Genomic DNA, 65,000 nt, shown 5'->3' with positions numbered 1-65,000 from the left:
AAAGCAAAGTCAAGCGGGGGCGGGGTTCGTTGGTCTACGGGCATGATTCTCGATTAGGGTGCGAGAGGTCCCGGGTTCAACTCCCTGACGAGCCCCGCCCGCGCGGTCAGCTGAAGCTCGCGTTGCTGCCTGGGTCCACTGCCCTTTTGCGTCTCGCCTGAAGAGGCCTACGGAGGACTCCCGTTGCCACTGCCTTCTCGCGCCTGCACGAGGAAGGGTCATACGTGACGATGTCGGCCGCTGAGTCAGCGGTCGCTCTGCAGTCCTTTGATCTGTCCCAATCCCCTGCTACTCGCAAAGCGGGCAACTGTCTTGACCTTGCGTTTTCCTGTGGCTGTCCCTTTCTCTCTGTGACGCCGCTGCATGTCTCTGACCACTTCTTCATTTCCTTTCAACCGTCCCTCACCGCTAACTCTTCATCTCTTCCCTGCACCCGTTGTCGCCCTTCGCCGCAACTTAAAATCTCTCTCACCTTCCTGCTTTGCCTCTGCTACTCTGGCCGCTCTCCCTTCTGCTCCACAATTCTCAGCTCTATCTACAGATGATGCCACTAACGCTTTCCTCTCTGCCCTGTCTTCCACCCTCGACTCTCTCTGCCCTGTGTCTTCTAGACCGGCATGCCCCATTGCTACCCCGTGGCTGTCTGATGCGTCACGTGCTAACAGGACCAAAGTGCAGGCGGCAGAGCGAAGATGGCGTAAGTCCAAAAGTCCGTCGGACCTGGATGCTTACCAGTCACTCTTAGCTGCTTTTCAGTCTGCTGTCTCTTCAGCTAAAACCTCCTTCCTCCGCAAACAAAATATAGTCTGCATCCAAAAAACACCCCACACACTCTCTTTGCCATCTTTTCATCCCATCTGTGTCCCCCGCCACCTCCTCTCACCGCTGAAGACTTTGCTTTGTTTTGTCTGAGACAAAGTCGAAGCGATCACTGGTAAATTCTCACCATCGACCTGCCCGGTTCGCGCTGGACCTCCCTGCAAAGCTGTCCTCTCCAACTTCAAGCCGCTCTTCGAATCTGAAGTCGCTGACCTCCTGATGTTGCGCCAAGCCACCACCTGCTCGCTTGATCTGGTCCTGTCATCACTCCTTCAGAACATTTCCCCGCAACTCTCCTCCTTCATCTCCTCACTCTCCTCTGGCTGTTTCCCGGCTGCCTTCAAAAGTGCTCTATCTAATTTCGCCTCTGCTAAAGAAATCCTCCCTGGACCCCAGTCCAGTTCAAAATTACAGACCGGTCTCTCTCCTCTCCTTCCTGTCCAAAAAAACCCTTGAGCGGGCAGCCTGTGATCAACTCAGCCGGAGCCATCTCCTTGATGGTTGTCAGTCTGGTTTCAAAGTTGGTCACTCCACCGAGACCGTCCTTCCGGCGGTATCTGACGCTCTCCAAGCTGCTAGAGCTGCCGCCCTCTCCTCGGTCCTCATCCTCCTCGATCTGTCTGCGGCATTCGATGCCGTAAATCACCGGGTTCTACTCTCCCCTCTTAACCGGCTTGGGATCACAGGTGCGGCACTCACAGGGTTTGAATCCTACCTCTCTGACAGGTCCTATCAAGCGGTCTGGCGGAGCGCTCTTTCTTCTCCTCTGCCTCTCTCAACCGGTGTTCCGCAGGGCTCGGTATTGGGTCCTCTTCTTTTCTCCATCTACACCCCCTCCCCCCGGGTCTGGTCATAGCCTCCCGTGGTTTCAAATACCACTGCTATGCCGACGATACCCAGCTCTTCCTTTCCTTTCCACCTGGTGCGTCACACATCTCCGTACGCATTGCTGCCTGCCTGTCGGACATCTCTTCACGGATGTATGATCACTGCCTCCAACTCAACCTCTCCAAAACAGAGATTCTTTACCCCTCAGCTGGCCTGCCCTCTTGTCACGACCTCTCGCTCAAACTGGACACCTCACTCATTTCGCCTCGCTCCTTTGCTGAGAGTCTGGGAGTTACGACTGATGCGAGCCTGTCATTCTCTCAACATGTTGAAGCCACAAGCCGGTCCTGCAGACACATCCTGCAAAAATATTCCTAGGATCCGTCCCTACCTCACTAGTGACTCCGCCCAACTCCTTGTGCAGGCCATGCTGGCTTCCCGTCTGGACTACTGCAACTCTCTTCTGTGTGGCCTTCCGGCTAATGCCGTCAAACCTCTGCAGCTTCTGCAGAATACTGCTGCACGACTTGTGTTTGATTTGCCAAAGCGCTCCCATCTATCTCCTCTACTCACCTCTCCGCGCTGGCCTCCTATAGCTGCCCGTATCAGATTCAAAACCCCGGTTACTGTGTGCAAATGCATCATCAGTAGAACTGCTCCCGGCTATTTACAGGACTTGATCAACCGGCACACCCCAGCCGGGCCCCTTCGCTCATCTACTTCTGCTCGCTTGGTGGTCCCGCGCACGAAAGGCAAAGCTCAGAGGTTCTCGGTTCGGGGTCCGTTGTGGTGGCATGACCCTCCCCTGTCACTCAGGACTGCAGAAACTCCGTCTGTTTTCAAGAAGGCTCTGAAAACCCACCTCTTCCAGATCCACTTTGCCCGAGATCTCTTCAGACCATCCATGGCGTAACCATTCACGCATCGTAACTCCAGATACAACCTTCATTCAGCCATTACTCTGGACTCCAGTCAGTTGGAAGGCACCCCAAGCAGGACTCAAACCCCAGACCCACCAGAGAGCGAGACCCAGCCAAACACGCTGCACCACCACATCCTCCAGCAGGGAATGCATTTATTGTAAATAGTTGCATTATGGGGAAAATGTGAATAAAGAGTGCAACCCTTGGGGGGGACTTGAGGGCATAATAAAGGGGTGTCTCTGTTTGCCAATGAGGGGGGGGGAGAGAAAAAAAAAACAAAAAACAAACAAACGGAACCGAACCGAACCAAACCAACCTGGTGGCACTAAGCAGGCTGGGACAGTCCTTTTGAGTATGTTGGTGTGGGGAAGACATGGGTCAGTTATATTCTTTGAAGCCAGAAAGGGGATTGTTATGGGAAAGACTTTGTCTTGACAATCTATTTTATGTAATGGTTGCTTTGTGATTTTGTTGACCAACTGTAGGAAAACGGTGTTGGATTTGTTTGATTGCGGATTTTAATGTATTGTTTTGGTTCTATGTATTATTGATAACTTTATTAAATAAAGTTTGAAAAAAAAAAGCAGGCTGGGAAGGCGGGCTTGAGGTGCAGGTTTTTTTTTTTTTTAGTGTGTTAAAGGTTCTGCCATGCGTTTTTTTTTTTTTTCTCTCATGTTTGTTGGACTTATTGATCTTATTGTTTTATTTAATTTTATTTTTGGCATGGCAGTTTTCCAGGATTTATTTATTGAATAAAGATTTTAATTATCGGAAATGATGAATGGAGATATTAGTTCCTGTCGCTTTGGACAGTATGTGGAGTCAGACACCTTGGGTAGGCTGGTGACCCATTCTGATCCGTAAGAAAAAGAAAAAAAAAAATAAAATGAGGTGCAGGTTCTTGAGGAAATGGTGTCCTCGGATCGCGAGCATCATTTCCCCGTATGCCGGTGTTCTAGTAAAACGTTCTTCCTGAACGCTGCCTGCGCGTCCTTTTTCGCCCCATCCGAACCCAGAGCGCCGCGCGCCACAGTATTCGTTGGCCTGCACTTGTTGTAAAAGCTGCAAAGCAATATTGTTGGCCATGTCACCTATGCATCTGCTCACTGCGTTATTGCCTGACACAAGCACGCACTCTACTTTTCGTGCTGCTCCCTCTCCCAATAACTCCCTGACAATGTCTTTAGTAGCTGGTAACAATAAGGCTTCGCCAGTCGTGCGCAGCTTCTTAGCACGCGCCATGTGCGCAAAAGTGCAAAATGTAAAGAGCGCAAAGCATTTTGGGATAAACACGTTACAAGGAATCACTCATAAATCACGAAACTATACGTAGATTACGTAAAAAATTATATTACTGTAATATTTTTTTCTGTCAAGTTTTCCGCGGACCCCCTAACTCCCTCTTCCGGACCCCAGTTTAAAAACCCCTTTTTTTAGATCACAGGATTGGCTACTGATGTGGGTATGCAGTGTTTGGCTTTCTCTAAAAATAATACTGTATACAGTTACCAGAAAAGGTCAGATTTGTTTCACCTGTCCACATAATGTTGTTCCAGCTGTGAACACCCGGCTGACAGCAAAGGTGAGATGGGCAGTAATGTCTTTCTGGAGAGCACTGCTTTCTTCCATGGTAACCTCCCACAAACACAGCTCTTGTTCAGTATTTTTCTTATGTAGACTTGATCAGGCTATTGTATCCATCCATCCATCCATCTTCCTCCGCTTTTATCCGGGGCCGGGTCGCGGGGGCAGCAGTCCGAGCAGAGTACTCCAGACCTCCCTCTCCCCGCACACCTCCTCCAGTTCCTCTGGGGGAACCCCAAGGCGTTCCCAGGCCAGCCGGGAGACATAGTCTCTCCAACGTGTCCTGGGTCTGCCCCGAGGCCTCCTCCCAGTGGGACAAGCCCGGAGCACCTCCCCAGGGAGGCGTCCAGGAGGCATCCGGAACAGATGCCCGAGCCACCTCAACTGGCTCCTCTCGATGCGGAGGAGCAGCGGCTCTACTCCGAGCTCCTCCCGGGTGACTGAGCTCCTCCCCCTATCCCTAAGGGTGCGCCCAGCCACTCTGCGGAGGAAACTCATTTCTGCCGCTTGTATCCGCGATCTCATTCTTTCGGTCATGATCCAGAGTTCATGACCATAGGTGAGGGTAGGAACGTAGATCGACCGGTAAATTGAGAGCTTCGCCTTACGACTCAGCTCCCTCTTCACCACAACAGACCGGTACAATGACCGCATTACTGCAGACGCCGCACCGATCCGTCTGTCGACCTGCCGCTCCATTTTTCCCTCACTCGTGAACAAGACCCCAAGATACTTAAACTCCTCCACTTGAGGGAGCAACTCCCCCCTAACCCGGAGGGAGCAATCCACCTTTTTCCGACTGAGAACCATGGCCTCGGATTTGGAGGTGCTGATTCTCATCCCCGCCGCTTCGCACTCGGCTGCAAACCTCCCCAGTGCACGCTGCAAGTCTTGACTTGATGAAGCCAACAGGACCACATCGTCCGCAAAAAGCAGAGACGAGATCTCGCGGCCACCAAAACAGACACCCTCCGTTCCCTGGCTGCGCCTAGAAATTCTGTCCATAAAGATAATGAACAGAATCGGTGACAAAGGGCAGCCCTGGCGGAGTCCAACATGCACCGGGAACAGGTCTGACTTACTGCCGGCAATGCGAACCAAGCTCCTGCTCCGGTCATACAGGGAACGAACAGCCCGTAGCAACGAGCCCCGAACCCCATAATCCCGAAGTACCCCCCACAGGATGCCACGAGGGACACGGTCGAATACCTTCTCCAGGTCCACAAAACACATATGGACTGGTTGGGCAAACTCCCACGAACCCTCCAGCACCCTAGTGAGGGTATAGAGCTGGTCCAGTGTTCCACGGCCAGGGCGAAAACCGCATTGCTCCTCCAGAATCCGAGGTTCGACTATCGGTCGGATTCTCCTTTCCAGTACCCTGGCACAGACTTTCCCAGGGAGGCTAAGGAGTGTGATCCCCCTGTAGTTGGAACACAATCTCCGGTCCCCCTTCTTAAAAAGAGGGACCACCACCCTGGTCTGCCAGTCCAGAGGCACCGTTCCCGAACTCCACGCGATGCTGCAGAGACGTGTCAGCCAAGACAGCCCCACAACATCCAGAGACTTGAGAAACTCGGGGCGGATCTCATCCACCCCCGGAGCCTTGCCACCGAGGAGTTTTTTGACTACCTCAGCAACTTCAGCCAGGGTAATGGACGAGTCCCCCTCCGAGTCCCCAGCCTCAGCTTCCTCTACGGAAGGCGTGTCGGAGGGATTGAGGAGATCCTCAAAGTACTCCTTCCACCGCCCGAGAACATCCTCAGCTGAGGTCAGCAGCGCACCACTTCCACTGTAAACAGTGTTCGTGGAACACCGCTTCCCCCCTCTGAGTCGCCGGACGGTTTGCCAGAATCTCTTTGAGGCCGACTGAAAGTCTTCCTCCATGGCCTCACCGAACTCCTCCCAAGCCCGAGTTTTTGCCGCGGCGACTGCCAGAGCCATGCTCCGTTTGGCCCGTCGGTACCTGTCAGCTGCTTCAGGAGTCCCATGAGCCAACCAGGCCCGATAGAACTCCTTCTTCAGCTTGACGGCATCCCTTACTTCCGGTGTCCACCACCGTGTTCGGGGATTGCCGCCGCGACAGGCGCCGGAGACCTTATGGCCGCAGCTCCGAACCGCCGCCCCGAGAATGGAGGCGCGGAACATAGTCCATTCAGACTCGATGTCCCCCACCTCCCTCGGGACCTGGTTGAAGCTCTGTCGGAGGTGGGAGTTGAAGACCTCTCTGACAGGGGCCTCCGCCAAACGTTCCCAACAGACCCTCACTATGCGTTTGGGCCTGCCAGGTCTGTCCAGCTTTTTCCCCCGCCATCGAATCCAACTCACCACCAGGTGGTGATCAGCTCAGCCCCTCTCTTCACCCGAGTGTCCAAGACATATGGCCGAAGGTCAGAAGAAACGACTACAAAGTCGATCATCGACCTCCGACCTAGGGTGTCCTGGTGCCAAGTGCACTGATGGACACCCTTATGCATGAACATGGTGTTCGTTATGGATAAACCGCGACTAGCGCAGAAATCCAATAACAACTCACCGCTCGGGTTCAGATCAGGGAGGCCGTTCCTCCCAATCACGCCCCTCCAGGTATCACTGTCGCTGCCCACGTGGGCGTTAAAGTCCCCCAGTAGAACGACAGAGTCCCCAGTGGGAGCGCTTTCCAGCACGCCCCCCAGGGACTCTAAAAAGGCCGGGTACTCTACACTGCTGCTAGGCGAAGGCGTAGGGAGACAACCCTCTCATTCACCGGGGTAGACTCCAACACATGGCGGCTGAACTGGGGGGCTATTAATAAGCCCACACCAGCCCGCCGCCTCTCACCTTGGGCAACGCCAGAATAGTGGAGAGTCCACCCTCGATCGAGAAGAGTGGTTCCAGAACCCAAGCTGTGAGTGGAAGTGAGCCCGACTATATCTAGACGGTATCTCTCAACTTCCCGCACCAGCTCAGGCTCCTTCCCCGCCAGTGAGGTGACATTCCAAGTCCCAAAAACCAGAGTTGGCGCCCGAGGTTGGGTCGGCCGGGCACTCGGCCCCGACCACCGCCCAAATCACAATGCACCGGCCCCTTACGGTTTCTCCGGCAGGTGGTGAGCCCACCGAAGAGCAGCTCCACGTCATGGCTTCGGGCTGAGCCCGGCCAGGCCCCGTGGGCATAGACCTGGCCACCAGGCGCTCGCATGCGAGCCCCCCCCCCAGGCCTGGCTCCAGGGTGGGGCCCTGGTGACCCCATACCGGGCGGGGTAAACGAAAGCCTTGATTTTTTCTTCATAAGGGGTTTTTGAACCGCGCTTTGTCTCGTCTGTCATCCAGGACCTGTCTGCCATGGGAGACCCTACCAGGGGCATATAGCCCCAGACAAGATAGCTCCTGGACTCATTCAGGCACTCAAACCCCTCCACCACGGTAAGGTGGCGGTTCACGGAGGAGCATAATTCAACATGACACATTTAAATGACAAGTTTGTTTAATTCAGCAAAACTGCATATAATTCTGATACAAAGCTATCTGTGACAAAGGTGCCACGCCCACGTCATCGGCATAACCGGATACACCTGGGGCTTGACAGGTTAAAAGGCAGAAGCGAACGATGAGTGTCGCGGAACCTTGTTCGCCGACTGCTCACTCGCTGTGAGTCAGCCTACCTGCTGCCTTTGTACCCTGCTCCTCACTCCTAGCTCCCCTTCCCTTCGCCCGTTTCCTGAGACCGCTCCCGTCCTGAAACCTGACCCGCGTACTAGTGTTCTGACCTACTGCCTGTTTCTCCGACTCCGATACTGGATTTCCTGGTGTACCTCATTTGCAGTCCGTAGGGTCGGATCGCAGGCGGACTAAAAAGCGTCTCCGTCCAGTCCAGATCCCCAGAAGGTCCCGGTCTTCCTCATGTCCGGGGAAGACGTCGGCAAAATCCCCCAGGAAAGCTGCCACGACGTCTGCCGACACAAATGGACTGTCACAACTCTTCTATCTGTCCTTCAGAGTGGCTCCATGGAGTAGGGGAGCAGCTTGGAATGCATTGCACTCACCCTATAGTCTCCAACACCCTCTGATAACATTCATCGGTCGCCAGCGTGACATCGAAAAAGGACAATGACCTGGTTCTCTGGTTGCAGACAATGTCCTCTGCTGGAAGTCCCAGAGTCTGAAGACGATCTCACGAACAAAAGAAATGCGCTCGTATTCTTCAAAGCCTGTATCCTTCCAGCCATCATCCTCACTGCCAGTGATGGTCTCTCGCCCTCCCCAGGGGCTGCCGACGTCTTCAAGGAAAAGCCTATTCTGGACTATCTGGTATAAAACAATTTGAAACAAAATCTCTGCATCACCCTGCAGGGATGGCAGATAAGCCACCAAAAACCCTGCACCTTCCTGTTTCTTAAACGGTACGATCAAACAGATCTACAGAGAAAGTTATTCTCCACAGCCAAAAAAACAAAGTGAGGTAAAACTCATAGCCATTTAGTCCAATACCATTTTTGCAAGCATACATTACACAAAGAGTTGTGTAAAGAATTTGGGGAGTACATTTTTTTAAAAATGTCCACATTTCTGGAGCAAATAAAATTAGTAGAGAAATGGATCTGGAAGAGATGGATTTTGTGGAGTGACTCCCTAGATCTTGAGGGAGAGAAAAAAAGTTAATTCCACCATATTGATACACAGACAAAGAACCTTTAGACTTCTGATTTAGGACTTTTCCTGGCAGGACTATGAAGTGGCTAGAGTTGGAGAAGCATAAGAATCTGGCTGTGCCATTGAAAGTGATCATGTTTTTGAGGTATCTGGGAGCAAATCCACTGATGGTCTTGTAGGCAATCACCAGAGATTTAAACTTGAACCCAGCAGCTACAGGAAGCCAACAGAGAACGACAAAGAACGATTCATGGGAATACCTTGGCAAGTCAAATACAATTCATGCAGGGGTTCTTGATCAGCTGGAGAGACTCGCTGGTAGAGGCCAGAAGAGCAGACACAAGGGATATGCAGTAGTGTAGGTAGGATATTACAATGGCCTGGACCAGGAAGAAGCTGCACAGAGTGTGTTGTAAGCCAAATGTTTATTCAGCTGAAGTTGTGCAGGATGTATCTGCTGGACTAGGTTATGCCTTCAGTGAGCTGAAAGAAGAACATACCTGAGTCAGAGCTGGATATCATCGACATAGGACTGATGGGAGAGTCAATGAGACTCGATGACAGCCAAGGGAGAACATGTGGATAGAGAAGAGTAAGGGGCCCAGCATTGAGACCTGGGCAACAGCAGTCGAGAGAGACTAAAGGGTAGACAGGGAACCGCACCAAATCACCTGGTAAGAGCTACCTGATTCACAAGACTCAGTAAAATAATTGGTTAGCAATCATACATTTTACGGTACCAGTTTACTGAAGATTAGAAATGCAACAATTTATAAGCATTTAGTCAGAGAAAAACAGAACTAAGTATGTCATCATCATCAGAAAGGATATGGCTCATACCGAAACAGGCTGGCGACAATGTGAAAGACTTCTAACATTTTTCAGATGTCAGTATGACTCCTTTAAACTTTGAAGTAGACATTGGAAAAAGAGCTGAGAGCAACAACAGCTGTCGCAAAGATGATAATGATAAAGTAACAATAAAAAAGTGAGATTTAATCATGAATAGATACATCTACTCCACCGAAAATGAGAGATTGGGGTGTCCGCAGAGTGACAGAGGTGCCTCTTATGACAGTATGGTTAACTGCGATATGTGCTCTCCCATGCTGCAGTGCTGTTTTCTGTACAACCCCCTTGTGCAGGGGATGAGGACAAGAAGGCCCAACAGGCAAGGAAATGAACACATTGGTCACTGGCGGTCCAATAAACAGATTCCAGACCCTTAACTTTATATCTCACTTCAAAACAGAGGTCCCATCCTTCCCATCATTGAACAACTGGAGAACATTTATCAGGCACAAAAATATGACATATCAAAAACAAAAAATGTAAATATATAAGGCTTTCTGGGTAAAAAATGCACAATAAAAACTATAAACTTAATTCTTAATCTTATTCTAATATTCTGTACTATTCTTAAACTTTTTTTATACTGGAAGAAATTGAACATTTAACTGAACAACAACAACTAACAACAGCTGAACAGATAAAGCCTGCAATTAAGGAAGGGCTTATTTCAAAGGCCGGGCTGCAATGGTCACATGTCTCATCGTTGAGAACGTCTGGTGTGGTGTCTCCTGCAGATCCCTCGGCCCCTTGGCACGTGTTGTATGATCTGGACCAGCACAGGGAGGGGGATCGACTTTGAGAACCGTGAGGGAATTGTGACACCGTTTCAGACACAACAAACGTTTAAGATGGGGGGGGGAGGGTTCCTCGGAACAGCCCCATTCCTTCCCTTCCCCACGTCTTTGCTATTCCACTCAGGACTCAGGCCATATGAAATAAACTCCGCTTTAATTTCTGGCCCCACAGTACCAAAACCGGCCCCCGCCCTCCTACAGAGGTTAGGGGTCTGTCACTTTGTTCTCCAGTACAGCCACTACCTGCTGCAGTCTCAGAGCAAGCTGTTTATTCTGGGCAGTGGGTCCTCGTCAAAGGAGGTGATGATCTGGAAGGAAGGCAAGAACAGATTCCGTTAGAGAAGATGCACAGCGTCGTGTTCGATCTCAGATCCTTGTGTTCATATGTGTCTGACAGGAAAGGGAGAGTGAGTCACATACCACATCATAGTACTTGTTTGCATACTGGTACAGCTGATGCAGAGCCACTTGGGTGCTGAGTTTGTCTGTGTGAGACTGCGAGACAAAGAACAACTTGAAGTAAGGAACTTCTAGGACTGACCAAAACCAGCCGAAGCAGCCATATCTACACCCCCTTTGAAGGTAAGATCTGGCTCCTCACTGTGTCCACATAAGACATAACATCACAACCTCACAGAAGTATCTATTCTGCACTTACGTGAGCGATGAACATCGGTGCATCAAGTGGATAGTAACAAACTAGATTTACTTAATTACATGTTTACAGCCATGTCTCCTTCTCTTAATGTAACGCACAAATCGTATTTTTGCTGAGATGTATGTCACTTTGGAGAAAAGCGTCTGCTAAATGAATAAATGTAAATGTAAGTACAAGGGCAATAGTGGAAGACTCACTCACCCGTGACACCTTCGCTAAGTGGGTGTTCATATGATGGTTGCTGACGGGCACCATCTCCCTGATGCCCTTGTAGTAACTATGGACAAATACAAGCCGAGACAGGTCATCTTGATTAAAGGCAAAGGGATTTTTGCAAATGGTAGGAAATGGTGAGATTACCAAGTGGTAGCCCTGACAGTACTTACTCCTCCACCATCTTCTTGTATGTGGAGATTTCCTTTGCATAGAGTAATTTGTGATTCGGGGAATCCTGTAAGGAATAAAGCCAAAGGAAAATGGTTACAGAGGGATCATGGGCTGGAGAAAAAAATGAAGTCCTGGCTCATGGATCCTTCCCTTTGCTTAACATCAACAATGGCGTAATGTCAAGGCGCTCCCAGGCTCACCCTGCTCAACTTGCGCTCGCTCTTGGTGCAGGCATCCATGAAGGTCTGGACAATAACAAACAAGGAGGCGTCCACCACTTCGTTCACGTGAATGTCGAAGATGAAGTGTGGGTTCCTCAGGATGTTCACCCAGAACCTCAAAGGCAAGCTGTGGAGACACAAGCCTTTTCAAGAAACACCCACTAGCACTCACACTCATTCCATGCAAATATAACTGTGGCCTCATCTTTAACCCTGTTTCTGGATGTTATTCCTGTTCTCAGCTCTCATATGTCCCAATGAATACTCCCACAATTAATCAGAGTTAGAATCTGGCTGCAATTCACTTTGCCTTATCAACTGAGTACCGAGGCACACGATACAGGGATCATACAAATGCATTATTATGTTGCAGATTAATTTTAAAAATGCAGAAAATAGACACTTCTTCCCCCAGATTTATTTAAGAGTTGAGGCATCTGAGTCAAATAAGTTTGGAATTCATCTCTGATTTAATACCCAGAGAGATGTTCCAAACAAATGAACAGAAAGAAGTGGTAAGAGCCAGAGAAAAGGCTGCAGATGAGCAGAATATTAGTTATGGAAAAGACCTGTGAACTCCTTCTTGCAGCGGTCACGAACGCTCCCCTCCAGGTTCTCGAGCTGCTGCCTCAGTTTCTCATATTCTCTCTCAGCTTGCTTCCTGTGCACACGCATGGAAATGATCAAATTACAAAAGTGCCTCAAAAGAAGAAGCAATAAAATTCATACACTGAGTAACGGTGTTATGTAACTCCCTACGCACAGTTTTATCTTTATTTTTTTTTAAAGAAAACTCAGGATGTGTGATAACTTATGTTCTCTCAGTTGACATTATATTTACATTTGATTCATGTAGTAGACGCTTTTGTCCAAAGTGACATACATCTCAGCAAAAGTACAATTTATGCATTGCATTGAGAGAAGGAGACATAGCTGCAGACATGAAAGTCTCAAGCAAACCTAGTTTGTTACCTACCACTTGCTGTACCGAGGTTCATCATTCGAGTAGGTGCATAAAACACAGGACAGACAAATCCCGATACCCTCCCACCATTTTTTTTTTTTTTTTAAATATTATAAGATACGACCCAGAACCGAGAATCTCCAAGCTTTACCTTTCGTGCGCGGGACCACCAAGCAAGCAGAAGTAGACGAGCGAAGGGGCCTGGCTGGGGTGTAGCAGTTGAAGGGCATACGAGCAGCAATGTTCCAAATTTGGAATTCATGCTCTGAGGTTTAAAACAAAGTCACTTACCTGTAGCAGCACACTGAGGCTATGATTATGATGATCCCCACCATCGGGGCAATCACTGCAGGAATTGTGATGTCCAGGGGAGATGTCCAGGATGCCTCAGTCTTCTTTTCATACTCCACTGAGCCTACAATCCACTGCCCATGGCCGAACTTAATCTGAAGGGAAGCAGAAACGATACAGTTGGAGCAGAATTAAACCACAGGCATTCAGGCAACTCCACTAAAGCTGTAGTTTTATTTAGCAACTTCAGTAAAGCTGAGTAGCCTTTTCTCCTCTTCAAGCTTCAATTCAGGAATCCTTCTCTGCACAGCACAGTGCCTTACCTTAAATTCCAGCAAATCTGACTTTGTGTCTCTCTTGGGCCTCTTAAAGCAAGATGTTGGTTGGGTCCAGTCCAGGAAGAGCATGTCATCCTGTAAGATGCTGACCCCACAAGAGACGTCTCCCACAAAGGCTTCTGCTTCTTGGGCTGTCATTGCTTTGGTGAAACCTTTACCCTTGGGTGCGAGAGACAAGAAGATGGCTTAGCCACACTGTTCTGTGTTAACTGCAAAAGCTCTAATACTGAGAAAGAGAATTTATTGTATTTCAGAAGTACTGTATCAATTGGGTTTCATCAAGAAAACTGGGGACATTACATCACCTGTTGCTTTTCTCAGCTGTAATTTTACATGTTAAAACAGACAACAAAAACAGTATGCAAACATTTGGTGAATATAAAACAATTTTGCAGGAATTACTCCTGAATAATGCCAACAGAAGATTATATTTACAGTTACAGATATGATGCTGTTCTCTGAAACAATCCTTTTTTGGTTCTCTTCAAACGTAGGATCCGGGTGGTAGTCAAAAGGCTTGAGCTCAAGCTCAATGTTGTCCATGACGATGTAGGTCCTGAGAGACGCTATCCCATCGGTCACGTTCACCGTCGGGGAGGAGAACTGCGTTACTGTGTCATTTTCGCCTTTTACCTCCACTTCAGACTGCAAGGGAAGGATCAGACTGAGAGAGACACCAGAGTAGAGTCCATGGCTCCTACCTGACCCACAACAAATGTATATACACACATTAAAATACTGGTGGAATGCTGGTGCTATAGGTGCTCCATTACTTAAAACCCCTACTGCTCCAAAAAGCAGAGAAGACAGGCACTGCACACTGGGAGTGGTCTTTTGGTAAGAAGCCTTTCATCGGACACAAACCTTCAGTGGACTGGTGACGCCTGACTGCTCGCTGGAGGGCACCACTTTCACGGCAGTGTTCTGGACGAGGTCAAACCCGGTGCCGACGATAAAAATGATCCGGCCCCCACTGAAATTAGCACAACACTAATGTCACCCTAAATCTGTACAATATGATCAATAAACACCAGCTTTCTTCTCAAGGATTTGACACGTATACGAATATAGCATGTGCATGTTTAACTCCGTAGGTAAGGATAGGAAGTCGAACCCAAAGCAACCATTGTCTCATATGGAGCTGGCACAAAGCAAGGAGATGAGCTAAGGTGAGAAAATGCCACCAGTCATACCCATTGTTCATCACCTAGCGATGAGTGATCTGTATAATCTACTGAAAAGATGTCACACAATACGGTTCATTACAGCATAGTATTACATCTCCTGCTCAGTCCAGACCTATGGGAATGTGGTCCATTACCAGCATAATGCTTCAAAAAGATTACATATTGTGTAGTTCTCTCACTCTCCCAGTAAGAAGGGAAAAAGAAGTAGAGGACAGACTCACCATACAAAACTTATGTCTGGATAGTGGTGATCCAGTTTAGGATTCTCAAAGAACCTGAACGGCGTAGGCACATCTTTCGTGGTGTGCTTCCCGTACTTCACTGTCACTGTCAGGTTATCAGAGGGGACCTTCTGTACCGTGTACTCTCCGGTTTTGCAGGTTATATTTTTCCGGAACGTCTCCCTGTGGACGGGAACGGTGGGTGCAGTTTGTGGCAGAAATTTGCACTGGGGTTCAGCAAAGAGAGGTGCGAAGACAACAGACATCTCGTGTCTCAGTGACCTCTCATCGCTTCTTCTCAGAAGCAAACTGGGAATTGCACTGCAGAAACTCAGACTCGGAAGAGCATCGCTAAGGCTTGGTGTCATTTCTCCAGGGCACAGAGTACTTACATGATACACACCACCCCGCCGACAGTGATGCTGACGTCATCCTTGGTACCGGTTTCCAGGTCCGTTCCTGTTATTGTGATAAGAGTTCCTCCCGCCCGTGGGCCTCGGTTAGGCTGGACCCTTTCGGGTCTGGGATCCTACAAGCGTTTGGTAGGACAAAAAACCTTCAGGACTTCTTGGAAATATGAATCCACACGACACAAAGTACTCAGCAGTGAGCAAGTGAGCAAGTTCTCGACACGGACTGACAGCGACCGGGGCGACAGCTGGTACGGGAACGATGGTATGTTTACGTCAGTCTCAGTGACGCTCTCACCCTGTATGTGAACATAACACTCGACGTCCCGCTTTTCCCTCTTTTCACCTTCACCTCTACAACCCCTGACTGTTTCTGTTGGACTCCACCGATCTCACACACCACGCTGAAGCAGGAAGGGAAGAGGAGCGGCAGTTACAGAAATGCTGCGGCGCAACCGACAATGCCTGTTTGCAAAAGTGCAGGTGACCGGGTGCTCTGCTGTACCTGGTGGACACGGAGTACTTCTCTTCCTGGTGCACGCAGGGCTCTCCGGCCACTCTGATGCTCTCTATGTCCTCTTTCACGATACCCAGGTTGGAGCCTTTGATGGTTACTGAAATCCCCCCTTTCAGAGGCCCATACTGAGGTATGATGAGGTATGAGCATTTCCTCTTCAGATACATACTTACAATGTACAGACAGGTTATCTGCATTTTGTAACGATTAGAGAGCCCGTGGGGGGGGGGAATGTTTGCTAGAGTTTATCCCTTCTTGTTATTACTTTCGGTAGAAAAAAGATAAGGTAAATTGGTGTATTTGTGAGATGTTTGTTTTGTACGTGCATTTTTCGTGAGGGAAAAAGTCATTCATTCTAATAAAACCATTACCATCCTGCTCCAAAGGGACAGGTGTGTCACTAATAGAAATAACTTTTGCCTTGGTAGAAGTAAGTCAATGCCAGTATTAGGATTGCCAAAAGTGTTTTTTTTTTTTTTTTTGTTAACAAATCGGATATAGAATAGTATTCATGGTAGGAGATTAGACACCAAGTGAACTGTTAGACACGAGATCTGGCAGTTTTTAGCTATGACCAAAAGGACATTTATTAATTTGCTTGGATAGATAAAAGGACAGGAGGTAATAAATGTGCTATTTTTTGTATGATACAGAGAAAACATGGTGCAGTGTCTCCAGAAACTCACATCAGTGATTTCAGGGTTGGGACAGTCCCTCCTCCGCTCACCACTCGTACACCTTTTCCGATACTCGCAGGACTTGGTTTTATCGCACCACACACAACTGTACATGGGGTCTGCACTCTTGCACAGGCTGCAGTCCTCACAGCCCACAGCACAGTTGTATAGCGTCACTGCATGTGGGGGGTGGACACCACCATCAGCACACCGCACACGACATCAATTTCCATTCATTTTTTGACGACTTCCATGCGCAAGGTCTCTTAACTGAACAGTCAGTTATAAGAATCAGTTCAACTCATTGTTTTTACCATCCCCTGTGCGCACGGCTCCGGTCCGAACAGTCCACATCTGACTGTCAGGCCTACCGTTTAGTTTGCTGTCAATCTTCTTATGTGTCTTTCTGTCCTTGATGTAGAAGAGCACATCAACTGTTTGCGCTTCGTCATAGGCAAACTTGTCCCGGGAACGAAGAAAAAGCAACATTAACATTCGGTGCTTGCAAACTGCAAAAATTCTGAGAGGTCTTGATATTACGATGATCTATTATCCAGGCATCAACGCTTACATTACATTTAGACATTTACACGCAGGGCATCTGGTAGCATACTGGTTAGCGCTGCTGTTTTTGGACCCAAAGGTTGCAGGTTTGAATCCCACCTGTAGTACCCCAGTGAAAGGTACTTACCCTGAGTAAAGAGCAGTAGTTACTTAAACATTTACCATTATAGTTATTTAAATGTTAGTCATAAACACCATTTAGCTGCTTACACTGATTGTACCCATTGATACAGTTGAGCAGTTTTACTGGAACAATTAAGTAGCTTGCTCACAGGTTCTACAACAGAAGGAGAGGAGATTTGAACCTGGGTCTTTAAGGCTCAGCTATGAGCCCTGCACATCTGCTGCTAGCACATTGGGCATCCACATGTGACTGAAAGTCTTCCATCAGAAATAGTTCACCACTGTGTGAGTAAACAATTCTTTAACTGACAGATACTGAGAAACAGGAGAGCCAAGCAGCACCCAAGCACATTAACCCAAAACATCTGCTATGTTCATAAGGTGCTGCTACAATATCAAACTACTTTGGTACAACCTTTTTTGCCACAAAAGCCACCAAGTGAGCAGGATGCCAGGCCCTGATGGACAGCTGGTGCACTTACTGGCAGCTCAGCTCCGCTCCCTCCTCCTTCCCTCCCATACAGGCAAGAGAAGGAAGGTGTTCTGGGGCACGTTGTGCAGTACAATACATCCCTGGCTGCAGGACACTGTTTGCGAAGGAAAAGCTGCAACAGCTGGGACTCTCACACACTTGGTGGTTGCTTTGCGCTTTCATCTATGCATGTCGAACCCTTATCCAGACACCTAGGAGATGAGCTCGGAAGCTGCTCCACAGGCTACGCCGTGGTATTCCACAGCGCTAGTGTGGCCCTCTGCTCTGGTCAGCATGGTGCAAGTGAAAGTGAGGGCAACAGAGCTGCTCAGAACACCAAGGCAATGAAATTCGGTCCAACACTGACCTTGCATCCCTTTAAACTGTAGTTTGAATCTTTTATAGTGACCATTTCCTCAGTGGGCACCATCAGCTCGGTGCCAATCTTGAATTCTCTGCCCTGGAAGAGATAAGGTAGACAAACAGTGTAACCCAGAATCCACTATAATCTTCAAGGCAATCTCTACTTTAAAAAAAAAAAAAAAAAAAAAGGCAACGATAAATTATTTTATTACTTATCACAGTCAACAGGTAGATATGAGGAAAAATCTTTCACCTCATAAACGCTGAGGTTTTTTCCAGTGAACTCGATGGAGGTTTCGTAACCCACAGGAATGAGAGACGGAGTCGGATTCTCAAATACTGGGCACTTACTTCCCTGCGAATGTCAAACACGGGGCATTTTTTCATTTTTAAGACACCTGGCACAAGGCAGACAGGAATAGGTGAGACGTGCTGCTGCTGCCTCATTTCTTACTTCTTTATGTTTGATAATGTGATCACCCACGGATTCATCGCTGTCATCGCAGATGAATTCCTGAGTGTTCCACTGGCAGCTCCACTCGCTGTCCACACACGAGATGCACCTGTTAGCAAACGCAAACAACCAAGGCACCAGGGTGAGAACATTAATACTGTCTTGACTGATCTTCTCCTTCCCAAAACCTGTAGCATTAACAGAGACCAGTCATCCGGATTTACATTTTCATTTATTCATTTAACTGACGCTTTCTCCGAAGCAACTTACAACGTTACGGTACTTACAGCTATTTACAATTTATACAGCTGGGTAATTTTATTGGAGCAATTACCTTGCTAAAGGGTATTACAGGAGTGTAACAGGTGAGATCTGAACCGGTACTGAACCTTTGGATCCAAAGGCAGCAGCTCTAAAGTCAACGCTATCAGCTGCCCCGTAAAATGGACACAGGGATGGATGGATGAATGAACGGGTGGCACAATGAGTAGCACTGCTGTCTCACAGTGCCTGGGTGGTGCGAGAGGGTGTGGGTTCGATCCCCACTCAGCCTGTGTGGAGTTTGCATGTTCTCCTTGTGTCTGCATGGGTTTCCTCCCACAGTCCAAAGACATGCTGTTCAGGTTCCTCCATAGTGTGTGAGTGACAGAAGAAGAGAGAGTGTGTTTCACTGATGTATGGATGAGTGAGCCCTTGTAAGTAGTGTACCTAGCAGTGTAAGTCACTTTGGTGTCCAAAGTGTGTGGACTTGTAACACCACCTAGAGTTCAGTGGCAGTTGCTCTGGAGACAAGTGTCTGCTAAGTAAATATAATGGATGGATATATATATATCGATGTTTGTAGATATTCCAAGAATCCCCTCAAGAACAATTCTTGCCCATGCAGTCAAAGTGAAAGACAAAAGCAGAGACTGATTTCGAAGAAGTGCCTTAGGCAGGCACATCATGACATTATGCTGTAATAGGCACCCGCCCCACCCTGACGCCGCCACTCACGGTGTGTTCTCCGCCTGCCTCGCGGCTGCGCTGCAGTTATAAAAGGTGAAGTAGCTGGATGCCAACTCCACCTCGTCATTCACAAAGATCTTCGCGGCCACTTGGACGAAATCTGAAGGCACACGGGTTAGCAACGGGTTACGTCGCCTGCCGGCAAGACCTCTCCGGGAAAGGTGTTGAAAAGCTACAATGACTTTGCTCACCGTTGCACCATGGCACACAGCTGGGAAACTCACCTTTATTTTTGGGAGTGACAGGAATCTTGGTGACTTTCGGCAGATCACAAGTGACCTTTGAGTCGCCCATTTTCGCTTCACTTTCAAAATTGCCAAAAATGCATTTCAGACTGTCATCCCCTCCAATGCTGGGGAGAGAAGCCACGTTGATGTCAACCTGCAAATAAAGCACACAGATCAAGGACCTCTGACATGCACACACTATGTGATCCAAGATCAAACTGAATATGGAGACAATATTGAAATAAAAGACATTACACAATGTAAACAGCGCTATTCTGAACAGCTCTACAAACAGTGTCATAGCACAGTTAGTCAATAAAACATCCAAGTTCGTGGGAGTAAAGTTTACATTAACATAACTATTAAATAGCTCAAAAATCATCTGAACAGCCGGAACTGCGGAATTTATGAATTTTAATGTCAAATGAATCAAGTTAAATGATTAGCAACACTTTTAATTGTGAATCTCCCTGAAGTGTTTGCATATTTCTTACAAAAGAGGAAACATATCAACAACCTAAAATGGGGAAAACTGTACTTTACAAACCTCCAGTTAATGTAAACTCAGGTACGTATACAAATAACCACATCCTAAAAAACTGCAGTCGCCGTAACCTTCGACTTTATTTTAAAGTGTTAGAAAGATAGCGTGTCTGTGTGTCTCTCCCATGTGCACTGGATGAACGACATGATGCAAATTCTAAAACTGGAAATGATAAGATACTCATTGTGGGGTTCTTCTGCAGAATTTTCCAGTATCTGGCAATGTCTCTTCTCCTATGTTGAAAACATGCCCTTTGGTAAAATCTGGGCAAGGGTCTAAAGTGTATGTTCCTTGGCGTAGGAGATACAGGCAAAGTCAACCTCTCATACCTTCTGCATCTTCTTGCAGCTCAGATTTGGTGGCTGGAAAGATGTTATTTCCACACACTGGTTCTGAGGACTCCACAGCCAGTGCTTCTCCTCTTCTGCCTTCCTGCAGTCAAACTTCCTGGTGCACCTGCAGCAGAAAGGATACCCATGAGCCACTGCTCCAGCCCACTCTGTACGAACCACTTCCAAAGCCTTCCGTCTACACAACTCCAACAGTGTGGATTCCAAGACCTTCTCAATATTGCTTTTAACTATGAGGTGAAGATGTAAGTAGACAGACAGAATCTTTGGCAGGGAACCTTTGGAATTTAACAACTCTGCCCAACTACTTGTCCAGGCCATGGTGACATCTTGTCTGGATACTGCAACTCTCTCCTGTCTGGCCTTCCTGCTACTGCCACCAAACCTCTACAGCTGATACAGAATGCTGCTGCGCGAGTTGTGTTTGACTTGCCGAAGCATTCCCATGTATCTCCTCTACTCGTTTCTCTGCACTGGCTTCCTATAGCTGCCCACATCAAATTCAAGACCCTGGTTATTGACTACAAATGCATCAATAGAACTGCTCCCAGGTATCTACAAGACTTGATCATCTGCTACACGCCAACCAGACTTCTATGCTCTTCCACATCTGCCACCTTGGTGCTCCCACGCGCGAAAGGTAAAGCAAAGTGGTTCTCAGTTCTGGCTCCGTTGTGGTGGAATGACCTCCCCCTCTCGCTCAGAACTGCTGAATCTCTGTCCACATTTAAAAAGGGTCTTAAAACTCATCTCTTCCAGACTCACTTCACCCATGATGTCTTAAGTTCATGTAAGGCATAATTGTTCAAGATCATGCTCGAATCAATCCTTTACAGAGCCACTGCAATGTAACATAAATGTTTATATGCATCTCAAAAAAAAAGAAAGGTGACTAGAAATCGGTGATATTCTGGTAAAGTTTTATGCAGCTACTTATGTGATGAAGGCCGGTGCATATGGTGAAGGAAACAAACTGTACTTAAGAGTCAATGTTCATCAGTCTTTTAATAGTCACACATTCTACATGACCATATCCTTATTGAGGGGGCATGGTGGTGCAATGGGTTTGACCGGGTCATACTCTCCGGCGGGTCTGGGGTTCGAGTCCCACTTGGGGTGCCTTGCGACGGGTGTGTGTCTCCCGCCCTCCAGCCATATGCCCTGTGCTACTAGGTTAGGCTCTGGCTCCCTGCAATCCCGCATGGGACAAGTGGTTTCAGATGATGTGTACAATGTGATGATATCTTTATTGAACAAACAGTTTAAAAAAATCAGTCACTGATGGAAATAAAAAAAAAGTGAAAAATATTTTGTATCGAGTGGAACATCCTTTATTGGCAATAAGTTCAAACATTAGACCTTTACAACAGTAGGGAAAATTTTGGCCCATTACACTACAAGAAAATGTTTCAATTCATCTATATTTTTGTCCTGCATGAGCAGCCTGCTTGAGATCACACCACAGCATTTCAGAGGGATTGAGGTCAGGACTCTCTTCTGATCATTGTAAAATATGGAACTGCTTCTGTCCGAGCCAATCCGTTACTGATTTACTCCTGCGTTTCGGATCACAGCCATGACCAAACTTCTTTTGTGTTTCAGATCAGGGGTTTTCAATCTTTTCTAATCCCGAGGACCCCCAAATATGATGATTCTGATATTACAATTCACATTACAATAAATGCACATCTGAAATGCTGTTTCAGTAATTTTCTTTTATTTGGCAACTCGCTGTAGCCAAAAGTCTCTTTCACTCTCTCTCACTCATACACACAGCCTGAAACAGCTTGCCCAAAATGGGGTTGTGGCAAACCAGAGCCTAACCCAGCAACACAGGGTGCAAGGCTGGAGGGGGAAGGGACACTGCCAGGATGGAACTCCAGTCAGTTGGAAGGCACCCCAAGCAGGACTCAAACCCCAGACCCACCAGAGAGCGAGACCCAGCCAAACACGCTGCACCACCACATCCTCCAGCAGGGAATGCATTTATTGTAAATAGTTGCATTATGGGGAAAATGTGAATAAAGAGTGCAACCCTTGGGGGGGACTTGAGGGCATAATAAAGGGGTGTCTCTGTTTGCCAATGAGAGGGGGGGGGGGAGAAAAAAAAAACAAAAAACAAACAAACGGAACCGAACCGAACCAAACCAACCTGGTGGCACTAAGCAGGCTGGGACAGTCCTTTTGAGTATGTTGGTGTGGGGAAGACATGGGTCAGTTATATTCTTTGAAGCCAGAAAGGGGATTGTTATGGGAAAGACTTTGTCTTGACAATCTATTTTATGTAATGGTTGCTTTGTGATTTTGTTGACCAACTGTAGGAAAACGGTGTTGGATTTGTTTGATTGCGGATTTTAATGTATTGTTTTGGTTCTATGTATTATTGATAACTTTATTAAATAAAGTTTGAAAAAAAAAAGCAGGCTGGGAAGGCGGTGCAGGTTTTTTTTTTTTTAGTGTGTTAAAGGTTCTGCCATGCGTTTTTTTTTTTTTTCTCTCATGTTTGTTGGACTTATTGATCTTATTGTTTTATTTAATTTTATTTTTGGCATGGCAGTTTTCCAGGATTTATTTATTGAATAAAGATTTTAATTATCGGAAATGATGAATGGAGATATTAGTTCCTGTCGCTTTGGACAGTATGTGGAGTCAGACACCTTGGGTAGGCTGGTGACCCATTCTGATCCGTAAGAAAAAGAAAAAAAAAATAAAATGAGGTGCAGGTTCTTGAGGAAATGGTGTCCTCGGATCGCGAGCATCATTTCCCCGTATGCCGGTGTTCTAGTAAAACGTTCTTCCTGAACGCTGCCTGCGCGTCCTTTTTCGCCCCATCCGAACCCAGAGCGCCGCGCGCCACAGTATTCGTTGGCCTGCACTTGTTGTAAAAGCTGCAAAGCAATATTGTTGGCCATGTCACCTATGCATCTGCTCACTGCGTTATTGCCTGACACAAGCACGCACTCTACTTTTCGTGCTGCTCCCTCTCCCAATAACTCCCTGACAATGTCTTTAGTAGCTGGTAACAATAAGGCTTCGCCAGTCGTGCGCAGCTTCTTAGCACGCGCCATGTGCGCAAAAGTGCAAAATGTAAAGAGCGCAAAGCATTTTGGGATAAACACGTTACAAGGAATCACTCATAAATCACGAAACTATACGTAGATTACGTAAAAAATTATATTACTGTAATATTTTTTTCTGTCAAGTTTTCCGCGGACCCCCTAACTCCCTCTTCCGGACCCCAGTTTAAAAACCCCTTTTTTTAGATCACAGGATTGGCTACTGATGTGGGTATGCAGTGTTTGGCTTTCTCTAAAAATAATACTGTATACAGTTACCAGAAAAGGTCAGATTTGTTTCACCTGTCCACATAATGTTGTTCCAGCTGTGAACACCCGGCTGACAGCAAAGGTGAGATGGGCAGTAATGTCTTTCTGGAGAGCACTGCTTTCTTCCATGGTAACCTCCCACAAACACAGCTCTTGTTCAGTATTTTTCTTATGTAGACTTGATCAGGCTATTGTATTTCAACTGAATTGTGCTGTGAAGAGCAGGTACTAAAAACCGTGTGTATTTTTTTTTACGGCAGGGCAGGCCAAACTCACACCTCAGTCGACTGGAACACCCAATGCATTGACTGCAGACTCCAATTACCCTCTTTTCAGCATATCATTACCTTAGAAGTTCACATACTTTTTCCATCAATGACTTTGATCAAACCATTTATTCAATTAAAATATGGATACGTGAAATGTGGCGTGTTGTTAAATAGGACTGTCTGCATTTATTATGCCTTAGACAAAGGAGCCATTCATGCAGAAAGCAGTAGGAGCAAACTGTTGTGTAGAAAGTAGTGAATATCTCACTGCTAACTGGGTGTGAACTGAGTGCTTACCTGCCCTCCAAGGCACACCAGCCACAGTAGGGATCCTTGAGGTCCATGCAAGACTTGCAGTCCATCATATCACATTCCTCCACTGGTACCATTGAGATCTGACACAGAGCCAAGGATATCCAGCATCAAGCGTCTTACACAGAGTACAAATACAGTCCACTTCCCAAGACGGTACCTTTTTTCCTGTGGTGACGTACAGATGCCTGTGGTTTCTGTCGAATAGCAGGTGTTTGTTCACTGCCTCACCAGAGCTGGGTCCAGGGACAGTTCGGTACACCTCTGGTGTGCTGGACAGGTGTACCTGGAAGTTTACCTGTGTTCTAGTTTCACACCATTTTCTTTCCTATGAAAATGAGTTTGACCACACTGGTACCTGGGACTGCTCTCTGATACCATACACCCTCTGCTGCTGTACTCACGTGGTACACCTTCCCATTGCTGGTTCCCAGAAAGGCCACCGTGCGCTCAGCCTCCACAGCAACGGCGACAGCCATGAGCAGGCCTCTGGTGGTGTGGACAGCTTGGGCAGCCAGCGCAAAGCCTGGTGTGCTGGCCAGCGGTGAAGGCAGGAAATCGGCACTACATTTGTACTTTGTCAGCGTGTCTTGCTGATGGGCACAGAGAGAGAAGTCTTTAACGTCAGCTTCCTCATACAATCACTTTGTCAAGTGTGCAAGAGCGGATACTCAGGTTTTCACTTTTAGAAAATTCTAATAAAGACAATAAACCTTAAGGTGAGCTATCCCATTTCACTGTTCCGACTTTACAGAACCTCAAGACACTACTGAAAACATTGCTAATGTCATGTTTGAAACGGAGCGCTACTTACACGGACTGATACTGAACATAATAGATTTGCTGAGGTTGTGTACGGAGAATCAACAGCTACTTTGTTTCCAATTTTCCCATTTTTTGTATAGCAGGCACTGATGATTTCCATAATTCGTTGGTTGATATATCTCAGGGGGTACGTGCAGAGCCCCGAACGGGGCTTGTCTTCATCGGTGCTGGACACTACGAACAGAATCTTGTCCTGCGACCGCACTTGGCCGTACTGACCGGATGCGCTCAGGTTTCGGGCCAGTTCCTCCCCAGGGGAGGAGACAAAGGTGGCCTGTGTCTTGTTGTACATGTTGTTGGGGCCACAGCTGAGCTGCAGTTCCATGTAGGAATAGTAATGGTGATCATCCTCACAAAGGCGGGAGATGAAGGTAAAGTTTTTGTTATGTAGCTCCCCTCTTGTGCGGGTGAAGAGGAAGTAGATGAAGCCACTTTCCTTGAATGAGTAGCGAAAATTGTGCCTGTACTTCTTGACAAATGGGGTGACCTGAACAGCAGGAGCCTCAACAATGTCCTCAAACACATCCCAATTGCCAAAGTCCTGCAGGATGCGGGTGCTGATAAGCTTCATGTTGCCCTGGCTTCCGTAGCCTTTCCCCACGACAAACACATCAAATGTATCATTCTCTTTGGTGAAGGTTGACATCACTCCTACTACAGACACTATCTCCTCACTGCTGACCACATAAGCCTTTTCACCCTTGCTGTCGTTATAGTAGATCAGGTGGTCAATGCTGCTGAGTTTCCGCAGGGAGCAGATGCCCTTGAAGAGGCTTCCACACACGATGAGCGAGCCGTTAGACGGGTGCACTAGCAACAGCTTGTTGGTGTTGTCTGTCATCTTGGCATCGTGGCAGGACTGGATGGGGGGTGTGCAGTGGCGGCTGTCCCTCTTGGGACCAGTCTCTACTTTCTTCTCCTGCTTGAGCAAGGAGTCCAATTGGTAGATGGCCTTGATGGCTCTCACACAGATGCGGCCTGTGAGGGGGTCCTGCACCACGTTATTGATGAGGGTGCTGGATGTGAACTCCTGGATGGATTCCGCACAGCAGGCTATGGAGAGAGACAGCAGCAGAACTGCCAGAGTCCACCACGCCATTTCTGAAAGAGGACATTAAGTGCGAGACTGTTAGTCATCTCTCTATACAGTGAGACAAACATGTAGACATGAACACATGCTTCACTGTCAGCTCTACACACTTTCACGAAATAGCAGGATCCGGTATTTCGTTTTCACAATACATCTGTCATCAATATACCTGCTCACTGAACATCTGGCAATGATTTGCTTCACACAAATTTGTTAAAGCAGGCAGCAATTTTGTACTCCAATCTATTAAATGTACAGTTAATGCCTATAATTTCTACAGTTTTGCCACAGGTTTTCTGGTAAGAGCAGTAATTCTGAGTCCCACTCTCTCCACCAGCAGAAAGGAAAACTAAGGAGCAACGCCCAGGTCCTCATAAGCAATAAGTATAGATTTTTTTTTTTTTTTTTTAATTAAGTTTAGCTTATCTTACTTGAACACAAGCACTGCAACACCGCAACAGTCGATCATCTGGTAACCGCGACGCCACTAAGTGACGAACGGGCGGGTAGCGGATTATTATACAGCGTGCATACGCTGAACAAAGGGATGATTCACGTCCCGGGCGGGACGGCACAAGATTTCATATTTTCGGGCCGCGGGGCAACTGAAACCGCAGGTAACGGGGATCACTGTATATGAGTACACGACACGTAGTATCAGAATAAGTGCAGCAAGCAGACACCGAAAAGATGTAAAATATACATACATACATACATACTGTATATATATTACTATCAGCAATTAGCTACTGTTTCCCTGAGGGGAACCTGTTGCTTATTGGATAACCCCTCCACGCCACGGGGCACTGCTCTGCTGCTCTGAGTCTGAAAAGTACAGAGAAGCCCACTGTAGAATTCGGACCCAAACAGCTACACCGCTTCGCAGCAGGAGGAATAGTGGATAGAAGTAACACATAGATTGATTGAAGCAGTTTTAAGAAGAGAGCCGCTCTAATCCTGCTCTGCTGGAATTTCCACAATTTAAGGAACACACGTTTTTCAGTGCAAACGTCTTTTTTTTTCCTTTTTAAATAACGTACCACAATCTAGCACACACTGCAGCGGCCCGACGCCGGACTCACGCGCTGGGATTTGAGGAATGTGAACGCAGCGGCTGTGTGTGCTTCACAAACTCTAGCGGATCTGCAGCGTTCACGTGCGTAAGAGAGGCAGCGCGACCTGTCGGAGTGCGACGTTAATCCGACAGGTGGTGCGCAGCTACAGCTCCCTCTGCTGGGGGAACAGACCCACATTGGACGGGTTCTCTGCTGACGTGCTCTGTGGTGCAGGTTGCATATGTGTATATTTTGGTGCTTGAAATGTAAACATCACCATATCAAACAAAGTGATTCTCCTATTAAAGGTTCTTTCATTTATTTATGTAGCAGACACTTTTCTCCAAAAGCGACTTCCACCACACACCTTATTCACCAACGTGACTTACACTGCTAGATACACTACACACAATGACTCACTCATCCATACATCAGTGAAACACACTCTCTCTGTGTCACTCACACACTATGGGGGAAACCTGAACAGCATGTCTTTGGACTGTGGGAGGAAACCAGAGCACCTGGAGGGAACCCACACAGACACAGGGAGAACATGCAAACTCCACACTGACTGAAGAGGGCTGGAACCCACATCCTCTCGCACTGCCCACTGCTTGCTGTGCCAGTGTGCCAGCCAGGCCATTTACATGTTTTTTTTTTTTTTTTTTACGGATCAGAATGGATCACCAACCCACCCAAGGGTGTCTGCTTCCACACACTGTCTTACTCGACAGGAATAAATTTCTCCATTCATCATTTCTGATAATTAAAATCTTTATTCAATAAATACATTAATCCTAAAAACTGCCATGCAAACAATAAAATTTAAAATAATACTAAAATCAATAAGACCAACTAATACAAGAACCCCATGGCAGAACCTGTAAAACACTAAAGGACATACCCCAAGGCTTAAAACTATACTTAATAAATAATTAAAGGAAAACTTACCCGGTAACATTTACCGCTCAAGATGGACGATCTCCTGGCCTGTTCCCAGGGTGTTACCATACACCTTACCTACTGTTTTTGGGTGATTCCCTTTTTGCAACACGTCTCCCCTATTGTTGTTTTAGTAGAGTCGGTGAATGATGAAGTACATATACAGACTTAAAACACAACATGCACCACACAACAAAACTAAATCTACACTACACTGAAGTCAATTAATAGATAGATAACAATAAATACATAAATAAGAAAACACAAACGCAACCCACACGTAGTCATTGATAGGTGACTACTTAAAAGTACAATCAGTGCTATAGATTTTTAAAATAGTGCAAAATAAATAAAATGTGCCATAGAAATGAGAAATCCTACACCTAACATAAAACATATAACACACCACAAAACGCAACACTTACATTCACCAAAAATAGGGGTTACGGTGTTTTGTAAGTGCAAAAGGACGTGTGTTACTTACCCCAGGATGGAGGATCTCTCACAAACCTGTGGGGTCACAGCCAAAAGAAGCCTTTCCACCTCTCTTTGCCTTCTGAGTAACCCCACTGAGTGATGTCTTTCTCCATCCTAAACGTTAGGTCGGCCCGGATTTTATGATACACACCCTGGACGCCCAAGTCTACCTCTGTCTGGACCAGCTGGGTTCTGGGGTTCCAAAGCATTTGCTTGGCCACACTAATCACCAGCCACGTCCGGGCGGCTGCTGCCTTCTGAACGCCAGGGTCCCATCCCCCCCAAGACTTTGTCGTACGTCAGTACCATCTGCGGATCGATCTTCCTGCACAGGCGAGTCACCAAATGCCAGACTCCCCGCATCTGCCCGCAGTCCCAAAAGGCATGTGCGAGAGTTTCACTCTCGCCACGCTGGAGTCGCGGGCAGAGTGGGTGGCTGGTCAATTTGTGCCTGTACAGGACTACTTTGACCGGCAACTTACTGTGTATACAACACCAGTTCAAATCTTATACAAGGCCCTGTGCTTAAGGAGGGTCTCTGCCTCGACCCTGGCCGCCATGGTCTTACTCCACTTTACAGCTTGGCTGTAATGGGCGGGCCGTGTCTCGGCATTAGGCCCGCTGTTGGACCAGGACTTCACCAACTGGCGCATCGGAAGGGCCAACCAAAGACGCACAAAGTCCTGGTGGGGATGCTCAATCGGAGCTGCCAGTCGGTTACATAACTGGGAGAGGAAGAGACAATCCAGTTTAAGAGGAATATCAGGCACATCCCTCCCTCCCTCTTCCTTTGGAAGGTCCATGACCTCCCTCCTCGCATACTCATACCTGCCCCCCCAGGCGAGATCGAAAACGTCCTTTGGGAGGCCTCTCCACATCGTGCGGGGGAAGGGGTGCACCTGCGCAAGGTAGAGCAAAGTGGGGAGGATGTCCACCTTCAGCGCCAATATTTTCCTTATTAAGGAGAGGGACCTTGTCCTCCACAAACCCATTTTCCATCTGGCTTTGGTCAAACGTTCTTCCCAATTAACCCTGGCTGCACCTTCTGCAAGAAAGTTGACCCCAACACCTTAAGAGGACCCTCGCAGAAGCAGACTATCAATCCCTGGGTGGGCGCGTATGGTGACCGCCAGCGGCTCAATATAAAGAACATAAAGGAGCGGGCAACCCTGCCTCACTCCACTCCACTGGGGCACCCACGAGGGAGCCATTGATGGTGACTACCTCAGTGTAGAGCACACGTACCCACCTCAGGAAGTTAGGGCCAAAGCCCAATCTGCTCAAGGTATTAAATAGGAAGCGGTGATCCACTCGGTCAAACGCCTTTTCCTGGTCCAAACCGACCAGCGCGAGGGGGACCTTTCGGTCCTCCGCCCAGGCGATCGCGTCCCGGACCAGGTGCAAATTCTAGAACACAGAACGCCTGGGTACTCCGCACGTCTGGTCCCAGTGGACCAGGTTGGCCATTACCTTCCTCAGGTGCTCAGTCAGGACTTTCGCTATGATCTTTGCATCAAAGCATCGTGAGGGGTCTCCAGTTGGCAAGATCGGCTTTATCACCTTTCTTGTACAACAAGGAGAGCACCCCTGTCCTCATACTCTTGGTGAGCAAGCCGCTGCCCAGCACCTCCTCAACAACGCACAGAAAAATCGGCCCCAAGACGTCCCAGAACGTGAAATAAAATTCCACTGCTAAACCATCAAGGCCGGGAACCTTGCGCCGATTCATTTTGCCAAGCACCTCCGACAGCTTGTGCAAAGTAATGGGGCTCTCTAAGTTGCCAAGTGCGTCCTCAGGAACATGTGACGTCAAATTATCTAGAAAGCTCCTTTCAGTCACCGGGTCCATTTCCCTGACTTTAAAAAGATTTCTATAAAAACAGGATGCAACCTCCAACATCTGGGTGGTGTCGGTAAAGGACTCACCATGCTGATTCTTCAGAGAAGTAAAACCTCTCTTACGTTTCAAGTCCTTCACCTTATTAAAAAAGTAAGAGGTACACTTCTCATTCTCCTCTACCTCCTTAACTTTGGTGCCAAACAGAAAGGCTTTGGCCTGCTGCTCGTGCAGCCGCCTCAAAATAGCCTTTATCTCCACGGCCATATCATAATCAAAAGTCCCTCCGTTAGTGTGGCAAGAATAAATCCTCTGGAGTTCCTCCTCGAGCTAGCTGATATCTTGGCGTCGCAAAGCGGCATGACGGATACAATAGTTGATGGTGAGGGTCCTGGCCTTCGCCTTGATCCCTTCCCACCAAACAACTGCTGAGGGGTAAAAATCCATGGAATCCTGCCACAATGAAAAATTCTCATAAAAAAGTTCTCTAAACTCCTTTTCTTCCAAAACTTCAATATTAAATAATATAATATTAAATAATGTAATATTAAATAATAATAATAATAATAATAATAATAAAAGGGCCCCCCTCTGATGCCGCAGCCTCCCTTCCAAACTTTTCCTTTTCCTTCGGAGTTGAATCGCCTTTTTTCCGCTTTCAAATCTCCGCCAAGGTAGGGGCAGGGCATGCACCCCGGACATCACTGGCTTTGCCAGGAGCTTCTCCAGTCCCTTCCAGACAAGGCATTTGCATACGAGGGTCTGTACTGCGGACAGAGACAGGCCAGGTGGTCTTCGCTGCTGCAAATGTTGCAGCGGCGGGGGCCCTTGCAGTCTCTGGCAAAATGTCCTGTCTCTAAGCAGTTCCTACATTTCTTGATTTTGCACACTTCTGCTGTATGCCCCTGACCCCGGCAGAGCCTGCAGAAGGGAGGCTGCTGGGGGTAAAAGAGGTAAGCCTGACTATTTTGTAAAGTGAACTATACTGGAGGATGATGAAGCCCGTCGGGGGCCTCAGGGTCAGGACACGGGCGAGCCTGAATTTCGCCATCTGAAGCGAGTAGTGTGCTTCATCCTAGGGACCACTAACAATGCAGACTGCTCCTCTTCCTCTAGAGACCCACCCGGGGCAGCAGGGCTCTTCTCGGGCCTGGTGGCCTGTTCTGCAGGTGAGGCCATCGTCGCTTCCACCCTTAAAATTGTCGTCTCCTCCCTCGTCGGCTCCGCCGCGATATTCAGCTTCGCCGCTGCTGCCACCTCCACCACTGGTCATCCTCCAATCGGCGCTGGCGTTGCGGCTTCCTCGACGAGGGGCTCCGAAGTCCCTAATGAGCCTTCTTCTTTTGGGGAGCTCTTCAGGGTGGGCGACTCCTCAGGAAAAGCAGCATAATGCTGCTTCCCAGGAGGAGACAGCCTCACCTGCCCCCCCCAACGGTCGTCTTAATCCTTGCCGTTGTCTTCTCCGCCGAGGCCATCGTCGTCTTCTTCTTTGTGGCTGTAGTTGTCATCATCTTCCTTCCCATCGCCGACCTCCCTGCTGATGTCTGTGATGGCTTCATCCCTCGGCACAACCCAAGGGCAGGTTGAGAATGATGTCGAAAGCCCTTTAAAGGGCTATGCTGTAGAAAGCTATCTTATACCCCCTGGCAAAAAGAAAACCACGGTAATACACTCGATCTTAGCCAAAAGGCCAAGAAGCGATCATCTACATTTACATTTCTTACATTTACATTTATTCACTTAGCAGATGCTTTTGTCCAAAGCAACTTACAGTGGATATTATGTAGTGTTACTAGCCCACACACCTTATTCACCAAGGTGACTACACTGCTAGATACACTACTTACAAGGGGTTACTCATCTAGGCATCAGTGAAACGTACTCACTCCGTGACACTCACACACTATGTGGGAACCTGAACATCATGTCTTCGGGCCATTTCCCCCTCTAAGCAGAAATAAATTATTGAGACAAATTCATTATTGTCTTACTGTACTATTCACTGTTGTATTGCAGTATTATTGTCATTTTGCATGCACCAGGCTGACATAAAGTCATTGATAACTATTGCCAGCAACAGAGACAGGCAAGATGACATATATGTAGACATCATGTACACACTGGTTTTTTTTTTTTAATCAAACTTTATTTAATAAAGTTATCAATAATACACAACTAAAACAATACATTAAAATCCACAATCAAACAAACCCAACACCATTTTCCTACAGTTGGTCAACAAAGTTACTAAACATGTACACACTGTTCTGGTTTCAATAGCTGTCTTAACAAAAACAATAGGAGACAGTCCCACAACATTCGGGAGCTCCCCCAGGTCACTCTAAGCACCCTTCCCCACACAATGGTTAGGGGGTCGCCACGCGAACTCCCCAGAATCGCCCTCCCCCCGTGGCAAAGTACGCATAAACAAAACCACAGCCAATCAGAAGAGAACACATGACTATGTTATTATTATTATTATTATTATTTTTTTTTTTTTTATAGAGCGCTCTTCTCACGTAGTGACACAGAGCGCTTTAACACAGGCATACAGCAAGAAAAATTGATACAAACAAAGAAGACAGTCAACTAATGGCTACCATAATGAAGAACTTATTATAGAACTACAGGTATACGTACTGGCCACCAGGGAAAGGAACAAAAACTCCCAACTGAAGGTTGAGGGAGAAAAAACCTCTGGGGGGTCCATGGGCCAGTGGTTGCCCACCCCTCCCGGGCATTCTAGAAAGTAACAGTTTGTAAGCCAGTGTTTAACAAGTAATTATAATGTTGGTAAATGGCATCTTGGATCCCCAGCTCGGCATGGAACATCTCGATCGTCATGGCAGATGGACATCATCCTCTGTCAGCACGGGATTTGTCTGTCACCACTGGCCAGCCTCCTCAGGTCTTATGTAGCGAGGTAGTGCTCAACGAGAAGATAGGACAGAGTTAGTAATTTGTTACATAAGTAAATTTAAAATGCATTTTTGTAAAGGTGATAAAATAAACAACCAAGGCAGGTCAAATTACATTATGAGGTGGAATACCTGAGTGAACATATAAGTCTTAAGTCGGGATTTGAAAACAGCTTTTCCGACAGTAACTGGTAGACTACGTACAGAAACAGACAGTAACACCAACTATTTACGTTGAACTATATCAGTCCGTACTTTCCAAAATGCTCTTCTCTTACAACTCAAACCACTACACTACCAGTAGTCCCATTTAATAGAGCCATCAAGTATTAGGATAAAATAATTTCATAACTACTGGGGTTTTTTGTGGGCTCTCTCCAGGTATGGGTCCCACCACCAATGATCCCGCTTGCGTTGGCTGTCATTCTGTCATGTGGTACTCCACTTGCTCTAAGAACTACGTAACAGTCCAAAAGAACCAGCCGTTGCTTATTCTCATGAGAAATGTAAAGTAAAAAAGTCCTTTTTGAGAACGTTTCAAAGTGCCAAAAGTGATTCATTTGTCTGTTATCTCGTTTGATATTGATGCCCTTACAATGTCCCCTGTGGAAGAAATTTTCTGCCCCCGGACTCAGTCGGCCGCAGGAGATCAGTATGAAACACTCAGACACGCAGAGACTTTTCACAACAATATCGGTCGATGGGAGAGCTCCGGACAGCTGGATACACACACACACACTTTCAGAACCGCTTGTCCCATGGGGGGTCGCAGGGAACTGGAGCCCACCCGGCAACACAGGGCGGAGGGCCGGAGGGGGAGGGGACACACCCAGGATGGGACGCCAGTCCGCCGCAAGGCACCCCAAGCGGGACTCGAACCCCAGACCCACCGGAGAGCAGGACTGTGGTCCAACCCACTGCACCACCACACCCCCCGCGACAGCTGGATATCTCTCCCTAATTGGTTCGTGTTGGAGGGGGGTGCGGTGGCGCAGTGGCGCAGTGGGTTGGACCGCAGTCCTGCTCTTCGGTGGGTCTGGGGTTCAAGTCCCGCTTGGGGTGCCTTGCGGCGGACTGGCGTCCTGTCCTGGGTGTGTCCCCTTCCCCCTCCGGCCTTACGCCCTGTGTTGCCGGGTAGGCTCTGGTTCCCCGTGACCCTGTAAGAACAAGCAGTTCTGAAAATGTGTGTGTGTGTGTGTGTGTGGTTCGTGTTGCCTTGTTTTGTTTGCATGCTCATATAAGTCATCACAAGGAATGGCAATACTCTCGAAACTTCTCCTGCATCCGATGCAAAGGTGATCTACTCCGAAAAATTTGTCCTTGTTATTCTTTCGCATCCTGTTTCCCTACTCCTTCACATTGAGAGGGGTCAGTTGAGATGGTTCGGGCATCTGATAAGGATGCCCCCTGGATGCCTCCCTTTGGAGAAATACCAGGCACGGCCAACTGGGGCGAGGCCCCGACATCAGCCCGGGACCTGCTGGAGGGATTATATCTCACAGTTGGCCTGGGAACGGCTGGGGATCCCCCAGGCTGAGCTGGAGGAAGTTGCGGGGGACAGGGGCAGCTGTGCCGCTCTGCTCTGTCTGCTGCCACCGCGACCCTTTTAGGACAAGCGGGACAGAAGATGGATGGATCTTGTTTCCCTACCAACATTTCCCATTGCGTTAAGCTGTCACACAGTGCATGAAGCCAGGGTACAGCATACACTTTCTGAACATATTAACTTTCACATCACACTAGAACATATTAATTTTTACACCACACAAAGTAGTTTTTAGTCAAATGCACTATATGTATAATGTGTTGCAATATGAGAGGGACTTACTCACACAGCCTGAAACTGCTTATCCCAAGCAGGGGTTGCAGCAGCACCAACCCCAGCAACAGAGGGTGCAAGGCTCAAGGGGAAAGGGACACAGCCAGCACAGGATGCCGGTTCATCACAAGGCACCCCAAGCAGGATTCGAACCCCATATCCACCGGAGAGGAGGACCCTGCCAAACCTGCTGCGCCAGCGCTTTCCCTTGCAAAGTATGCATTGAATCACTATTGTAGAACTAAAACAAGGTATTAGAAGTCACTGGAACTAGATTGGAATTGGAACAAACAATCAAAATGCACTGACAACTGTACATTGCATACTAACCACTTACTCTTCTTCTGACAGGGCAACAATGGCCTCCTTCACCACACAGTGGCCTTTTGCATCTCTAAGGTCCGCAACTTTGCGCTCCAGCCATTCGTGAATCTAAAAATGGGGGAGAAAGTGAACACATAAAACCGAGGAAGAAGTTTAGAAAAACCAAACCTGGAAAAAAATAACATTCAATTCAGCCAGTAGACAGAAATCACTTCTACCAGTTATGAGTTTTAAATGCAATGCGCGGTTATAAAAAGACTGTTGTTGAGGTGTGTGTAAAGCTTAATTAAAAAAAAGTCCAAGTCATATTTCGGATTACTCCAACATGGTGCAGGCGTTTCAGCTGAAGTAATGTTTCCAGATAACAGGGGGTTCCTGCTCTTCTCCTCGGCCTCTTTCAACTGGATTTGAGTCACGCTTTCTCTCGGTACATCAAAACCAAAACTTGCAGATACAGCCGCAGAATCCGTTCTTATCTCACAACCGACTCTGCACAGCTACTTGACCAGGCCATGGTGACATCCCGTGTGGACTACTGCAACTCTTTCTTGTCTGGCTTTCCTGCTACTGCCATATAACCTCTACAGCTGATACAGAAAGCTGCTGCTGCACGAGTTGTGTTTGACTTGCCGAAGCATTCGCATTATCTCCTCTACTTGTTTCTCTGCATTGGCTTCCCATGACTGCCCGGATCAAATTTAAGACCTTGGTTGTGGCCTACAGAAACATCAGTGGAACTGCTCCCAGCTATCTACAAGAGCACAAAGGTTCTGGTGGAACAACCTCCCCCTCTCACTCAGAACTGTCCGCATTTAAAAATGGTTTGAAAACTCACCTCTTCTAGACTCACTTCACCCATGATCTCTTAAGTTCAGGTGAGACGTAAATGTTCATGCACTCTAACTTTGAGATCATACCTGTTAAACAATGGATAAACCTTCACACATCTGTTCCTGTAATGTCACGTAAATGTTTATATATTAAAAAGAAAAAACAAAAAATATTACCAGGAAGGTGGCTAAGAATCGTGGATATTCTGACAAAGTTTTATGCAGCATTTGTGTGATGTACATTGGTTCTTATGGTGGAAAGAGACAAACTAACTGTACCTAAGAATCATGCATCTGCATCTAAGACTTTCTTTCTGCTAATGTAATGCACACATTGTATTTTCTACGAGAAGTACATCACTTTGGAGAAAAGCGTCTGCTAAATGAATACAAGTAAATGTAAGGAACACTGGAACATTTAGTTTTTAGACTTTAGGCTTTGGAACTTTTCTTTTCTAAAGTAAAGGAAATAACCTGTAGAATCAAATAAAATTTGTTTTGTACTTGTGGGATGCTGTATTCATAAGAGGTTTTGCAAAAACATAGGGGGTTTGTCCAGTGTGTGGAAACAGTGTGTTATGAATTGTGTGCTCAGGGACCCTCAAGATCTGCTTCCAACCCCACATATTTTACCTCAAAGTAAAGGGAATAAACTGTAAAATCAAATTAAATTTGTCTTGTAGTTGTCGGATTCATCATTTGTGAGTTTTTGTGCAAAAACCATAGTGGCTATGTCCAGTATGTGCTAAAATTGTGCAATAAATTGCATCCTCATTCAGTCTCCGAAAGTTGTTCAAACCCCAGATATTATACGTCCAATTAAAGGTTATAACCTGTAGAACCAAAGTAAATTTGCTTGGTAGCTGTGGTATGGTGCATTTATGGTGCATTTCATATATATGCATTGTTATATGCGTATATATTATATAAGTATCATATGGAAAGTATTAGCAATGGCATTAGGTAGGGGGTTTGAAGCAGTTTTTGGGCTTGCCAGGGCACACAATTCATTGCACACTTTCCCCATATACAGGATAAACCCACTAGTTTTTTGCTCGATACATCACAAATGCAGCACCCCACAGCTACCAGATGAATTTACTTTGATTCTACAGGTTATTATCTTTATTTTGAGCTACAACAAGTGGGGATTTAATCAAATGTTGGACTTGAAAGAGGGCAGAATCGTTGAATCTGTAGCAACATGATGGTCGTTGGTTGGTCGGTTGGTCGCACCTGCACACAGGAGGCCGCTCCGGCTGCCTGTTAATGATCCTTTCGCAGGTTCACCTACGGAAACCTTGTTACGACTTTAACCTCCTCTAGATAGTCAAGTTCGATCATCTTCTCGGCGACCCAAAGACCTTACTAAACCATCCAATCGGCAGTGGCGACGGGCGGTCTGTACAAAGGGCAGGGACATTTTCTGCTCACATGCTCGCGCTGCAGCACCTGTGCGTCAGCGCATTATCTGCCGCTGGACTCGCTCCTCCTCCTCCTCCTCAGTCACTGTCTCATGAGACCGTTCCTTCACACCAAGAGAAACCCGAGGCCCCAACAATCCCTAATTCATAGTTTAAAGGCGAACAAAGAGCCTTACAAAAAGTAAAATGAACAACTGATGAAATTTTCTCTCACAATGGGGTTGTGGGAGCTATGGGCAGCCCTCTGAATGTGTATTACGTTAATTTCAGAAAAGACAGGAAAAGTGAAAGCCTAAAGTCCAAAAAGTAGACTTTCCAATGTTACTTTATCATTTTATATTAAAACACCCACAACCAATCATATAACCCAACGATATTATGGATAGTAGTGAAAATCAAGCAAGAACAGTGTTCTTCTGGTGAAGAAAAAATGTGTAGAATCCCATTCAATTTATTTTTAATTGAGAGGACAATTGTGGACCTCGGCCCCGTTCCTCTCCTCCTGTGGATACGGGGGGTTAAAGGCCCACCTCGGGCCTCCTGGCATCTGCGGTAGGAAGAAAAGACTCAGTTCAACAAGACAGTCAGATTACAGAAAAGTTCATTTATTCATGTGCACACATGGGTGAGCCTCCTAGAGAGAGTCACACCTCAGCAGTTAAGCAAGCAGACATTTATACACATTCTAGGGCGGTTCTTCGCAAGCATGGGTGAGATACATGTTTTTTTTCATCATTCCAAACAGGTCAAGGTGCCCCCCAATCTCCCATCCTTTCATGAAAACACTTCCAGCCGTCCCCAGTGTTATCTCTCTCATTACGCACAGTCTCACGCGAACTACGTAATTCTGTATTCCTCCCGATATCTTGTGGGACCAGGCTGACACAGAAAGGGACGGACTGGAATCAAACTGCTGCCTGGAATGTGGGCGCCTTCTTGCAGAGGCCGTTTCACTAATTAGACATTCTAATACAAAAGCATATAGCGCACAGCAAAGCTGTAGAATCAATTTTTCACATTCCATACGTCCCATTCAATTTGTGTTTTAAATGTTACATGCTGCATTTGTGAGATGAAATGATACACTTTTAAGTTTCAACAGTCTCACTACCTGAGTAACACACAGAAGAAGGGAAATCACATAAAATCAACTCTCATATACAAATTGCATACAAGTGGCAGTCATTTTTTTGTGCTCTCCCCATTACAATCAGTGCATGATCAATCCATGCATTGCACAGATTTGGTTAAATGAAAGTGAGTGACTGGATGTTAGGTTTGCTGTGACATCAACGCCCAAGATGGGCTCAAGGAGCAGAAAAGAAACTGCGGAGAGTAAACTTTCATTTAAACTTACTTCAGAAGTGGAATTAAACGTAGGGGCTATGGAGTTGTATTGAGGAGAGTTGTAATAGCTTTGTGTAAATAGTTGATATTAGTGTTCATGTATGTATATAGTTGAGTGTGTGATGTTCTGATTGATTGTCGTTCTGCTTATGCTCAGTGGTCAAGAGGGGAATTCTGGGGAGTTCTGGGGTGGCCCCTTAACCGTGGGGCGCGGTAGGGAGGCTGGGAGTGACCCAGGGAGATTCTCCAATGTTCTGTACTACTTGTACTGTCTAAAGTGTCTTTGTCAAGACTGCTGTTGAAAGGCATGCTTTTCCAAGGGACGGATTGGTTCGGACTTCAGCAGCACGGTTTGTCCATTTGGTGTCCTGCAGTCGAGTATCCCTTTATTAGTTTATACATGAAGCTTTTGCCAGGAAGAACTCCATCTGCAAGGGAGGAACCTTCGATGGGTACACCCCTGAAAACTGCAGATGGACCACTGGCGAAAACAATGGACACCGGCAGAACTTCTTTTCCGCCGAATGGAATGCGGGCAGCGGATGGAGGACCGTTGAAAAACACAGCTTGATTTTACTGGAGATCCTAGGAGGAAGACAGAGACTTCCGTGACCAACTTATCTTTATAAAAGAGGTAATTTTGGGTCTCCTCAGTCTTACTGTGGAGGATGTTATTTGCGTTCAACGGAATAACCTGCTGCAGTTCTTTGACTTCACTTTAACTACAGAACTTTGTTTTAAAAGGATTTTTGAGAACTGCAGAACCCTCGCCAATCATTCTGCATTGAAATTCTATGATGTCGAGAACCGTTGGGTTAATAACCAGCGCATAGTGACTGTGCATGTTTTTAACCCTTTTATTTTGGCGGAGTCGATAGGGAAAAGACAGTTTCGGATCCGTTTGCTCCCTGATCCACAAGGTTTAGATGGGTTTTGCCACCCACCCGCTACTTTTAATTTGGGTACAAGCAAGGGCTATCTTTTTCATTCTAACCAGCCACCTTTCTGTCGAATGTGTCAGGGGTTTGGGCATACGGGGGCTGAGTGCACCAACATGCAGTGCAATAACTGTCTGGAGGAAGGCCATATGGCTAGAGATTGTAAAGGTCCATGCAGGTGTAATATCTGCGGGGCAGAAAAGCATCTTGCCCGCACCTGCTCTCAGAGGAAACCCTCCTATGCTGACGCCGTGTCGGGGAGCCGGGTGTCTGGCGGAAGGGAGGAAGAGATGTTTGTCCAACGTAATGTTGCTGAGGAGCAGGTGCATGCAGAGTTAGGAGCAGAGAAGGAACACCTGATGTGTGTGACCCCAAGGACCTCACCCACCAAAGCCCAGAGTACCCCAAAGGATACAAATAGGAAGCGGAGCAAAGGCCCTACTCCAAAGGAGTACAAGAAGAGCAGAAGAGAGGAGGGGGTGAGCAGGAAAGAGGAAAAGCCAGCAGCAAAGATGGAGGAGGACCGAGACCGATGTTTGCTGGTAGGGGATGGAAGTCATACGGACTGGCCGGTTGTGGCTGCACCCCCCTACAGTATGATGAGTTCCCCTCTTTATTCAGACCAGAATGATGATATTAATGAGCAGCCATATGTTACTGTAGATTTTCAGAGTATGATAGAAATGTCGGGAGGGGAATGAATTTTATTTTTAAATTTGTTTTTAATGAATTTTAATAGGGTTTTTATTGCTCTTATGATTGGTTAATTTATTTTAATTACTTAATTAATTATTTTAATACATTCAACATGGCGCCGGCACGAGGCGACGTGTTGATTGCTCCTCCTCACAGACTTGTTAGTTTAGTGTATATTATTTTGTTTGTGTCACTGTCCTTCCAGCCAGTTTATTCTCTTATTACTCATGACCGCCAAACACTTCTGCAAATATGTGAAACAGTGCGATTAGACGCAATTCTTAGCGTTTATAGAGCTGAACTCGGTACCTTCGCTCTGCCGCGAACAATATCATGACTGCGTCCCACCTGAGACCACACAGAAGACGCAATCTCGGAAACGAGGCCGCAGGGCCGGCATTCAGGTGAGAGTGAAATGCCGAGGGCTACGACCTCCGATGCCCAGCATTTTCCTGTCCAACGTTCAGTCTCTGGACAACAAACTGGACGATCTCAGAGGGCGACTTAAATTCCGAAGAGATTTACGGAACTGCTGCGTTTTCTGCTTTGCGGAGACATGGCTCACCGCCAGCACACCGGACCACGCGCTGCAGCCCGAGGGCTTCTCAATTTACCACGCAGATCGGACTGATTCATTGGGGAAAAAGAGAGGAGGGGCGTATGCTTTCTTATTAACAACGCATGGTGCACGAATGTGGAAGTGATTGCACAGAACTGCACTCCGGACCTTGAATACATCCTGATCAAATGCCGACCTCTCTACCTGCCCAGGGAGTTCTCGGCTGTGCTTATGGCCGCAGTTTACATCCCACCCGAAGGGAACACACAGAGCATGCTGAACAAACTGTACCACGTCGTCACTAAGTACGAGAACAAGCACCCAGGTGGACTGTTCATTATCTCTGGGGACTTTAACCAAGCCAATTTCAGGAACGTGTACCCCAAGTACCATGAGCACATCTCCTGCCCCACCAGAGGCTCAAACACCCTCGACCACTGCTACACTTCACACAAAGGGGCGTACCGCTCCCTGCTGCGTCCACGCCTCGGGCAGTCACATCATGCCTCGATTCTGCTGCTCCCGGTCTACAGGCAGAAACTGAAGCGAGAGGAACCTGTGACGACGCGCACTGTACAGCGCTGGACACCAGAAGCGGAGGAAAGGCTCCAGGACTGCTTTGACTCCATGGACTGGGACATGTTCAGAAACTCATCCTCCAATCTGGACGAGTATGCCACAGTGGTCACGAACTTCATCGGGTTCTGTGTAAATGTCTACATACCACATAAAACAGCCCGCTTATTCCCCAACTAAAAACCGTGGATTACTACCGAAATCCGAAATAAGATCCGCGCGTGAACTTGCGCGTTTCAGTCCGGAGACACGGACGCGTACAAGAGGAGCAAGTACGAGCTCCGCAAAGCCATCGCCAGCGCGAAACGGGAATATAGCAGGAAGGTGGAATCACAGTTTAACTGTACTAAAGATGCACGTAGGCTGTGGCAGGGAATCCAAACACTAACGGATTATAAACCACAAAAGCGGTCATTGACAGGTGCCGCTGAGTCTCTCCCAGACAACTGAATGCATTTTATGGCCGCTTCGAGTTCGAGAACGAAGACCCCCCACTGCGCATCCCCACAGAACATGATAACACCAGTCTCACCGTCTCTGTGCCACAAGTGAGAAGAACTTTTAGCCAAGTCAACATCCGCAAAGCTGCTGGACTGGACGGAATTTCAGGGCGAGTTTTAAAAACATGCAGTGAGCAACTGGCTGCTGTCTTCACGGACATATTTAACACCTCCTTAAAAAACTCAGCTGTACTCACTTGTTTCAAAAACACCACCATCATCCCCGTTCCTAAGAAGAACAAAGTGAGCTGCCTTAATGACTATCGCCCGGTGACACTTGTCACGTTCTCCGCATCTGGCACATCCGCGACACCTGCCGTTCCCTGATGGGAACGACTATAAAGAGGGAAGCCGAGGAAGCCCAGATACGGAACCTTGTTTTGCCTCCTCGTTTCCCTGCGAACCGTATTACTGAGAGACCCATTCCGAATTTGACCCTTTGCCTGTTTCTTCCTGACCACGTTCTTTGCCTAGCCCTTTCCACGATGTTTGCTGATCGCCTGCCCCTCGCCTGCCCCTCGCCTGCCCCTCGACTACGATTATGGATTCTGATTCGGCTTCCGTGCACGTCGATCCGAACTCTCTGCACTTGAGTCCGTCCGCGCTACGTGCAACCATGACAGAAGGTTCCGCCAGCTACCAGGACTCAGCAGAGTATGCGCACCTGCGTGCAGCGCTCACCAAGCAAGGCGAGTTTTTGGGAACTCATTCCCAGTTATTGCAGCGCGTACAAGAAAAGGTCGACGGATTAATCCAGGTCCTCCAAACCGGAGGTATTCTCAACCCCGCCTTCCAGGGTGCACCCGCGACTCCTGCTGAGCCTGTCCCGCCCACACCCCCCGAGGCTTTGGGGACGGTCACAAGGATCGCGACCCCAGAGAGGTATGACGGTTCGCCCGATCAATGTCAGGACTTTCTGATGCAGTGCGAGTTGGTTTTTGAATGTTCTCCGCGCATGTATCAGACGGACGCAGCTAAGATCGCTTTTGTTCTGTCGTTATTAACCGGTCCAGCCCGGGCGTGGGCTGCCGCTGGGTGGCGCACTTGCCCCAGAACTATCTATGACATTTTCCGTGAAAAGTTCGAAGCGGTTTTTGACCACCCGCACGCGGGACGCGCGGCGGGTAATTATCTCATGCGTCTCACCCAGGGGAGTAGAAGTGTGGCTGAGTACGCTCTTGAGTTCAGACCCCTCGCGGCCAAGAGTGGCTGGAACTCCCCTGCCCTCCTCACCTGCTTCTTCGAAGGGCTGAATCCCCGGATCCAGGACGAGCTCACATATAGGGGTGAGGAGGGGGACTTCAACCGGTTTGTGGAGACAGCCATCGCCATCGACAATCTTGGCCGAAGTCGCCAACCCCTGGGGACCAGCCCAGTGGAAGACCGGCTCAAGAAAGAGGAAAGGAGACGGCGCCAGGTGGGGAGACTGTGTCTCTATTGTGGGTCCCCGGAGCATCTCCGTGCGGCATGCCCCAAGCGACCACCTCAGGGGACCTCCGCAGAAACGAAGCCGAGCCCAGGGGAGCACCAGGGACAGCTACGTCTGCCGGTGAGTCTTTCCTGGGGGGCCAGCCGGGTGCAGACGAACGCCCTCATAGATTCCGGAGCCGCGGGCTGTTTCATGGATGTAGGCTTTGCCCAAGCGCACCATGTCCCTATTAAAACATGTGAGGTCACCCTGAGTATGAAAGCCCTGGATGGTCAACCCTTGGGTGATGGGGTGGTTGATTCCCGGACGGCACCTCTCGTGCTCGAAACTAGCGCATGTCACCACGAGAAACTCACCTTCTTTCCGATCCGAGCTCCAGACACCCCTGTCATTTTAGGTTACCCCTGGTTGGCACGACATGACCCCATCTTTCGGTGGAGTACCAAGGAGCTGGTTTCTTGGGGAGGATCCTGTCGCGCATCCTGCCTCACGCTTCCTTGCCGGGCCACGTCGGTGGAAGGGGTAGAGGGCCTTCCCCTGCCGGTCATACCCCCGGACTATGAGGATCTACGAGAGGTCTTCAGCAAGGTCTGCGGCGCCGAACTGCCCCCTCACCGGTCCTGGGACTGCGCTATCGACCTCTTGCCAGGTACCACACCACCTCAGGGCCGGGTGTATCCCCTGTTGTTACCTGAACAACGGGCCATGCAGGAGTACATCAGAGAGGCCCTCGAAGCGGGCCTGATCCAGCCGTCAACATCACCAGCCGCGGCGGGGTTTTTCTTTATCGGTAAGAAGGACGGGGGACTGAGGCCGTGCATAGATTACCGAGGGTTGAACGCTATAACGGTCAAGTACCCGCACCCCTTACCGTTGATTACCTCGGCGCTGGAGGGGATCCATGGATCAACCTGGTTCTCAAAATTAGTCCTCCGCAGTGCATATAACCTCATCCGGATCCGTGAGGGGGATGAATGGAAGACGGCCTTCTCCACTTCACTAGGTCACTACGAGTACAGGGTTATGCCTTTTGGCCTAGCTAATGCCCCCTCAGTTTTCCAAGCCTTTCTCAACTATGTGTTGGGCGATTTCCTGCATCACTGTGTCATCGTCTACCTAGACGATATACTAATCTATTCGAAGACCCGAGAGCAGCATATCCAACAGGTCCGGGCGGTCCTCAGGCGACTCCTGCAACATCGATTGTATGTGAAGGCAGAGAAGTGTGAGTTCCACCAACGCCAAATCTCCTTCCTGGGCTACATCCTGAGCCAGGAGGGAGTTTCCATGGACCCCAGGAAGGTGGGTGCAGTGACCTCCTGGCCTCGACCTACCACGGGAAGGGCGCTCCAGCGTTTCCTTGGGTTCGCCAATTTCTATCGGCGGTTCATACGTAATTTTAGCACAGTCGCTGCACCCCTTACCGCGTTAACTGCAAGCAAGGACCGAAGACTCCCTTGGGGGACGGAGGCGGAGAAGACTTTCCGGGAGTTAAAAACACGGTTCACCTCCGCCCCAGTGCTGAAACAGCCGGACCCTTCCTTGCCGTTTGTGGTGGAGGTCAACGCCTCCTCGGTAGGGGGGGGTGCAGTCCTGTCGCAGCGGCAAGGGGACCCTCCCAAGTTGTACCCCTGTGCCTTCTTCTCCAGGAAGATGACACCTGCCGAACGGAATTACGACATTGGAAACCGGGAACTCCTTGCTATCAAGCTCGCGCTTGAGGAATGGCGTCACTGGCTAGAGGGTGCAGTCAATCCCTTCGTGGTACTCACAGACCACCGAAATCTGGAGTACCTAGAGACCGCAAAACGGTTGAACTCCCGCCAGGCCCGATGGGCCCTGTTCTTCACCCGTTTCCACTTTACTGTTTCCTATCGACTGTTTCGAACCCGCACAGCTAGATACAGGAACAACTTTTACCCCACTGCTGTAAGACTATACAACACAAACCAATGTGCCATCTTTAGTAACTAGAGTTGGACTGCTCCACCTAAGCACACTGGGAAATTACACTGTCACTTTAAGCATTCTCATTCTCTGTCATTGACACTGTTTTGTTTGTCATTGTTTTGTTTGTGCAGTATTTCTATTGTCCTTGCCCATAGTCTGTGGAGAAGCATTCAGGAAGATTTTCATGATACACGTACCTGGTACTTGTATCTATGACAATAAACTTGAAACTTGAAACTTAATTTGCCCCCTTTTATGGCTGATTTTAAAATTTTAACCGTAAACATCAGAGGACTGAAGAATGTTTTGAAAAGAGCAGCGATGTTTGACAGGCTTGCATCCTCTGCCTTCCAGTTATGTTTTTTACAGGAAGTCCACCTTCGAGACCAGTGGGATGTGGCCGTTTTCTCTTCAGGTTGGAGGAAAGGTAGATCATAATGGAGTGTGGGTGGCGACCACTCAACAGGTGTTGGCATTCTCTTTGGCGAACAAAGTTTTCAGAATGTAAGCACGTTTACTGTTCTACAGGGTAGAGTATTGGGAGTGGACGCCACCTGGAGGGGACAGCGCATCCGTGCGATGTGCGTCTATGCTCCGGTAGAGGCCGCATCCCGCATATCTCTTTTAGAAGAGTTGGCCCCCTTTTGTGTCTGTAATAGACATTTAATAATTGGTGGGGATTTTACTATATATCTGGAGGGTAAAGAGAATGTTAGCATTAAACATTTTAAGAATTTTATGCTCAGATTTGGTCTTTCTGATGGTTTTAAAACATGCAACCTCAGTCATCCGGGCATTACCTGGTCTAATAGTAGAGGAGCACAAAGTCGCCCGGATGATATTTTAGCTTCCGACTCTGTTGTTTTTAAACGGGTTCATCTCTCTCCTCATTTGCCGACGGATCATTTGATGGTAGACGCCACAGTTTCCATAGAGGCCTCATTGCAGTTGGGTTATATGATTGGTTGGGTGTTTTAATATAAAATGATAAAGTAACATTGGAAAGTCTACTTTTTGGACTTTAGGCTTTCACTTTTCCTGTCTTTTCTGAAATTAACGTAATACACATTCAGAGGGCTGCCCATAGCTCCCACAACCCCATTGTGAGAGAAAATTTCATCAGTTGTTCATTTTACTTTTTGTAAGGCTCTTTGTTCGCCTTTAAACTATGAATTAGGGATTGTTGGGGCCTCGGGTTTCTCTTGGTGTGAAGGAACGGTCTCATGAGACAGTGACTGAGGAGGAGGAGGAGGAGCGAGTCCAGCGGCAGATAATGCGCTGACGCACAGGTGCTGCAGCGCGAGCATGTGAGCAGAAAATGTCCCTGCCCTTTGTACAGACCGCCCGTCGCCACTGCCGATTGGATGGTTTAGTAAGGTCTTTGGGTCGCCGAGAAGATGATCGAACTTGACTATCTAGAGGAGGTTAAAGTCGTAACAAGGTTTCCGTAGGTGAACCTGCGAAAGGATCATTAACAGGCAGCCGGAGCGGCCTCCTGTGTGCAGGTGCGACCAACCGACCAACCAACGACCATCATGTTGCTACAGATTCAACGATTCTGCCCTCTTTCAAGTCCAACATTTGATTAAATCCCCACTTGTTGTAGCTCAAAATAAAGATAATAACCTGTAGAATCAAAGTAAATTCATCTGGTAGCTGTGGGGTGCTGCATTTGTGATGTATCGAGCAAAAAACTAGTGGGTTTATCCTGTATATGGGGAAAGTGTGCAATGAATTGTGTGCCCTGGCAAGCCCAAAAACTGCTTCAAACCCCCTACCTAATGCCATTGCTAATACTTTCCATATGATACTTATATATATACGCATATAACAATGCATATATATGAAATGCACCATAAATGCACCATACCACAGCTACCAAGCAAATTTACTTTGGTTCTACAGGTTATAACCTTTAATTGGACGTAATATCTGGGGTTTGAACAACTTTCGGAGACTGAATGAGGATGCAATTTATTGCACAATTTTAGCACATACTGGACATAGCCACTATGGTTTTTGCACAAAAACTCACAAATGATGAATCCGACAACTACAAGACAAATTTAATTTGATTTTACAGTTATTCCCTTTACTTTGAGGTAAAATATGTGGGGTTGGAAGCAGATCTTGAGGGTCCCTGAGCACACAATTCATAACACACTGTTTCCACACACTGGACAAACCCCCTATGTTTTTGCAAAACCTCTTATGAATACAGCATCCCACAAGTACAAAACAAATTTTATTTGATTCTACAGGTTATTTCCTTTACTTTAGAAAAGAAAAGTTCCAAAGCCTAAAGTCTAAAAACTAAATGTTCCAGTGTTCCTTACATTTACTTGTATTCATTTAGCAGACGCTTTTCTCCAAAGTGATGTACTTCTCGTAGAAAATACAATGTGTGCATTACATTAGCAGAAAGAAAGTCTTAGATGCAGATGCATGATTCTTAGGTACAGTTAGTTTGTCTCTTTCCACCATAAGAACCAATGTACATCACACAAATGCTGCATAAAACTTTGTCAGAATATCCACGATTCTTAGCCACCTTCCTGGTAATATTTTTTGTTTTTTCTTTTTAATATATAAACATTTACGTGACATTACAGGAACAGATGTGTGAAGGTTTATCCATTGTTTAACAGGTATGATCTCAAAGTTAGAGTGCATGAACATTTACGTCTCACCTGAACTTAAGAGATCATGGGTGAAGTGAGTCTAGAAGAGGTGAGTTTTCAAACCATTTTTAAATGCGGACAGTTCTGAGTGAGAGGGGGAGGTTGTTCCACCAGAACCTTTGTGCTCTTGTAGATAGCTGGGAGCAGTTCCACTGATGTTTCTGTAGGCCACAACCAAGGTCTTAAATTTGATCCGGGCAGTCATGGGAAGCCAATGCAGAGAAACAAGTAGAGGAGATAATGCGAATGCTTCGGCAAGTCAAACACAACTCGTGCAGCAGCAGCTTTCTGTATCAGCTGTAGAGGTTATATGGCAGTAGCAGGAAAGCCAGACAAGAAAGAGTTGCAGTAGTCCACACGGGATGTCACCATGGCCTGGTCAAGTAGCTGTGCAGAGTCGGTTGTGAGATAAGAACGGATTCTGCGGCTGTATCTGCAAGTTTTGGTTTTGATGTACCGAGAGAAAGCGTGACTCAAATCCAGTTGAAAGAGGCCGAGGAGAAGAGCAGGAACCCCCTGTTATCTGGAAACATTACTTCAGCTGAAACGCCTGCACCATGTTGGAGTAATCCGAAATATGACTTGGACTTTTTTTTAATTAAGCTTTACACACCTCAACAACAGTCTTTTTATAACCGCGCATTGCATTTAAAACTCATAACTGGTAGAAGTGATTTCTGTCTACTGGCTGAATTGAATGTTATTTTTTTCCAGGTTTGGTTTTTCTAAACTTCTTCCTCGGTTTTATGTGTTCACTTTCTCCCCCATTTTTAGATTCACGAATGGCTGGAGCGCAAAGTTGCGGACCTTAGAGATGCAAAAGGCCACTGTGTGGTGAAGGAGGCCATTGTTGCCCTGTCAGAAGAAGAGTAAGTGGTTAGTATGCAATGTACAGTTGTCAGTGCATTTTGATTGTTTGTTCCAATTCCAATCTAGTTCCAGTGACTTCTAATACCTTGTTTTAGTTCTACAATAGTGATTCAATGCATACTTTGCAAGGGAAAGCGCTGGCGCAGCAGGTTTGGCAGGGTCCTCCTCTCCGGTGGATATGGGGTTCGAATCCTGCTTGGGGTGCCTTGTGATGAACCGGCATCCTGTGCTGGCTGTGTCCCTTTCCCCTTGAGCCTTGCACCCTCTGTTGCTGGGGTTGGTGCTGCTGCAACCCCTGCTTGGGATAAGCAGTTTCAGGCTGTGTGAGTAAGTCCCTCTCATATTGCAACACATTATACATATAGTGCATTTGACTAAAAACTACTTTGTGTGGTGTAAAAATTAATATGTTCTAGTGTGATGTGAAAGTTAATATGTTCAGAAAGTGTATGCTGTACCCTGGCTTCATGCACTGTGTGACAGCTTAACGCAATGGGAAATGTTGGTAGGGAAACAAGATCCATCCATCTTCTGTCCCGCTTGTCCTAAAAGGGTCGCGGTGGCAGCAGACAGAGCAGAGCGGCACAGCTGCCCCTGTCCCCCGCAACTTCCTCCAGCTCAGCCTGGGGGATCCCCAGCCGTTCCCAGGCCAACTGTGAGATATAATCCCTCCAGCAGGTCCCGGGCTGATGTCGGGGCCTCGCCCCAGTTGGCCGTGCCTGGTATTTCTCCAAAGGGAGGCATCCAGGGGGCATCCTTATCAGATGCCCGAACCATCTCAACTGACCCCTCTCAATGTGAAGGAGTAGGGAAACAGGATGCGAAAGAATAACAAGGACAAATTTTTCGGAGTAGATCACCTTTGCATCGGATGCAGGAGAAGTTTCGAGAGTATTGCCATTCCTTGTGATGACTTATATGAGCATGCAAACAAAACAAGGACGAACACACACACACACACACACACACATTTTCAGAACTGCTTGTTCTTACAGGGTCACGGGGAACCAGAGCCTACCCGGCAACACAGGGCGTAAGGCCGGAGGGGGAAGGGGACACACCCAGGACAGGACGCCAGTCCGCCGCAAGGCACCCCAAGCGGGACTTGAACCCCAGACCCAAACGAAGAGCAGGACTGCGGTCCAACCCACTGCGCCACGCGGCCACCGCACCCCCCTCCACACCGAACCAATTAGGGGAGATATCCAGCTGTCGCGGGGGTGTGGTGGTGCAGTGGGTTGGACCACAGTCCTGCTCTCCGGTGTGTTCTGGGGTTCGAGTCCCGCTGGGGTGCCTTGCGGCGGACTGGGTCCCATCCTGGGTGTGTCCCCCTCCCCCTCCGGCCCTCCGCCCTGGTTGCCGGGTGGGCTCCATTTCCCTCGACCCCCATGGACAAGCGGTTCTGAAAGTGTGTGTGGTGTGTATCCAGCTGTCTGGAGCTCTCCCATCGACCCGATATTGTTGTGAAAAGTCTCTGCGTGTCTGAGTGTTTCATACTGATCTCCTGCGGCCGACTGAGTCCGGGGCAGAAAATTTCTTCCACAGGGGACCATTGTAAGGGCATCAATATCAACGAGATAACAGACAAATGATCACTTTGGCACTTTGAAACGTTCTCAAAAAGGACTTTTTTACTTTACATTTCTCATGAGAATAAGCAACGGCTGGTTCTTTTGGACTGTTACGTAGTTCTTAGAGCAAGTGGAGTACCACATGACAGAATGACAGCCAACGCAAGCGGGATCATTGGTGGTGGGACCCATACCTGGAGAGAGCCCACAAAAATCCCAGTAGTTATGAAATTATTTTATCCTAATACTTGATGGCTCTATTAAATGGGACTACTGGTAGTGTAGTGGTTTGAGTTGTAAGAGAAGAGCATTTTGGAAAGTACGGACTGATATAGTTCAACGTAAATAGTTGGTGTTACTGTCTGTTTCTGTACGTAGTCTACCAGTTACTGTCGGAAAAGCTGTTTTCAAATCCGACTTAAGACTTATATGTTCACTCAGGTATTCCACCTCATAATGTAATTTGACCTGCCTTGGTTGTTTATTTTATCACCTTTACAAAAAATGCATTTTAAATTTACTTATGTAACAAATTACTAACTCTGTCCTATCTTCTCGTTGAGCACTACCTCGCTACATAAGACCTGAGGAGGCTGGCCAGTGGTGACAGACAAATCCCGTGCTGACAGAGGATGATGTCCATCTGCCATGACGATCGAGATGTTCCATGCCGAGCTGGGGATCCAAGATGCCATTTACCAACATTATAATTACTTGTTAAACACTGGCTTACAAACTGTTACTTTCTAGAATGCCCGGGAGGGGTGGGCAACCACTGGCCCATGGACCCCCCAGAGGTTTTTCTCCCTCAACCTTCAGTTGGGAGTTTTTGTTCCTTTCCCTGGTGGCCAGTACGTATACCTGTAGTTCTATAATAAGTTCTCATTATGGTAGCCATTAGTTGACTGTCTTCTTTGTTTGTATCAATTTTCTTGCTGTATGCCTGTGTTAAAGCGCAGCTGTGTCCACTACGTGAGAAGAGCGCTCTATAAAAAAAAAAAAAATAATAATAATAATAATAATAACATAGTCATGTGTTCTCTTCTGATTGGCTGTGGTTTTGTTTATGCGTACTTTGCCACGGGGGGAGGGCGATTCTGGGGAGTTCGCGTGGCGACCCCCTAACCATTGTGTGGGGAAGGGTGCTTAGAGTGACCTGGGGAGCTCCCGATGTTGTGGGACTGTCTCCTATTGTTTTTGTTAAGACAGCTATTGAAACCAGAACAGTGTGTACATGTTTAGTAACTTTGTTGACCAACTGTAGGAAAATGGTGTTGGGTTTGTTTGATTGTGGATTTTAATGTATTGTTTTAGTTGTGTATTATTGATAACTTTATTAAATAAAGTTTGATTAAAAAAAAAAAAAACTGTGTACATGATGTCTACATATATGTCATCTTGCCTGTCTCTGTTGCTGGCAATAGTTATCAATGACTTTATGTCAGCCTGGTGCATGCAAAATGACAATAATACTGCAATACAACAGTGAATAGTACAGTAAGACAATAATGAATTTGTCTCAATAATTTATTTCTGCTTAGAGGGGGAAATGGCCCGAAGACATGATGTTCAGGTTCCCACATAGTGTGTGAGTGTCACGGAGTGAGTACGTTTCACTGATGCCTAGATGAGTAACCCCTTGTAAGTAGTGTATCTAGCAGTGTAGTCACCTTGGCGAATAAGGTGTGTGGGCTAGTAACACTACATAATATCCACTGTAAGTTGCTTTGGACAAAAGCATCTGCTAAGTGAATAAATGTAAATGTAAGAAATGTAAATGTAGATGATCGCTTCTTGGCCTTTTGGCTAAGATCGAGTGTATTATCGTGGTTTTCTTTTTGCCAGGGGGTATAAGATAGCTTTCTACAGCATAGCCCTTTAAAGGGCTTTCGACATCATTCTCAACCTGCCCTTGGTTGTGCCGAGGGATGAAGCCATCACAGACATCAGCAGGGAGGTCGGCGATGGGAAGGAAGATGATGACAACTACAGCCACAAAGAAGAAGACGACGATGGCCTCGGCGGAGAAGACAACGGCAAGGATTAAGACGACCGTTGGGGGGGGGGCAGGTGAGGCTGTCTCCTCCTGGGAAGCAGCATTATGCTGCTTTTCCTGAGGAGTCGCCCACCCTGAAGAGCTCCCCAAAAGAAGAAGGCTCATTAGGGACTTCGGAGCCCCTCGTCGAGGAAGCCGCAACGCCAGCGCCGATTGGAGGATGACCAGTGGTGGAGGTGGCAGCAGCGGCGAAGCTGAATATCGCGGCGGAGCCGACGAGGGAGGAGACGACAATTTTAAGGGTGGGAAGCGACGATGGCCTCACCTGCAGAACAGGCCACCAGGCCCGAGAAGAGCCCTGCTGCCCCGGGTGGGTCTCTAGAGGAAGAGGAGCAGTCTGCATTGTTAGTGGTCCCTAGGATGAAGCACACTACTCGCTTCAGATGGCGAAATTCAGGCTCGCCCGTGTCCTGACCCTGAGGCCCCCGACGGGCTTCATCATCCTCCAGTATAGTTCACTTTACAAAATAGTCAGGCTTACCTCTTTTACCCCCAGCAGCCTCCCTTCTGCAGGCTCTGCCGGGGTCAGGGGCATACAGCAGAAGTGTGCAAAATCAAGAAATGTAGGAACTGCTTAGAGACAGGACATTTTGCCAGAGACTGCAAGGGCCCCCGCCGCTGCAACATTTGCAGCAGCGAAGACCACCTGGCCTGTCTCTGTCCGCAGTACAGGCCCTCGTATGCAAATGCCTTGTCTGGAAGGGACTGGAGAAGCTCCTGGCAAAGCCAGTGATGTCCGGGGTGCATGCCCTGCCCCTACCTTGGCGGAGATTTGAAAGCGGAAAAAAGGCGATTCAACTCCGAAGGAAAAGGAAAAGTTTGGAAGGGAGGCTGCGGCATCAGAGGGGGGCCCTTTATTATTATTATTTAGTATTATTATTATTATATTTAATATTACATTATTTAATATTAATATTATTTAATATTGAAGTTTGGAAGAAAAGGAGTTTAGAGAAACTTTTTTAGAGAATTTTTCATTGTGGCAGGATTCCATGGATTTTACCCCTCAGCAGTTGTTTGGTGGGAAGGGATCAAGGCGAGGCCAGGACCCTCACCATCAACTATTGTATCCGTCATGCCGCTTTGCGACGCCAAGATATCAGCTAGCTCGAGGAGGAACTCCAGAGGATTGTTCTTGCCACACTAACGGAGGGACTTTTGATTATGATATGGCCGTGGAGATAAAGGCTATTTTGAGGCGGCTGCACGAGCAGCAGGCCAAGCCTTTCTGTTTGGCACCAAAGTTAAGGAGGTAGAGGAGAATGAGAAGTGTACCTCTTACTTTTTAATAAGGTGAAGGACTTGAAACGTAAGAGAGGTTTTACTTCTCTGAAGAATCAGCATGGTGAGTCATTTACCGACACCACCAGATGTTGGAGGTTGCATCCTGTTTTTATAGAAATCTTTTTAAAGTCAGGGAAATGGACCCGGTGACTGAAAGGAGCTTTCTAGATAATTTGACGTCACATGTTCCTGAGGACGCACTTGGCAACTTAGAGAGCCCCATTACTTGCACAAGCTGTCGGAGGTGCTTGGCAAAATGAATCGGCGCAAGGTTCCCGGCCTTGATGGTTTAGCAGTGGAATTTTATTTCACGTTCTGGGACGTCTTGGGCCGAGTTTTCTGTGCGTTGTTGAGGAGGTGCTGGGCAGCGGCTTGCTCACCAAGAGTATGAGGACAGGGGTGCTCTCCTTGTTGTACAAGAAAGGTGATAAAGCCGATCTTGCCAACTGGAGACCCTCACGATGCTTTGATGCAAAGATCATAGCGAAAGTCCTGACTGAGCACCTGAGGAAGGTAATGGCCAACCTGGTCCACTGGGACCAGACGTGCGGAGTACCCAGGCGTTCTTGTTCTAGAATTGCACCTGGTCCGGGACGCGATCGCCTGGGCGGAGGACCGAAAGGTCCCCCTCGCGCTGGTCGGTTTGGACCAGGAAAAGCGTTTGACCGAGTGGATCACCGCCTTCCTATTTAATACCTTGAGCAGATTGGGCTTTGGCCCTAACTTCCTGAGGTGGGTACGTGTGCTCTACACTGAGGTAGTCACCATCAATGGCTCCCTCGTGGGTGCCCCAGTGGAGTGGAGTGAGGCAGGGTTGCCCCGCTCCTTTATGTTCTTTATATTGAGCCGCTGGCGGTCACCATACGCGCCCACCCAGGGATTGATAGTCTGCTTCTGCGAGGGTCCTCTTAAGGTGTTGGGGTCAACTTTCTTGCAGAGGTGCAGCCAGGGTTAATTGGGAAGAACGTTTGACCAAAGCCAGATGGAAAATGGGTTTGTGGAGGACAAGGTCCCTCTCCTTAATAAGGAAAATATTGGCGCTGAAGGTGGACATCCTCCCCACTTTGCTCTACCTTGCGCAGGTGCACCCCTTCCCCCCGCACGATGTGGAGAGGCCTCCCAAAGGACGTTTTCGATCTCGCCTGGGGGGGCAGGTATGAGTATGCGAGGAGGGAGGTCATGGACCTTCCAAAGGAAGAGGGAGGGAGGGATGTGCCTGATATTCCTCTTAAACTGGATTGTCTCTTCCTCTCCCAGTTATGTAACCGACTGGCAGCTCCGATTGAGCATCCCCACCAGGACTTTGTGCGTCTTTGGTTGGCCCTTCCGATGCGCCAGTTGGTGAAGTCCTGGTCCAACAGCGGGCCTAATGCCGAGACACGGCCCGCCATTACAGCCAAGCTGTAAAGTGGAGTAAGAACCATGGCGGCCAGGGTCGAGGCAGAGACCCTCCTTAAGCACAGGGCCTTGTATAAGATTTGAACTGGTGTTGTATACACAGTAAGTTGCCGGTCAAAGTATCCTGTACAGGCACAAAGTGACCAGCCACCCACTCTGCCCCGCGACTCCAGCGTGGCGAGGAGTGAAACTCTCGCACATGCCTTTTGGGACTGCGGGCAGATGCGGGAGTCCTGGCATTTGGTGACTCGCCTGTGCAGGAAGATCGATCCGCAGATGGTACTGACGTATCGACAAAGTCTTGGGTGGGGATGGACCCTGGCGTTCAGACAGCAGCAGCCGCCCGGACGTGGCTGGTGATTAGTGTGGCCAAGCAAATGCTTTGGAAACCCCAGAACCCAGCTGGTCCAGACAGAGGTAGACTTGGCGTCCAGGGTGTGTATCATAAAATCCGGGCCGACCTAACGTTTAGGATTGAGAAAGACATCACTCAGTGGGGTTACTCAGAAGGCAAAGAGAGGTGGAAAGGCTTCTTTGGCTGTGACCCCACAGGTTTGTGAGAGATCCTCCATCCTGGGGTAAGTAACACACGTCCTTTTGCACTTACAAAACACCGTACCCCTATTTTGGTGAATGTAAGTGTTGCGTTTTGTGGGTGTGTTATATGTTTTATGTTAGGTGTAGATTTCTCATTTCTATGGCACATTTTATTTATTTTGCACTATTTTAAAAATCTATAGCACTGATTGTACTTTTAAGTAGTCACCTATCAATGACTACGTGTGGGTTGCGTTTGGTGTTTTCTTATTTATGTATTTATTGTTATCTATCTATTAATTGACTTCAGTGTAGTGTAGATTTAGTTTGTTTGTTGGTGGTGCATGTTGTGTTTAAAGTCTGTATATGTACTTCATCATTCACCGACTCTACTAAAACAACATAGGGGAGACGTGTTGCAAAAAGGGAATCACCCCAAAAACAGTAGGTAAGGGTGTATGGTAACACCCTGGGAACAGGCCAGGAGATCGTCCATCTTGAGCGGTAAATGTTACCGGGTAAGTTTTCCTTTAATTATTTATTAAGTATAGTTTTTAGCCTTGGGTATGTCCTTTAGTGTTTTACAGGTTCTGCCATGGGGTTCTTGTATTAGTTGGTCTTATTGATTTTAGTATTATTTTAAATTTTATTGTTTGCATGGCAGTTTTAGGATTAATGTATTTATTGAATTAAGATTTTAATTATCAGACATGATGAATGGAGAAATTTATTCCTGTCGAGTAAGACAGTGTGTGGAAGCAGACACCCTTGGGTGGTTTGGTGATCCATTCTGATCCGTAAAAAAAAAAAAAAAAAAAACATGTAAATGGCCTGCTGGCACACTGGCACAGCAAGCAGTGGCAGTGCGAGAGGATGTGGGTTCCAGCCCTCGTCAGTCAGTGTTGAGTTTGCATGTTTCCTCCCTGTGTCTGGTGTGGGTTCCCTCCAGGTGCTCTGGTTTCCTCCTCACAGTCCAAAGACATGCTGTTCAGGGTTTCCCCCATAGTGTGTTGAGTGACCAGAGAGAGTGTGTTTCACTGATGTATGGATGAGTGAGTCATTGTGTGTAGTGTATCTAGCAGTGTAAGTCACGTTGGTGAATAAGGTGTGTGGTGGAAGTCGCTTTTGGAGAAAAAGTGTCTGCTACATAAATAATGAAGAACCTTTATAGGAGAATCACTTTGTTTGATATGGTGATGTTTACCATTTCAAGCACCAAAATATTACACATATGCAACCTGCACCACAGAGCACGTCAGCAGAGAACCCGTCCAATGTGGGTCTGTTCCCCCAGCAGAGGGAGCTGTAGCTGCGCACCCACCTGTCGGATTAACGTCGCACTCCGACAGGTCGCGCTGCCTCTCTTACGCACTGTGAACGCTGCAGATCCGCTAGAGTTTGGTGAAGCACACACAGCCGCTGCGTTCACATTCCTCAAATCCCAAGCGCGGTGAGTCCGGCGTCGGGCCGCTGCAGTGTGTGCTAGATTGTGGTACGTTATTTAAAAAGGAAAAAAAAAAGACGTTTGCACTGAAAAACGTGTGTTCCTTAAATTGTGGAAATTCCAGCAGAGCAGGATTAGAGCGGCTCTCTTCTTAAAACTGCTTCAATCAATCTATGTGTTACTTCTATCCACTATTCCTCCTGCTGCGAAGCGGTGTAGCTGTTTGGGTCCGAATTCTACAGTGGGCTTCTCTGTACTTTTCAGACTCAGAGCAGCAGAGCAGTGCCCCGTGGCGTGGAGGGGTTATCCAATAAGCAACAGGTTCCCCTCAGGGAAACAGTAGCTAATTGCTGATAGTAATATATATACAGTATGTATGTATGTATGTATATTTTACATCTTTTCGGTGTCTGCTTGCTGCACTTATTCTGATACTACGTGTCGTGTACTCATATACAGTGATCCCCGTTACCTGCGGTTTCAGTTGCCCCGCGGCCCGAAAATATGAAATCTTGTGCCGTCCCGCCCGGGACGTGAATCATCCCTTGTTCAGCGTATGCACGCTGTATAATAATCCGCTACCCGCCCGTTCGTCACTTAGTGGCGTCGCGGTTACCAGATGATCGACTGTTGCGGTGTTGCAGTGCTTGTGTTCAAGTAAGATAAGCTAAACTTAATTAAAAAAAAAAAAAAAAAATCTATACTTATTGCTTATGAGGACCTGGGCGTTGCTCCTTAGTTTTCCTTTCTGCTGGTGGAGAGAGTGGGACTCAGAATTACTGCTCTTACCAGAAAACCTGTGGCAAAACTGTAGAAATTATAGGCATTAACTGTACATTTAATAGATTGGAGTACAAAATTGCTGCCTGCTTTAACAAATTTGTGTGAAGCAAATCATTGCCAGATGTTCAGTGAGCAGGTATATTGATGACAGATGTATTGTGAAAACGAAATACCGGATCCTGCTATTTCGTGAAAGTGTGTAGAGCTGACAGTGAAGCATGTGTTCATGTCTACATGTTTGTCTCACTGTATAGAGAGATGACTAACAGTCTCGCACTTAATGTCCTCTTTCAGAAATGGCGTGGTGGACTCTGGCAGTTCTGCTGCTGTCTCTCTCCATAGCTGCTGTGCGGAATCCATCCAGGAGTTCACATCCAGCACCCTCATCAATAACGTGGTGCAGGACCCCCTCACAGGCCGCATCTGTGTGGAGCCATCAAGGCCATCTACCAATTGGACTCCTTGCTCAAGCAGGAGAAGAAAGTAGAGACTGGTCCCAAGAGGGACAGCCGCCACTGCACACCCCCCATCCAGTCCTGCCACGATGCCAAGATGACAGACAACACCAACAAGCTGTTGCTAGTGCACCCGTCTAACGGCTCGCTCATCGTGTGTGGAAGCCTCTTCAAGGGCATCTGCTCCCTGCGGAAACTCAGCAGCATTGACCACCTGATCTACTATAACGACAGCAAGGGTGAAAAGGCTTATGTGGTCAGCAGTGAGGAGATAGTGTCTGTAGTAGGAGTGATGTCAACCTTCACCAAAGAGAATGATACATTTGATGTGTTTGTCGTGGGGAAAGGCTACGGAAGCCAGGGCAACATGAAGCTTATCAGCACCCGCATCCTGCAGGACTTTGGCAATTGGGATGTGTTTGAGGACATTGTTGAGGCTCCTGCTGTTCAGGTCACCCCATTTGTCAAGAAGTACAGGCACAATTTTCGCTACTCATTCAAGGAAAGTGCTTCATCTACTTCCTCTTCACCCGCACAAGAGGGGAGCTACATAACAAAAACTTTACCTTCATCTCCCGCCTTTGTGAGGATGATCACCATTACTATTCCTACATGGAACTGCAGCTCAGCTGTGGCCCCAACAACATGTACAACAAGACCACAGGCCACCTTTGTCTCCTCCCCTGGGGAGGAACTGGCCCGAAACCTGAGCGCATCCGGTCAGTACGGCCAAGTGCGGTCGCAGGACAAGATTCTGTTCGTAGTGTCCAGCACCGATGAAGACAAGCCCCGTTCGGGGCTCTGCACGTACCCCCTGAGATATATCAACCAACGAATTATGGAAATCATCAGTGCCTGCTATACAAAAAAATGGGAAAATTGGAAACAAAGTAGCTGTTGATTCTCCGTACACAACCTCAGCAAATCTATTATGTTCAGTATCAGTCCGTGTAAGTAGCGCTCCGTTTCAAACATGACATTAGCAATGTTTTCAGTAGTGTCTTGAGGTTCTGTAAAGTCGGAACAGTGAAATGGGATAGCTCACCTTAAGGTTTATTGTCTTTATTAGAATTTTCTAAAAGTGAAAACCTGAGGTATCCGCTCTTGCACACTTGACAAAGTGATTGTATGAGGAAGCTGACGTTAAAGACTTCTCTCTCTGTGCCCATCAGCAAGACACGCTGACAAAGTACAAATGTAGTGCCGATTTCCTGCCTTCACCGCTGGCCAGCACACCAGGCTTTGCGCGGCTGCCCAAGCTGCCACACCACAGAGGCCTGCTCATGGCTGTCGCCGTTGCTGTGGAGGGCTGAGCGCAACGGTGGCCTTTCTGTGGAACCAGCAATGGGAAGGTGTAACCACGTGAGTACAGCAGCAGAGGGTGTATGGTATCAGAGAGCAGTCCCAGGTACCAGTGTGGTCAAACTCATTTTCATAGGAAAGAAAATGGTGTGAAACTAGAACACAGGTAAACTTCCAGGTACACCTGTCCAGCACACCAGAGGTTGTACCGAACTGTCCCGGACCCAGCTCTGGTGATGGCAGTGAACAAACACCTGCTATTCGACAGAAACCACAGGCATCTGTACGTCACCACAGGAAAAAAGGTACCGTCTTGGGAGTGGTACTGTATTTGTACTCTGTGTAAGACGCTTGATGCTGGATATCCTTGGCTCTGTGGTCAGATCTCAATGGTACCAGTGGAGGAATGTGATATGATGGGACTGCAAGTCTTGCATGGACCTCAAGGATCCCTACTGTGGCTGGTGTGCCTTGGGAGGGCAGGTAAGCACTCAGTTCACACCAGTTAGCAGTGAGATATCACTACTTTCTACACAACAGTTTGCTCCTACTGCTTTCTGCATGAATGGCTCCTTGTCTAAGGCATAATAAATGCAGACAGTCCTATTTAACAACACGCCACATTTCACGTATCCATATTTTAATTGAATAAATGGTTTGATCAAAGTCCTTGATGGAAAAAGTATGTGAACTTTCTAAGGTAATGATATGCTGAAAGAGGGTAATTGGAGTCTGCAGTCAATGCATTGGGTGTTCCAGTCGACTGAGGTGTGAGTTTGGCCTGCCCTGCCGTAAAAAAAAAATACACACGGTTTTTAGTACCTGCTCTTCACAGCACAATTCAGTTGAAATACAATAGCCTGATCAAGTCTACATAAGAAAAATACTGAACAAGAGCTGTGTTTGTGGGAGGTTACCATGGAAGAAAGCAGTGCTCTCCAGAAAGACATTACTGCCCATCTCACCTTTGCTGTCAGCCGGGTGTTCACAGCTGGAACAACATTATGTGGACAGGTGAAACAAATCTGACCTTTTCTGGTAACTGTATACAGTATTATTTTTAGAGAAAGCCAAACACTGCATACCCCATCAGTAGCCAATCCTGTGATCTAAAAAAAGGGGTTTTTTAAACTGGGGTCCGGAAGAGGGAGTTAGGGGGTCCGCGGAAAACTTGACAGAAAAAAATATTACAGTAATATAATTTTTTACGTATCTACGTATAGTTTCGTGATTTATGAGTGATTCCTTGTAACGTGTTTATCCCAAAATGCTTTGCGCTCTTACATTTTGCACTTTTGCGCACATGGCGCATGCTAAGAAGCTGCGCACGACTGGCGAAGCCTTATTGTTACCAGCTACTAAAGACATTGTCAGGGAGTTATTGGGAGAGGGAGCAGCACGAAAAGTAGAGTGCGTGCTTGTGTCAGGCAATAACGCAGTGAGCAGATGCATAGGTGACATGGCCAACAATATTGCTTTGCAGCTTTTACCAACAAGTGCAGGCCAACGAATACTGTGGCGCGCGGCGCTCTGGGTTCGGATGGGGCGAAAAAGGACGCGCAGGCAGCGTTCAGGAAGAACGTTTTACTAGAACACCGGCATACGGGGAAATGATGCTCGCGATCCGAGGACACCATTCCTCAAGAACCTGCACCTCATTTTATTTTTTTTTTTCTTTTTCTTACGGATCAGAATGGGTCACCAGCCTACCCAAGGTGTCTGACTCCACATACTGTCCAAAGCGACAGGAACTAATATCTCCATTCATCATTTCCGATAATTAAAATCTTTATTCAATAAATAAATCCTGGAAAACTGCCATGCCAAAAATAAAATTAAATAAAACAATAAGATCAATAAGTCCAACAAACATGAGAGAAAAAAAAAAAAAACGCATGGCAGAACCTTTAACACACTAAAAAAAAAAAAAACCTGCACCTCAAGCCTGCCTTCCCAGCCTGCTTTTTTTTTTTCAAACTTTATTTAATAAAGTTATCAATAATACATAGAACCAAAACAATACATTAAATCCGCAATCAAACAATCCAACACCGTTTTCCTACAGTTGGTCAACAAATCACAAAGCAACCATTACATAAAATAGATTGTCAAGACAAAGTCTTTCCCATAACAATCCCCTTTCTGGCTTCAAAGAATATAACTGACCCATGTCTTCCCCACACCAACATACCCAAAAGGACTGTCCCAGCCTGCTTAGTGCCACCAGGTTGGTTTGGTTCGGTTCGGTTCCGTTTGTTTGTTTTTTGTTTTTTTTTTCTCTCCCCCCCCTCATTGGCAAACAGAGACACCCCTTTATTATGCCCTCAAGTCCCCCCCAAGGGTTGCACTCTTTATTCACATTTTCCCCATAATGCAACTATTTACAATAAATGCATTCCCTGCTGGAGGATGTGGTGGTGCAGCGTGTTTGGCTGGGTCTCGCTCTCTGGTGGGTCTGGGGTTTGAGTCCTGCTTGGGGTGCCTTCCAACTGACTGGAGTTCCATCCTGGCAGTGTCCCTTCCCCCTCCAGCCTTGCACCCTGTGTTGCTGGGTTAGGCTCTGGTTTGCCACAACCCCATTTTGGGCAAGCTGTTTCAGGCTGTGTGTATGAGTGAGAGAGAGTGAAAGAGACTTTTGGCTACAGCGAGTTGCCAAATAAAAGAAAATTACTGAAACAGCATTTCAGATGTGCATTTATTGTAATGTGAATTGTAATATCAGAATCATCATATTTGGGGGTCCTCGGGATTAGAAAAGATTGAAAACCCCTGATCTGAAACACAAAAGAAGTTTGGTCATGGCTGTGATCCGAAACGCAGGAGTAAATCAGTAACGGATTGGCTCGGACAGAAGCAGTTCCATATTTTACAATGATCAGAAGAGAGTCCTGACCCAATCCCTCTGAAATGCTGTGGTGTGATCTCAAGCAGGCTGCTCATGCAGGACAAAAATATAGATGAATTGAAACATTTTCTTGTAGTGTAATGGGCCAAAATTTTCCCTACTGTTGTAAAGGTCTAATGTTTGAACTTATTGCCAATAAAGGATGTTCCACTCGATACAAAATATTTTTCACTTTTTTTTATTTCCATCAGTGACTGATTTTTTTAAACTGTTTGTTCAATAAAGATATCATCACATTGTACACATCATCTGAAACCACTTGTCCCATGCGGGATTGCAGGGAGCCAGAGCCTAACCTAGTAGCACAGGGCATATGGCTGGAGGGCGGGAGACACACACCCGTCGCAAGGCACCCCAAGTGGGACTCGAACCCCAGACCCGCCGGAGAGTATGACCCGGTCAAACCCATTGCACCACCATGCCCCCTCAATAAGGATATGGTCATGTAGAATGTGTGACTATTAAAAGACTGATGAACATTGACTCTTAAGTACAGTTTGTTTCCTTCACCATATGCACCGGCCTTCATCACATAAGTAGCTGCATAAAACTTTACCAGAATATCACCGATTTCTAGTCACCTTTCTTTTTTTTTGAGATGCATATAAACATTTATGTTACATTGCAGTGGCTCTGTAAAGGATTGATTCGAGCATGATCTTGAACAATTATGCCTTACATGAACTTAAGACATCATGGGTGAAGTGAGTCTGGAAGAGATGAGTTTTAAGACCCTTTTTAAATGTGGACAGAGATTCAGCAGTTCTGAGCGAGAGGGGGAGGTCATTCCACCACAACGGAGCCAGAACTGAGAACCACTTTGCTTTACCTTTCGCGCGTGGGAGCACCAAGGTGGCAGATGTGGAAGAGCATAGAAGTCTGGTTGGCGTGTAGCAGATGATCAAGTCTTGTAGATACCTGGGAGCAGTTCTATTGATGCATTTGTAGTCAATAACCAGGGTCTTGAATTTGATGTGGGCAGCTATAGGAAGCCAGTGCAGAGAAACGAGTAGAGGAGATACATGGGAATGCTTCGGCAAGTCAAACACAACTCGCGCAGCAGCATTCTGTATCAGCTGTAGAGGTTTGGTGGCAGTAGCAGGAAGGCCAGACAGGAGAGAGTTGCAGTATCCAGACAAGATGTCACCATGGCCTGGACAAGTAGTTGGGCAGAGTTGTTAAATTCCAAAGGTTCCCTGCCAAAGATTCTGTCTGTCTACTTACATCTTCACCTCATAGTTAAAAGCAATATTGAGAAGGTCTTGGAATCCACACTGTTGGAGTTGTGTAGACGGAAGGCTTTGGAAGTGGTTCGTACAGAGTGGGCTGGAGCAGTGGCTCATGGGTATCCTTTCTGCTGCAGGTGCACCAGGAAGTTTGACTGCAGGAAGGCAGAAGAGGAGAAGCACTGGCTGTGGAGTCCTCAGAACCAGTGTGTGGAAATAACATCTTTCCAGCCACCAAATCTGAGCTGCAAGAAGATGCAGAAGGTATGAGAGGTTGACTTTGCCTGTATCTCCTACGCCAAGGAACATACACTTTAGACCCTTGCCCAGATTTTACCAAAGGGCATGTTTTCAACATAGGAGAAGAGACATTGCCAGATACTGGAAAATTCTGCAGAAGAACCCCACAATGAGTATCTTATCATTTCCAGTTTTAGAATTTGCATCATGTCGTTCATCCAGTGCACATGGAGAGACACACAGACACGCTATCTTTCTAACACTTTAAAATAAAGTCGAAGGTTACGGCGACTGCAGTTTTTTAGGATGTGGTTATTTGTATACGTACCTGAGTTTACATTAACTGGAGGTTTGTAAAGTACAGTTTTCCCCATTTTAGGTTTGATATGTTTCCTCTT

At 47.3% G+C, this 65,000-nt stretch overlaps 2 pseudogenes; one reads left to right on the top strand and one right to left on the bottom strand.

The window, feature by feature from the left end:
- Positions 1–10,635: 10,635 nt before the first annotated feature.
- LOC114909703 (plexin-B2-like) lies at positions 10,636–27,415 on the bottom strand (annotated as a pseudogene).
- A 25,868-nt stretch (positions 27,416–53,283) lies between these two features.
- On the top strand, positions 53,284–60,177 carry LOC114909702 (plexin-B2-like; annotated as a pseudogene).
- The last annotated feature ends 4,823 nt before the right edge of the window (positions 60,178–65,000 follow it).

Source organism: Scleropages formosus, unplaced genomic scaffold (assembly GCF_900964775.1).
Source record: "Scleropages formosus unplaced genomic scaffold, fSclFor1.1, whole genome shotgun sequence".
Taxonomy (NCBI): Eukaryota; Metazoa; Chordata; class Actinopteri; order Osteoglossiformes; family Osteoglossidae; genus Scleropages; species Scleropages formosus.
This window is presented reverse-complemented; position numbering and strand designations above follow the sequence as displayed.